Source organism: Prunus avium, chromosome 2, assembly GCF_965620075.1.
Source record: "Prunus avium chromosome 2, drPruAviu1.hap1.1, whole genome shotgun sequence".
In the NCBI taxonomy this organism is placed as follows: Eukaryota; Viridiplantae; Streptophyta; class Magnoliopsida; order Rosales; family Rosaceae; genus Prunus; species Prunus avium.
This window is the reverse complement of record NC_142285.1, coordinates 1,550,805-1,611,752: the sequence shown is the minus strand read 5'-3', so window position 1 is coordinate 1,611,752 and position 60,948 is coordinate 1,550,805. Positions and strand designations below refer to the sequence as shown.

General features: G+C 36.3%; 10 protein-coding genes and 1 long non-coding RNA gene across 17 annotated transcripts; 7 read left to right on the top strand and 4 right to left on the bottom strand.

Moving 5' to 3' along the window:
* The first annotated feature begins 2,523 nt into the window (after positions 1-2,523).
* On the top strand, positions 2,524-2,937 carry LOC110764206 (arabinogalactan protein 23-like). Its single transcript, XM_021967120.2, has one exon. It carries the CDS (start codon positions 2,630-2,632, stop codon positions 2,837-2,839), a length of 210 nt encoding a protein of 69 aa, XP_021822812.1. The 5' UTR covers positions 2,524-2,629; the 3' UTR covers positions 2,840-2,937.
* Positions 2,938-3,938: 1,001 nt separating this feature from the next.
* Positions 3,939-4,985, top strand: LOC110764220 (uncharacterized). The gene has a single exon (XM_021967135.2). The coding sequence runs from the start codon at positions 4,021-4,023 to the stop codon at positions 4,924-4,926; it is 906 nt and encodes a 301-aa protein (XP_021822827.1). The 5' UTR covers positions 3,939-4,020; the 3' UTR covers positions 4,927-4,985.
* A 659-nt stretch (positions 4,986-5,644) lies between these two features.
* On the bottom strand, positions 5,645-13,021 carry LOC110764215 (RNA binding (RRM/RBD/RNP motifs) family protein). 3 transcript variants are annotated; one of them, XM_021967129.2, is made up of 9 exons: positions 12,496-13,021; positions 9,591-9,691; positions 9,099-9,459; positions 7,446-8,282; positions 7,286-7,331; positions 7,014-7,075; positions 6,817-6,923; positions 6,635-6,722; positions 5,645-6,398 (listed from the first exon to the last, which is right to left on the bottom strand). In XM_021967129.2, the coding sequence occupies exons 1-9, from the start codon at positions 12,628-12,630 to the stop codon at positions 6,099-6,101; spliced, it is 2,037 nt and encodes a 678-aa protein (XP_021822821.1). In that variant the 5' UTR covers positions 12,631-13,021; the 3' UTR covers positions 5,645-6,098. The 3 variants fall into 3 exon arrangements, with proteins under 3 accessions (XP_021822821.1, XP_088105112.1, XP_088105111.1); XM_088248986.1 differs by lacking the exon at positions 12,496-13,021 and adding an exon at positions 11,594-12,457; XM_088248985.1 differs by lacking the exon at positions 12,496-13,021 and adding an exon at positions 10,210-10,350.
* A 2,354-nt stretch (positions 13,022-15,375) lies between these two features.
* LOC110764213 (zinc finger A20 and AN1 domain-containing stress-associated protein 8) lies at positions 15,376-19,503 on the top strand. The gene is made up of 3 exons (XM_021967127.2): positions 15,376-15,500; positions 15,588-15,659; positions 18,673-19,503. The coding sequence occupies exon 3, from the start codon at positions 18,688-18,690 to the stop codon at positions 19,204-19,206; it is 519 nt and encodes a 172-aa protein (XP_021822819.1). The 5' UTR covers positions 15,376-15,500; positions 15,588-15,659; positions 18,673-18,687; the 3' UTR covers positions 19,207-19,503.
* A 3,923-nt stretch (positions 19,504-23,426) lies between these two features.
* On the top strand, positions 23,427-24,494 carry SAP5 (A20/AN1-like zinc finger family protein). Its single transcript, XM_021967126.2, has one exon. The coding sequence runs from the start codon at positions 23,674-23,676 to the stop codon at positions 24,169-24,171; it is 498 nt and encodes a 165-aa protein (XP_021822818.1). The 5' UTR covers positions 23,427-23,673; the 3' UTR covers positions 24,172-24,494.
* A 4,253-nt stretch (positions 24,495-28,747) lies between these two features.
* EMB2816 (Small nuclear ribonucleoprotein family protein) lies at positions 28,748-32,415 on the bottom strand. 2 transcript variants are annotated; one of them, XM_021967132.2, is made up of 6 exons: positions 32,276-32,415; positions 31,866-31,936; positions 31,667-31,748; positions 31,060-31,131; positions 30,774-30,826; positions 28,748-29,149 (listed from the first exon to the last, which is right to left on the bottom strand). In XM_021967132.2, exons 2-6 carry the CDS (start codon positions 31,866-31,868, stop codon positions 29,060-29,062), a joined length of 300 nt encoding a protein of 99 aa, XP_021822824.2. In that variant the 5' UTR covers positions 31,869-31,936; positions 32,276-32,415; the 3' UTR covers positions 28,748-29,059. The 2 variants fall into 2 exon arrangements, with proteins under 2 accessions (XP_021822824.2, XP_021822825.2); XM_021967133.2 differs by having other exon boundaries at positions 28,835-29,149; positions 31,866-31,923.
* Positions 32,416-33,455: 1,040 nt separating this feature from the next.
* On the top strand, positions 33,456-35,063 carry LOC110764205 (large ribosomal subunit protein eL31). Its single transcript, XM_021967118.2, has 2 exons — positions 33,456-33,641; positions 34,620-35,063. The coding sequence occupies exons 1-2, from the start codon at positions 33,556-33,558 to the stop codon at positions 34,897-34,899; spliced, it is 366 nt and encodes a 121-aa protein (XP_021822810.2). The 5' UTR covers positions 33,456-33,555; the 3' UTR covers positions 34,900-35,063.
* A 1,499-nt stretch (positions 35,064-36,562) lies between these two features.
* LOC110764209 (protein gamma response 1) lies at positions 36,563-39,488 on the top strand. The gene is made up of 3 exons (XM_021967123.2): positions 36,563-36,731; positions 37,091-38,203; positions 38,553-39,488. Exons 1-3 carry the CDS (start codon positions 36,713-36,715, stop codon positions 39,257-39,259), a joined length of 1,839 nt encoding a protein of 612 aa, XP_021822815.2. The 5' UTR covers positions 36,563-36,712; the 3' UTR covers positions 39,260-39,488.
* Positions 39,489-42,520: 3,032 nt separating this feature from the next.
* DRT100 (Leucine-rich repeat (LRR) family protein) lies at positions 42,521-44,036 on the bottom strand. Its single transcript, XM_021967131.2, has one exon. The coding sequence runs from the start codon at positions 43,824-43,826 to the stop codon at positions 42,720-42,722; it is 1,107 nt and encodes a 368-aa protein (XP_021822823.2). The 5' UTR covers positions 43,827-44,036; the 3' UTR covers positions 42,521-42,719.
* Positions 44,037-52,015: 7,979 nt separating this feature from the next.
* Positions 52,016-54,578, bottom strand: LOC148296226 (uncharacterized). Its single transcript, XM_088248061.1, has 3 exons — positions 54,362-54,578; positions 53,083-53,149; positions 52,016-52,634 (listed from the first exon to the last, which is right to left on the bottom strand). The coding sequence occupies exons 1-3, from the start codon at positions 54,576-54,578 to the stop codon at positions 52,016-52,018; spliced, it is 903 nt and encodes a 300-aa protein (XP_088104187.1).
* Positions 54,579-55,866: 1,288 nt separating this feature from the next.
* LOC148296225 (uncharacterized) lies at positions 55,867-57,993 on the top strand. 4 transcript variants are annotated; one of them, XR_015833554.1, is made up of 3 exons: positions 55,910-56,565; positions 56,653-57,546; positions 57,718-57,993. It is a non-coding gene; the product is annotated as an uncharacterized LOC148296225 (long non-coding RNA). The 4 variants fall into 4 exon arrangements; XR_015833555.1 differs by having other exon boundaries at positions 55,916-56,565; positions 56,653-56,925; positions 57,482-57,993; XR_015833553.1 differs by having other exon boundaries at positions 55,917-56,565; positions 56,653-56,925.
* The last annotated feature ends 2,955 nt before the right edge of the window (positions 57,994-60,948 follow it).

Here is a 60,948-nt window from a genome sequence, read left to right as displayed (position 1 = left end):
ATCGAGACTCAAGATCGTGCCGGATTTTGACTGGAAAACTACCCAGTCGCTGTCACCTCAAGCTGCGCCACCACTTGGAAAAGTAGTAGCCCTCTCCTCCCTCTATCTTCCCCCTATCTTAATCGACGCAATTCATTGCCATAGCCGCCGGTCTGAGCTCGGGAAGCTCCGGCCTAAACCCTCTCTCTCTCTCTCTCTCTCTCTCTCTCTCTCTCTCTCTCTCTCTCTCTCTCTCTCTCTCTCTCTCCATGTTTTGAGTGTTTCTCATGAGAATGAAAATATGAGAAATGAAAATCTAAATTCTGTCATTTTAGAATTATATATCATTTTTAATTCCTTCATCCAAATAGAGGGTAAACAAAAATATAAAACTTTGTAATGTAATTGGGCTAAATTACAAACAAGAAAAGAAAACCAAAAGAGTGTTGAGCTTAGGCCTAAACCGCACAAGAGGTTGGTTTGATTTCGTTTCTCCTCTTATTTTGATTCACTATTAATTGCCCATGATTTGGGAGTGAAACGGAACACCCCTAACTATTGTAATTTATTATAAATCTCAATGTCCCAAAATTTATTTGCAAATTTGTTTTAACAGACATTAGACTTAATCATACGTCAAATAAACATGAGAAATGGATTTCCTTAGCACAAACTCGGAAATATTGCATCATATTGTCAGTAATTAATATCCAATGCATTAATTGTTCTTGTCTTCCTTTTTTTTATAGATGACCAAACACTTTACCACAACACCCAATATACCCTAACATTTTTTATAATCCCTTATATCTAGGGCTGGGCATCTATACCGTATATACCGAAACCGTATCAATATCGTGTCATACCATACCGTTTACTACCGTACCGTATGCCTACCGAATTAATATGGTATCATACCGTACCGTACCAGTCTTGTATGACACAGGTGTGGTACCATATATCTGCCACCGTATGCCACCGTACCGTACCGAATAGTAACCCTAAACAAAATTATACGCGAGTTTTTTTCACTCTCAACTCGATCTCTCACCCAGACCCAGACTCTCGAACTCTCCTCCCACTCCTAGCCAACTCTCTCTTTCTCTCAAACTCTCGATCTTTCTCAGTCGCCCTCGATCGATCAAACTAGGCCAAACCCTTGGATCTCTGTCTCTTTCTCACTCTCTCACTCTCACGATCTCTGTCTCACTCACTCAATCTCTCGAATTTGATCGATCTCTCGATCTCTGTCTCACTCTCGATTCAATCTCTCTCTCTCTCTCTCTCGACTCGATCTATGTATCTCTCTCTCGATCTCTCTCTGTCTCAATCTCTCGATCTTTCTCTCTCTGTCTTTGAAGCCCCAAATTGACGACCTGTCGATCTCTCAATCTGTCTGGAAGCCCCAAATCGACGAAGGCTGCTCCTCTCGATCACTCTCTCTGTCTGGAACTAGAAGCCCCAAATCGAAGACTCAAACTCAAATGGTAAGTTTATGTTCAACAAATTCTCTGTCTGGAATTGAAACTTTTGATAATAAGCTTTTGATTTGCATTGAAATGTTGCTGAATTGATGAATTAAGACAATATCTACATTTATTTTGGAAAGAATTGTTGATTTGATGATTTGCATTGAAATGTTGCTGAATTGATTAAATATGTTGGAAAGTATGCATGTGAAGCAGAAACTTTATTTTGGGGTTAATTTTGATTTTTGTTAATTCTTGTCATGCAGTCTCGATCAAGTAAGCATCAGGAGAATAGTGGGCTTGCTATTTCTTCAACGGCAACATCACCAACACCACCACAGTGTGCTGTGCAGCCAGAAGCCCCACCACAGTGGTTGATTTGGATATTGAATTTGTTGATGGATATTGATTTGGTTGATTAGGATTTGGATGTTGAATTTGTTGAATCTTTGAATCTTTGGTGAATGAATAGGTTGAATATTCAATTGGTTCATTTTTTTAGTTTTATCATTTTGATACCGAAATGGTACCGTACCATATCGATACTGATTTGGTACGATATGGTATGGTACCAACTTTGGCAAACCATAATCCCATACCGAACCATACCGGTTTTAATTTTCGGTATCGATAGCGGTACGAGCCCAATACTGTACCGTACCATATCGTGCCCACCCCTACTTATATCACGTTTAGGGGTGGACATTTCATCCGAATTATCCTCATACCAACCGTATTGTATCGATTGTTTGGTATGATTTGGTTTTGTTAAATAATTATTTTTTATTTAATTATTTTGATCCGATCCGTACCGAAATGTTTGGTTAAAAAGTCAAGTAACAATATTTCTAACCCGACGAAAATCCGTACTGATCCGATATTTATAATTATTTTATTATTTTATTACTAATATACAAAAGAGTTAGCCTTACCAACAATATTATGATTTACCCCAAAACAGAAAATGCCAAAAATGGTATATATAAAAATATTACCTATCAATTGCGATATTCCAAAAAGAAAGGCATGAAAATCTCCCTTAAATCCATCATAAACCCCCCACCAAACTCCTAAGGCAGCACTCTCAACTCCAAGGCGTTTTCAGCGAATATTCTTCACTGCTCATCTTCAACGTCAAGTTTCACCGATCTCAGCCCAACAAATTCCACCACAAGGCCACCATGGAAATGAAGAAGATTGTCTGCGCTGTCCTCTTCGCCGCCGCCTCTGTCAGCGCTGTGATGGCTCATGAGGGTCACGCCTACACCCACAGCCCTGCCCCTGCCCCAGGACCAGAAGGAGCCGCAAATGATGCCTCTGCCAGCCTCCCTGTCTTGGGGTCCTTGGTTGGTGCCTACATTGTGTCCTTCATTGCTTACTACATGCAGTAAATAAATTTATGTAAAAATAAAAAATAAAAGAATGAGAGTTAAGAGAGAGCTAGCTCATGAATTATTGACTACTTCATAGAGATTGGAGGGTGTCTCTCTTGAATCTCATTTGTTTTTACTTATAATGCAATAAGTTAAAAGAGCTTCTGGTTCTGGGTTTTTCTCTTTTTCTTTCTTGTTCTTTTTTTATTTATTTTTGGTGCATGATCTCCATTTTCCAAGCTTTCAATTGATATTGTTAGCTACCTATAGTGAGAATGTGTTCCAATTACTTTTTTAATCTCACAACTGCAAAGTGCGAGTTGTATTGTAGAAATCTTGGCTGAGCTCGTATTTAGGTCTAAATACTATCCTTAATACCAAATATATTGTCGCATAATCGCATTGATTGATCTCTTACCTCATTTCGTTGGGAATCTAAGGATTTCTTACTATATCTTAGTCCTCAATTTGAGCCACTTTATCTATTCTGAATTCTATGGAATGATTTGAGAAAGTTTATTACCTTTTGGATGAGATTTCATAAACTTCCTTAATAGGACATTTGGCCCCATATTGTTAATCCAAATCAAGTCAAAATCTTATTAGCGGGTAACATGAATCTTTCTTTGATTTGATTCGACCCGCCCTAATTATTTCAGGCCCATTTTTATTACGGTCACACTTTCACACAGTGGTTATCATATAATGCCTAAAAATTCTAGAAAACGAGGAATTATTGAGATACAGTTACATAGTATAACTCTTTTACTTTATATAACATTAGAACTCATTTATTCACGTGTTATAATGTGAGAATTTATTCACGTGTTATAATATGAATGAACTAGACGACAGAATTAAGATTTTCCACTTTTGAGATATGACATCAATCAATATCCTAACACATAAACCAGTTATTTTATTTTATTTTATTTTAAAATAACGCAGTAACAAGCAAGTAGAAACTACACATAGAAAATCGAATCAAATAATCCTTATTTATTTATTTATTAAACTCCTTCCTCAATCAAATATTCCAATTTGGGTCTGCACAATGGCCCGCTTGAAATAATTTTGGGCCGGGTGTCTACATTGGGGTCATTCGGCTGAAAAGCCTAAACTCTTACCTCACGGCTCTCACTGTCTCCCAACCCTCTGTCTCTGTCTCTGCGTCTTTCTGAATTTTTGTTTCACCAAAAATGGCCGCCATGATCTCACGCAGATTCAGCTCCAAGCTTGCAAGGCTCTCTCATCCTTATTCATCATGGTCTGTATCCTCCACCTACCTCATCACCCAAAATCTCCAAGACTCTACGCCTAAACCCTTCACCCACTCCTCCAACTCCACTTTCTCACAAACACCCTCAAACCCCACCACCATTGTCAAAGACTACAAAACAGCACCAAATCCAAAACCCATAAACCCCAATCTCATTTGGGTACCAACTAGAAAATCCAGTACTCAACACCCTGAATTTATGCACCAAAGGGTTTTTGATCCACAACCCAAAAAACCCAATTTTGGTTTTACACAGTCATGTTCAAGTTACAGTACCAATTTATGGTTATCAGATCAAAGACCCAGATTTCTTTCAACCTCTAGTTCACCACCATCAGAATCTGAAAAGCCCCAAACCCCAAGTGAATACCCTAGTCAAAACCCTGATTTCAAGCACCAAGAAATTGAAGGACCGACCGTGGAGCGAGACTTATCATCCTTGGCCAATGAGACCAGAGAAGTTCTTGAAGGGATGGCAAAGAACATGTATAATCTGAGCAGGGCATTTGCTCTTCTGGGGTTGGTCCAGCTTGGCGTTGGAGCTTGGATTTCATACATAACCAAGTCCACGCCAATTCCAGAGGTCACAATTCAGAGCATTTTGGCATTTGGGTTGCCGATCTCATTGGCATTCATGTTGAGGCAGAGTCTGAAGCCGATCTACTTCTTTAAGAAGATGGAGGAGCAAGGTAGGTTGCAGATTTTGACACTCACTCTTCAGGTTGCTAAGAATTTGAATGTCTTCTTTGTTCGGGCTCGCGGGGTTTCTTTCTTGTGTATTGCTGGTTTGTCAGTTGGAGTCTTGTTTGCTGTGCTTACAAGATGAGTTTTAATTCTTGTTCATGAGATTGTTTTCATGAATTTTGATAAATGATTGTTATGTTATTGGATTTTTGTATCCTTTTATTTTACGGGAAGTGAAAACGAATCTAATAATCCCATCTTTATCTACCAAACCAGCCTATAAATCAAGCCAATGGCATTATCAGTTCAACCATCTGAAAATACCAGCAGTTCCTGCTACATGTATGTTGTTACATTTAGACCATAATCAACTCAATCAATGGTCCAGATTCATTTTACGGCGATATAATCAAAATCTTATGTTGTCGAACCGTTTGGCAAGAGAGCATTTCCCTTGTGAAGGTCATTTGGAAATGTCTTAGGAAATTATGTTTAGGATGCAGTGGTCTGTTTTGCAATTGTAACTGGCAAAATATATGGTGGCAACAATTGTAATGGACTTGGAGACTAAAATGTTCCTACATGCGCAGGAAGCAAGCTAAACAATTACTAGTACCAAAAAAAAAATGAGAAACATAAAATTTAATGGGAGTGAGAGGGGAACAATTGGAATAACTAACCCTATTATCTTCTTTTTGGGATATATTATTCTAATTTTCTTATTTGGCAGTGATTCATTCAAGAATATTTAGCATCTTCATTACTGAAAAACGCGGCATATCATGACAGACATTACTAAATTGAATTTGCAATATCTCTAAACGAAAAAAGAAAAGAACACCACAATAAAGAAAAACAAGTACCAAGAAGCTTTGCTAACATACGAGGCAACTAATCTCTCTTTTCATCCTTTTTACCCTTTTTTTTTTTGTTTATCAATGTATAAATATTACAAAGCAAAATTAACAGATTATCCTTCAAAAAAGAAACCATTTATCCGTCCGCCCTATTCACAAATTTTATCGCGAACAATATTATCTCCGGAAAAAACACCTAAGGACTCGATCCAAAATATTTTCCCTCGCTTTATCCCATGCCATAACAACCAAACCCCTCTTATATCTCCAAATCAAAAAAATAAACCAAAAATTTGCGAGTAGGGAAACCTTCCCCTCCACTTCAGCCTCCATGTAACAATGTTCTCCACCATTTACAAAAAGAATGTACTCCAATTTATTGGATTTCCAACAACCTCCAGCATTTCAAGTGGTGCAATTTCAAGTCGGGCATATTGCAGAAGGTAACATTTTTGGACTAGTTGCCCTCTGGCTTAGGTTCTGTTCGCACGTAGGTTAGACTACGAGCTGTCGGTGAAGGAACAGGATTGCTAGTGACTGGAGCACCACTCTCACCTGGAGTGGCTTGAGTATCCCGCTTCCACTGCATGCTTCTGGCACCAGGTTTGATCAGGGGACGAGGCCTATATGCACCAGACATGCCTCTTGGGAAAGGCGACCTAGCAAACCTCGCAGTGGCAAATGGGGAGCCCCGGGCAATCCGTGGCCATGTCATGACAGGAGCTGCTTCTTGATGAGCAGCGCCCCTCTTCACAACCTGCAATAGGATGACAACAAGGGTCAATATTTTGTTGCAAAGTAACTACCTTTTAAACCCTAAAAAATAAAACCATTCCATGTTCATTTTCGGTCACAGCCCAAAATGCAATCAGCACACATATTCCCTGCTATGAACAATTTACCTTACAAGATCATATGTTAAGAAGCAAGCTAAATATGATGTATGTTCCCAAAGAGCTCACAATAGCAAAAACAATCAGAGGTAATCATTACCTTAAGGATCCGTGACATGAAGGAGGTGCCATCCAGAGATAATGCATTGTCTGCCGCCTCCTTCCGTGTGAACTCTACATAAGCCGACCTGCTCAAGTAAAGTTATTTAGCAAAGAAAAACAACTGAATATGTATTATCTGCAAAGAAAAAGGAAGGATTCGGATGAGATGACACATCTTACCCTTTAGGTTGCCCAGTTGCTGCATCAGTAAGTATCACCACTTTTAGCACTTCCCCAAACTTGTTGAAATGTCGAGAAAGACTATCTTTTGTAGCAGCAAAATGGACCTGTGCATTCATAACAAAATATAATCGAAACTGATAATGCACAGAACCAAGACAATATGTCAAACCTTGAACAAGAAGAGGAGCTATTACATTGTTAACAAAGATGGTTCGAGATTCTGCATCCTCCAAAGGACGTCCAGCAGCATATAGACCTGCACGATATTCCAAGAACAAAAATTAATAAGATGTAAAGTTGCAAAGTGCTCAAATCAAGATGATACAGCACCAATAAGGAAATCAATTGTTTGAGGAGCTAGAAACAGGGTCCTGACTCCCCTAAATAAGGGGGAACAGTAACAGGAATTACGATATTAGCATGGAAGCAAAAAGAGAGCTGACTATTTCAGAGTTTCAAAACACACCAGTAGAAGAGGAAAGCATCCTTTGAGAATCTGCAGCAGGGTTCGCCTGTTATCATCAAAACAACATATTCAATGGCAGTCTCCAGGGCACCCCAAAAAAAAAAGTACTGTGGACGGGAAAAAAAAAGTGCCGCGTGGGGGTTGGGGAGATGGATCTTACATTTCCATTACTAACGGTGACAGGGTTGCTGTTCTCTTTCATGACCCGTAAATCAGATTTGGGAACCCCTACCTCACCATCCTGTATGGAAGTCCAGTCATCTGAGTCAGCAACTTCTCTTGGCTCCTGATAATGGGGTGGTTTCCAAGTATTGACATTCACAGATATGTTCACAATCTTCTGAGCAGAATTTGCAGGTGCAGTAGGTTGACCCTGATCTTTATTCCTTGATATCCGCATAACATCGTCAGCGCCCTTGCTTCCACCAGATGTCCCAGTTTGAGAAACATCAGTAACTCTACGACCCATAACATTGACATCATCAAACCCTTCATTGTCTGATATACAATCAGAAGCCAAACCAGTTTCACTTTCTAAGATTGCATTCCTTACATACTGCCCACTGTGTTCACTTTTTTTTGGATATGCTGATCGCATTTGCTCACGAATTTGGATGGCATCTTCATATACACCATCCTCAGTAGCAGCTTCTCTAAACGATGCAAGTGGGCCACTCGCCTCTGAGACATCCATTCCACGACCAAGTCGGTCAAACACACTACCTGATGATTTAACTCTTGTTACATTTTCAGCAGCTTCTGCAACAGCTTTCATTACAGTTGACATGGGATTTGGCACCCTGGCAACAGATTGAATTCGTCGAGGACGATCAGCCACTGATGAGTCAACAGTGGGTGTAGAAACCACAGAACGGAGACGCTTCAATGTGGGCTGCATTGTTGAATTTGATTGCCTTGAGGTTGTCAGCGCATCACGCATGGCAAATTGGAGTAACCGTCGAGGGGCATCAATATTCACTTGAGAAACTGGTTCCCTCTGTCAAGAAATTAAATGAGAAAGTTGGATAATAGTTATCAAAGTACATACTTTCTATACCAAAAAAGTTGTGAGCAGAATAAATATAGTCTATCGTTTTGTTTGGCTTGTCAAGCCTGAGAGCAAGTAGTGTTTTAAGATTCAACCCATCGATATGTCAGAAGAAGGCTAGTTGTACCCGTTATAGCAGTCCAAAATGATCTTCCTTAAAAACACATAAATAGCATAGTTACTCTAGTCTACAATATCATCTTAACAGAGGGAGGATTAGCAAAAGCGGACAAGATCAGCTGTATGTACATTGAAAACCGTTAATACGTTCAAAGACAGTTTATTGACACCCAAGCAACAACATGAAAGCCAATCCATGATATCAACAGCAAAATTTCTAAAAAGAAAATTATAGGAAATTGCTGTTTCAGTTCCACATAAAACGTGATCAATAATGGACCACAGACTGATTGAAGAATAATAAACAAGACAATCGCTTACAAGAGTACTTGAACAAATTTTCAGATTTTATTAGTATAAAATTGAAAACTCCAAATTACAGATAGGATAGTTCCAGAACTGAATATCAGCCTTGAATACTTTAATATAGCAGTCTATGCCAAACTTCAGCATATATTAATTATAACTATTTAATACATTGACAAAAAAAATTTACCAGTCAATACAACTGAAGAACAGATAATTATAACATTAATCATATGTCACTGATCAAAAACAGCTGCAAGACCCAAGGTCAAATTATCAGAGTCAAATTCAACTAGACCCTGCTTCAGGATCATAAAAGAAAAAATTACAAATTCAAACCTCTGTATTATGTCGCTCATCAGGCCGAATCCTTTTCCTCTGAGCTGCAGGTTGGCGCAAAGGAGATTTTGCACGACTGACTTTGCTATGACTTTTTTCATCTACATGAATATCTCCAATCTCAGAGCTTAGAAAAGGAGGGGGTTCAGCTGCATCCCTCGCTAGTCCTTTCCATTCCCTATTGTGCCGGCTTCTAGTTAATTTATTAGACTTCTCTCTTTCTGGCTCAGAACCCAAATGGTAAGAATCAGTATTTCCTGTTTGGTCACCTGATGTAGTTTTTCTTTTACTCGCATCTTCCATATCAGAATCCTGAGATTGCACATGCAAATCCAAATTTGAAGCCAGATGATCCCACAACCTATTGAGGAAAATTTTAAACAAATAATTAAAACTTTTGTCCACAATACATGTGTGACCAGAGCTAGGTTGCTAAACAACCATTATCTATGAACTAACATTGGTCATAAAAGAGGGAAAATAACCAATTACCAAGAAACAAAAGAATCACTGTCATCCCCCAAAAATACATTCAACTCATTCTTCGCTTCTTCTTTCCGCCTGCCATTCCTTAAAAGGACAATTACATATTCCTGCAACATAAGTTAGAAAACTGAGCTACAGTTCTAATGGCATAAGTTGTGCATAATTCTACATAAAGAAAAAACCAAGAGGATGAACCCAAGTAGACAATGAAACACAAACAAAAATGGAGAGGACAGCCAACTGGTCATCCAGAAGAAAAGCATCCACAAAAGGAATGTTTCACTCTCATCTTATGCAAATTAAACTCCACTGAAATGTGTATATTAAACAAATGAGATGAGAAGAAATTCTGTCATATCACTAAACATTAAATAGTATGCATATAACTCTCTTCTAATGGCATTACTTCCACATTATACACGTGAGGAAAAATCTCAAATGTACAAAATCCCATCACATGACATAACTTATGGTCCTTTAAGTGGAAATAATTCTAGTCAAACTAGTGGAGTGACACATGTTTCTGTACTATAAAAAGTATCCGACAACTAAGAATCACTTTATTAAAGAAAAAAACTACCATGTAGGTATAATAATAACCCCTCTATGCCTGGCATAACTTTACCTTCCACAATCCACAAACTTCGTAACTATCAAATTCAGTTCTTCTAATCCCTCAAAATATGCCACCACAAACCCAGTAGACCCCTATTCTGCAAGACACTGAACAGCCATGAGTCTTCTATCCGGCGCTAACCAAATATAGGTCCAACATAAGGCGTAAAAGGATTGCAATTTGAACCCAACCAGCCCACCCACGCGGGGGAAAAATTAATAAAATAAAATAAAACCCGGCCCTATCAAATGTGCTAACCCAAGCCTAACCAATTACACAACCACCATAAAGCCTAAAAAAGTGAAACCTAAAAACCAGCAACCCATTTGTTAACAACCAGGGACTAAATTACACCCAAATTTACAAGATAAGAAGAAAACCAAATATAAATCCAACATAAAGCATAACCAGTATACAACTTACACCAAGAGCAACACCCAAGTTTGATCAATCAAATTCAACCCAAATATACCTTGCATCTCCCCATGGTCACCAAATTGAGCAAAAATGATATTAAAAGGAGGGCGAGGCGGGGGAGAGAGACAAAATATCTTGCCCCTAAATAAGCCAAGTTACATTTATTCCTATTCTATGATTTCTGCCCAAAACAAGAGAACTAGAGAATAGGTGTATGCAGTTTAAGCTTATATACACATAAATATCTAGAGAGAAGGGGGTGAAGGCAAGGAGAAGGACAGAGTGAGGGAGGAGGAATTTACAAGTATATTCCTAAATAATAAGCCTTGGTTCCTAGAAACCCTTCATTATCAAAGATGTAGTTTAGAAGTTTATACTTATAGGTCTGAGATGGAACTGGACAAGACTCAGAATACTCGCATCATCTTGAACTAATAAACTTATACTATAGACCTTAGGTGCCACCCATACACATCTAAAACAAATAAAAATACAATACGGTTATATGCCAGTTAGTCATTTTTATATACCAACCCTGAAAAACTGCATTCATATCATTTACCGTATGAAATATGGGGCAAAAGAAACAACACAATGGATTAAACAAGACTGTAAATCTCAAGAAACACAAAACTTGCACATATAAAATGGTTCGTTTACACAAAAAATACATCTGCAATGCCACAACCAAAAACAGAGACATATACATGTACTTATATGCAACTTCTCAACTGTGTTGTGTAAAAGATAAGTAAATTGGTAGACTACTTCAGGATATTTAATTTTTTTGTTTAATTTTTTTGGTCCTGTCACTTTTATAATATACAGATGAGGATCATCCTTGAAAGAAAAAAAACATAATAAGATCAGAAAGCAATCTCAATGTGTCCCAAGAAAGTCCAAGAAGTACCCGAAGCTTGCTAAAATTATGTTTTAAACTTTCAATTATGGAAACCTTAAAAAGCATGTCCCTTACATCATGCCTAATGGTGTGTTGGACATACCACCTCCACAGTAGCTTAATCTCAAGACCCCAAGTAAACCCTAGGCTCGAAGCCTCTATTCCTCATAAGTCTAGGGCCAGCACCAATCCTTGAAAATGATGTTTCAAATTCATTGCACGTATAGGTCATGAGCAATACTGCAAGAAGACTTTTTCACAAGGGTATGTTCTCCCTCCCTCTCAAAAATAAACTATCTTGGAAGCTTTGTGCCTCTTAAAACTCCCCACACAGACAACCACCTTAAAAGATTCCGTATAAAAATGCCCAAGCAATGCAGTCATAAACAAAAGCCTAAAACATATGGCACACTTACAGCTCACATTTTGAACAATGGGCATATATTCCTCAAGAAAATCCAAAGGAGTGAGGTATCTTAACTTTTTTCAATCATAAAATGTACCTGACCTGAGGCAAGAGAAATGCAAACATTCTCTACATACTCATACGGTCATACCAACTAATAGTATAAACTCAAACATCTGGGTAATGACTTAGATGAAACCAAAATTCAAGAGTACTGCAATGCTTAGCATCTCCAAGTCGGACCTGATCGCCTATCTTAAAGCAAATGGCAACATTTCCTAGCCAACGTTCACTAAACCCAATTCATGGCATCAATATTGGCAGCCAAATATATTAAATTCCAGGATAAGTATAATTTAGACGGCGAAGCCAAAACCAAAGCCAAAGCTAAATCTTTCCTCCACACAAAGTAATAACCAAGAAAACCATATGCAATCACCCAATTAAAACATAAAATCAAACCGACAAATGCTCCAAAACGCAATCAAACCACTGAAAACTGGCCAACAATCATCGTAAATTTACGAACAACGCGCAAAAGGGACCAAAAGCCAAATGAGAGAGTCCGTACCACAAGAGTGTCGTCGGTGTAATCCCCCATGAATTCCTTAAGCTTCTCCCTCACACTCGCTCTCAACTTGACAACTGAATCGCCCGTCAAATTAACCCTAAAGGTCCTATCATCGACTCGATCTACGCTGCCCATCTCCACAAAACCCTAATTTCCGGCCTCAAAATAACCCCTCTTACCAAATGCTTCAGAAACCTCAACCAATTGCAAACCCCTAGCTCTCGGGTTTATAAATATCCGCAACCGAATCAAATCCCTCCCTCCTCCGGAACTGGGCGATAACTGTGAACGGAAAGATAGGGGATTTTCCCGGGAAAACGATGGAAAAGAATTCCTAGGTTATTGGGTTACAGGGTTTCATGGGAAAAAACCCCCCGGGAGCAAATTTCCGGGGAGAAAATGGAATTTTGAGAGAGAAGAGAGAGTGTTTTGATTGAGAGGTGCCTTTTGGGAAATTATATATCGCAAATTATAGTTTTCTACTGAGAGTGGGAATGCTGTGCTTTCTTTGTTTGCTGCAGGTTGGGGATAATAATTCGTATGGTTGTTTATGGGCTTTTTCCCTTTTTTGCCAACTCTTTTTCATGTATTCTTATTCTTATTTAGGTCAGCTTCTCAAAGATTTAGACAATCCGGTCCAATTTTAATTTGGGCTTTTTTTAGGCTATCTCCAACCCAAAGATCCAAACCTAAAATTTGCTGCTTTTTTTTAACTGCTGAACAGAGGATTTCTTGACTATTGTTATCCAATGGTCCAAATTCAAAATACTTTTTCATCTCGATATCTAACGGTCCAAATAAAATTAAATAGTGGAAAACTCAAAACCTTTTTTATATATAATACAAGCGATAGTCTAAACTACCATAGGGGTTTCTCACACACACTCTACCACGGTGCCATAAGAGTTCGAACCTAAAACCATTAGTATGCAAATCAAAGTATTTTTCCATTGCCCCTTTAGCGGAAAACTCAAAACCTAAAGCTACCTATCTTGATACCTTATTTTTCAGTCATAAATTTTCGCAAGTGTTTGCATATTATTTTGCATCTTGTACAAGAAGTTTTCATTCATGTAAGGGATTGTTAATTAATTTAATTTTGAATTAATTAAATAATTCAAATTTGAATGTAAATGCTATGTCAATTAGGATGTGCAATGGCGGACCCATTAATTTTTCTAAATGTGGGCTAATTTTTTTTTGTTGTTGGGAAATTGTAGTGAATTTTGTTGTACAATAAAGACTAAAGTACAAAACCAGCACTAAGCTAAAGCCCAGTTAAGCCCCTTCGTAGGTCCACCCTTAAGGATGTGGCCTTGCATGGGATGTGGGTTTTCATGAAAAGTAGTGACCATTTGATTATAAGTGAAACTAAGCAAATCGTCCTTTGAAGAATATACATTTGATTATAAACAATCGCTTCCACGTCTATAAAATGTAATTATTTTGGACTTCTTCTTTATGAAGCACTTCTGCTTATAAGTACTTTTGTTAGAAACACTTTTATTGGAATAACGTTGAAATTTTTGTTAAAAATCCAAGTACTTCCTAAAAAGCACATGATAGGTGCTTTTTCATAAAGTGTTTTTATGACCCATAAGTACGTTTTAATTGTTATGCCAAAGACAACTAGGAGCGCTTTTGGTTGTCATAAAACGCTTTTAGCCAATCCGGAAGCACTCACAAACATTCCCTAAATGAAGTCATAGCATTTTGTGAGTCACTTGCACTCTAAATAAGGGTTTGAGTTTATACGAGAGAGTGTTCAGTATAATTGTGGTTCGCTAGAGTCTTATAGCTTAGGGTGCTACTACTGTAAGGGCATGATTATTGTATTCTAAAAGACAAGTATTGGTCAACCATGAGCAACATAGTGGGCGCAAATTGTACTAAGGACATAGTATAACCTATCTTGACCTATTATCATGTTTTTTTGCCTCTACTTCATGTCTTTTTTTGGTCAAGTACTTAATGTATATGTAGCATTATTTTTGCTCATGTGTATGCATTAAACTGTGCATTTAATTACATTAATGTTTCTTGAATTTTATATGAGAATAATATAGTAATTAGACACTATTTTCCAACATATGGTTCCCCCTTAACATGAATTCAAATCTCATATTATTGTTCAAATATGAGATTTAACACTCAAAATGTGACAATCAATAAATAAAAAAAGGCTTTTTAGAAGCAATAGTATATAAATTTGTGCAAGATTTGTATTTTGGTATTTGAAAATAGAACTGGTGAGGTGCTACAATAATCATTTTTCGAGTTCAATGACTAAAATGCGAATCATGCACAAATTTCAAAACTTATTGCTCCTAAAAAAACAAAAACAAAAAGTGTTGAAAAAAATAATATGGGATAGTCATTTTGAGTTGGGCAGTTTTCGAAATACAAAACCAGGCATTGAAGTATTTAGATTGCGGTTTATTTGGATCAAGATTACACTTCTTTTATAGCAAATTGAATGACTTTTTTTTAAAATATTTCGTGACGCCTATTATACAAAAATGGCGTAATTGACGATCGGTAATTTAGTAAAGAAATTGTACATGAGTCGCTCTCTTTTCCTCTTCAAGGTTTTCCGATAAAACCACACCAAAAAATAACATTTTGAAGAAACTGACAAAACACTGCGCACGTAACATCAAGAAAGAAAAAACCCAACAGAAACAAAACATTACTGAGCACGTAACTCACTTCCACTCCAGGACAAAAAATATCAGGTAAGGCCGAGTCTATGTGAAATCTGTGTTTTTCAGAACCTGATTGGTTTACTACTTCTTATTTCAAATGCGTTAAAACCATTTTTCTGACGGTTTTCCCCCACACCCAATGAAAATCAGAAACGTGGCTAATATCTTAACATGTTGAACACATCAAATCATTGCTCGCGCTCAACCTCCACGCTCCCTCATCGCCTATAAATCCCAGCTGGAACAGGTGGCTTCGACTTCTCCTCCTCTGACACCTTTCTCTTTCCTGTTCGCTTTAGGGTTCGTCTCTCTCTCTCTCTCTCTCTCTGTGTATTTGAGTGTTCGATTTTTCAAAATTTTGATAATTTAATTATTTATTCATTGAAGGGGAGCGGATAGGGACCATCTCTCTGTGAATTACAGGTTCTACTTTGAGGAGGTTGGTTTCTCTGCGAACAGGTGAGTCGTAGATTGCTCTTCTGTCACTAATCGTTTTTGGGTTCTGCTTGTTTTGATGAAACATGTTCAAAATGTTGGAAGACGCTCAGAACTTTATGTATATGATAACAGATGTGATTTTTTGAAAATGAAATGTGAGTATGATGGTGGGTTTTGTGTTTTGATGGAAACCCAGGTGCTAATTCCAAGTTTGTGATGTTAAGAATAAGAAATCAAGGTTCTTTTGTGCAGATTATGATTTTTTTTGCAAGTTATTAGCTTGATGAGTTGGTTAAAGTGGTTTGTGTTTTTAATTTTTTCATTGGCCATGGTGAATTAGCTTAAAGTTGATTGCGTGACTTCTTCTTTCAAGACTTGAAAAGGGGATATGTATGTAAGAGGTTAGGTTTTCTGATGAGTATGTTTTCTGTATTAATATAAATCTATGAAGAAATCAATGACTCAGTACCACGAAAAAGAATTCGAATTCGTTAAAACCATCCATTTACTCTCTTCTTTCTTTAAAAAAAATAGAGAGAGAAAATGAAAGGTAGGAACAAGCATGTGGAAGGGCTTTTGAGTATTGTTCATGAGCTGTCTGAGAAGCTAATTTCTTGAAAGCTATGGAGCGCAATATTTATATGAGTTTTTAGATTGTCTCAATGTTTCCTAGCCTTGTATCGAGAACAAGGGGATTAGTTTCAATTGTTGTTTTGAGGTTTTTTGCAAGGTTCATTGAGTTTACAGAAAGATCCACGTATTTTCTTCTGATGGTGATTTTACCTTAACTAGGTATTTTAATTTTCTAGGACAAAGAGGGCAATGTTCCTATCAATAGTTGTATGCTTCAATCGCTACTATCTGCCCCAATGTTGAGCAAATATATGTGTTTAATGTTTGGATTATTGTGTTTTATTTTTTTCGGTAAAGCATTTTAGCAGAAGTATGATTATGTGGTTATTATGCTGACTGGCGAATTTTCATGAAGGTTTTAGCCTGTTATTTTCATGAAGGTTTTAGCCAAGGCTTGTTGTATCAAATGCCCACAAATAGGCATAAGCTGATGCGTAGCTCTTGAGTTGCAAAGCATAACCAATCAGAAAAGCTAATCTCTGAATTTACATTGATGGAACTCTCTCGGACAAGATGAAAAAATTGCAAAATTTATTCCCTGCTCTTCTGTTAACCTGTCTCTGTCTGTCTGTCTCTGTCTCTGTATCTGTATCTGTCTCTCTCTCTGTCATGATGGATGAACTACACACTTTTCTTTTCAATGGACATTCATGTTCTTTCAAATTTGCATTTTCTGTTTAACCCGTTGAACAATTAAAAGAATAAAGAATGTTGCCGAAGGTTTTCACCTTCTAAATCATAGGGTGGCAAAGTGAAAACTACTAATACTGTCATACACCAAGGGTTAATTTTCCCTAGCAGAAAAAGAAAAGTAAAAAGCGACCATTCTTTTTCGTTCCTAACTTTTAAATGATATGTCTAGTTAAATGGAACTCTTTCATTTGTATGAGTTTCATATTCAGGCTTCATAGTTAGAATTGTCAATACAGCTTCAATAATTATCTCAACTTTAGCCAAGTCATTGTGACACATGAGGCATGCTTCTGTCCAGTGTGACTGAATGGAAGTCCGAACCACAAATTAGAAGGTTATGAAATATTAGAAGACGTGCAAATATTATATGAAGGCAATGAAAGCATTAGGGAAAAAAGTAAGGCAAAAACAAAACAACAATAGATGGAACAGAAGACATTTTGTTGTGTGATACAAGGGTGTTTGTTGGAAGTTGGTGACAGTAATGGCTTGTTAGTCTTTGTCAAGAGTCAGTTGAAGAAATGGTAGGTTTTCTTCTTGGAATGAAATAAAGGGATTGAATTTATTATTGTTGTTGAGTTTTTGGGTTTCCAATACTGTATCTGTGGGTTTTGGCATCCAGTGAATTGAATATACATTTCAGATTTTGCATGTTTTATACTCATATACTTGCAGGAATTGCAGATATTTTATACTTGTATTGCTAGGTAGTTGCAGGAATGGTGTTCTCTACTTTTTGCTTTGTCCTGTAAACAATGAATTGTTTATTTGTCAGTATGGTTTCACTTTGATTTGGGACAGCGGAAGTTAGAAATGTCTACGCCTTATGGGGTGTCATTGTCCGTCTCTTTTGTATGTGTCGAATATTGGACAGTTGCTGCTATAATTTCTTTGTTTCTCTCTTTATTTTGTTGAATGTCATGAAAGTATCTGGTTAGAAGTATAAGGTCTTTTTAATCCAACTATGAAGCCATTAATCATCAATGAAGATAGCAAAGCATGATTAAATCATCATTTGTGAACAATAAGAATAAAGCAGAAAGCCATCTTTTTCTTCATAAATTTGTCATTGAATAGGGTTGACCATCTAATAATATGGTTCTTTGGAAGGGTATATAGTAAAGGAAGGGACACACTGATTTTCTGTTTGATTTCTTTGGTAAAGTTTGAGGGAGCATACTCTTGATTGATGCATCTGATGTTGTATTATACTTTTTAAAATGTAAAAAAATTCCTATTAATATGCAGGGCCCTGAAAAATGATTTCTAATGGAAACTTATCTGCTCCTGTTTCCTTTATGTACAAGTGAAACCTTAAGGTCTTTCTTGATTATCCATGTGAATTTTGTTTTTGTTTTTGTGAAACCAATGTAATAATATTTAAATAACCAAGATGAGTATTGAGAGCCAACCTCAAACTAAGTTTAGGTAACTGATAAGATCCTGTTAGGGTGTCATGGTTAAAGCATACATTAAAGAGTCATTTTCCCTTAAGTATGGTACTTAGAAATGACGATTTACATTTCCATATAGTTTTTCCGTCACAGCAAAGATATGGACTGGTCGTTTCATGTCTTGTTCTAAAGATTTAAACTACTATGTTGAATTTAATTTAGTGGGTGAATTGTAGATGTCAGGTGGGGAGAGATTTCTACCCTGTGGTTGTGTTATCATATATTTTTGGAGACCTTAAGGAATTATGGTGCAGGAAAATTTTAAAAAAATGGAGCACAACGAGACAGGGTGCCAAGCTCCTCCTGAAGCTCCCAAGCTCTGTGCCAACAACTGCGGATTCTTTGGAAGTGCAGCAACAATGAATTTGTGTTCCAAATGCCACAAGGACTTGGTATTGAAGCAAGAACAGGCTAAAGTGGCTGCAGCATCCATTGATTGTGCTGTGAATGGCAATCCCAATGACAGAGGGAAGGAGCCTATTGCTACTGTTGATGTAGATGTACAAGCTGGGTCTGCAGATTTGATGCTCATCTCAACACAGGCTTCCTCTACTCCATCTTTGGACATTAAGAGTGAGGAGAAGGTGAAAGAGACTCCAAACAAGTGCGGAACTTGCAAGAAACGTGTTGGTCTAACCGGCTTCAATTGTCGTTGTGGAAATCTCTTTTGTTCACTCCATCGCTACTCGGATAAACACAACTGCCCCTATGATTACCGAAGTGCTGCTCAGGATGCTATAGCAAAAGCCAACCCGGTTGTGAAGGCAGAAAAGCTGGACAAAATCTGATAAATGTCTCGGAATGAGGGTTCATCTTTTTATCTATTGCACACATGCTCTCATTTCTACCCATGTGGCTTCTGCTTATGTTAAGTTGATCTTGTTATGTTAGGTCTCTTGTGTTATAGATGTGGTTGGAAGCTGTTGTGGGAGTATTTCAAATGTCAGGAACGATTGTGTGTAATAATCCCAGCCGTTGGTGAGGGCCAGGAGGCTGTCACTGGGCTTTGCTATGGATGATGTTTTGGATCTTGTTTATTTTGCTTCTTGAGTATTTAATTTAAGCCCAAGTAGTAGTACGCTCAAGTAACACGCATGTAATGCTTGTAGTTTTTTTTTCTCTCGACCTTACCCTCATTTGGTTGTTCGGCTTGGATTGAATTGGAGTTGATTACTAGTCAAGGTCTCTTTGAATCCAACATTTATAAGTTCATCAAACAATAGTGAAAATAGTTCAATCAAACCTACTAAAAGTTGGAAAATAGAAGAATTTTAAAAAATTCTTAGAACTTCTTAATACTATTCGCCCTAACTTTAAATATAAATTTGCTGTTCAGTCATGTTTTTATAAAACGTGAAACACATGCTGTTGACTAGATTAATATTTATCTTAGTTACCTTTTCGACAGGACAGTACCGAATGAAGAATGCTAACTACCTTCCATCTTCTCCTCTTCTTATATAGATTTATGTATAAATGGAGTACACGTGGAATAAATTAAATAAAGAATGCAAGAAGTATGTAGCTGGCACATAGATTTATATATAAATGGAATATACGTGTAAAAAATTAGACGACGAATACAAGGAGAATGTAGCTAGCATTCCTCGGTACTGAATAGCATGCCAATTAACACTATATGGACCAGATTAATCTGTATCTTAATTAAGCCTAATACTTATACTTTAACATAAATAATAAGATGTATATGATGAACCTTTAGGTAGGAAGAGCATAGTAGGGCCCACACACGCCCATCCCAATCTTAATATTGTTGGAAGTTGAGGTGAGTCAGACGGTGGTGGTGGGGCTGGGTCATCTATGACCGACCCTTTTTGCCCACTTGCTATCCAACAAGGTACATCGGCCACGTGTGAACCGCGTGGCATCCAATCAGAGCCTTCGATCTCACCGTGTTTGACTTTGCGATAACAACTAGTCACTATCCTTTGGACCCAGTCAAGTGGTGGGCTCAAGCTCAAACCACAGCGGTTCTCAGATTATGCCGCTGCATTTATTTATTTTATTATTAGTGCTGAGAGAGAGAAACAGCTGCACTCTTTCAAAACCATGGCCGTGAAAAGACTTTGAAATTCCCTAAGAGCATCTCCAAGGAAAATGTCAAATAAAAAACATCAAATTTGAATTTGACGGCCTATGTGGCAATTTAACATCATGAACAACTTCTTATTCCACCCGAACTGTTAAATAAAATTATTATTTTATTAAAGAATAAATGAAAAACAAAGAAAATATGGTAAGAGAAAAGCACATGGAAGCTTGAAAACGTCACTTTTATACATAGCAGGCGGGGCCCATTCATTAAAAAACTCTCGATAATTGAAATAACGTCTTTGTTACATGCTGTCAAAATTGCCGCTGGTTCACAAGACGTTATTTACACGTCGGATATAGCACTTCGGGTGGATATGAGTCAGCCGCCTTTTCTAGCCATTTAGCACTCCACCTGGCTTTTGACAGCTCGGAGATGCTCTAACAACACAACCTTTTTTGAAAAAGGACATTATTTCCCAACTTACCACGAACGAAGTATTCTTACTTTCTACAAATCAAATTTTGACATATATGCATAAATAATTTATCAAAAATGACCAAGTACAAACCATATTTATATCGTGAATACTTCGAAATCTTGGATGTATGTCCTCATGCCCAAATTATTAATCATTTTAAAAATATCAATTAGCTTTTTTTCCACAAGATATTTTATACTTACGAATAAACGATTTGCACGGGATAAAGAAATCTCATCGAGCGAAATGTACGGTTGTGAAATCATTGTTTAATGTTTTTTTTAATTTGGCTAGACCCCGTTGGCTTTTCCCTCCGTTCCTATTATGTAGTTACAACGTTGAATCAATATCATAATTTCCATACATTGATATTGTTACAAACTTATATTAACCAAAATAGAAAATCTTAACGTAACATGGGGAAAGTAGGTGAATGAAACAGAAATAGTTTTTGCGTTGTGTTTTTTTCTCTTTTGTCTTGTTTTGTTTTTGCGGTGAACAGGAATTTAGTTAGGCTCCTCATATTGGCACACGTAGAGGAGGGGAGACGACGACGCGTGTGACGTACACGTGTGTGTTGGACGAAAACGGAGAGAGCGACTTCTTCCTGAGACGACGAAATGGGTCCAGTCAGATAGGGCGGCTTCGCCTCATAAAGCAGGACGCGAGAAATTGCCCCTGTCACCACTATTCCCCAGTGGGGCTTTCTAATTTTTCCCCGTTTCCCATTTTACCCTTCCACTTGCATTGCAATTCTTCTAGGATCCCGTACATTTTTAATTTTTTTTAATTTTTGTTTTGCTCTTCTTTAACCCACGCAAGGCAACAACAGAAAACAATAAACTATTTACTCCTTTCTTCCTAGTGGAAGACAGGAAATATCCCTCTCACCTCACACCCACTTTTTTTAATTATCTTTTTCAAATTCTTGTTTAATTAATACTAATCTCTTCCCACGCGCTTTCACACTTATAATTTAAATTTATTTTAAAATTAAAAAAGATAACCATAAAAATAAGAACCATTATAATTTTTTTTAATATGAAAAAGTATGAATTTATTATATTATCCTCATTTAATTAATAATTTCAATTCTTAATGTTCACATTAACTAATGACATTTTCTAGAATTTTGAATGTTTTACCATTATCTGTCTTCTGCTTTAAATATATAGATTCAGCTTAATTTCATGATGATTTTTTTGGTTTTTTTTATTTTTTATTTTAAAAAAACTTTCTTAAAGAATGAAGAAAAAGAAAAAGAATATGAAGCTTTATAAGACATACATACTTTACCATATGAAATAAATTCTTGTAGGCTAAAGATGTCAATCACCCTAAATTGGGAAGGCATCCATGAGGCAGCTTTTATTCCAATGCAGGATAACTAAAGGTAGAAAGAAAAAAAACCAAGGAAGTAAGAAATTGCTTTTCAAGCGTTCTTTTTATATATGATAGCTTTATAGCAAATCATGAGAATGACTAAATAAGGGGGTTTCGTAATTTGGAAGCAATTGTTGTAAGATAACTTAAAATCTCACTAATTTTTGAACTGTTAAAATAAAATCAAAATATTTGCATGCATCCGTTATAATATAAATTGAGTTTTGTTTTTTAGATCAAAAGAGCAATTTCAGGAAATTAACTTCAACTATACAATTAAAGACATCAACATGACATCTAAAGCACCAATTTCAAAAGAACAACAAACTAAAATGCTAAAAACAAAACTAAAACGGACAAAAGTTGAACTAAAAACTACTAAAGTATCTAAGATTTCCCAAAATCGTTGATTTGTTCATATTGCCCTACTTGGAACACCCATAATCCTTCTCTTAATTTGATTGTTGTTATTTGAACCATCTTAATGACTATATCGTTTATTTTTTTATTCTGCTATCTATTACCGAAATGGTACATCAAGAAGGTATAAAGTAGTTTTTCTAATAATGTGCATGTGAGTCCACTACATAACAATGACATGAGAACAATTGCATAAGAGTAGAAACCAATTAATTTGTGTAAACAAATGAATAAATAAATTATTGTATGATTGATGAACAATTATTCAAATAAAAATCCAGACAGAACGAATTCATCTTTAATCTTTCGAGTTATTTAGATTAGAAATAAAGAAATGAAAAAGAAATTAGAACATCCGCCACCAATAGAATCAATCAGACGGCTGCATATTGATATCATGCTGCATGTGGGTAAAAAATGCGGGTCCCACCGAACCTTAAAATAAGCTTTGTCAGGGATAAGCCTTTTCTCAATAATGACGATTACCACGTCAGAACCAATCTAGAGCAAGCAACCTAAGCCAAACCAAAGAGCCAAAATAATTAAATTTAAATTTTAACTTAATTTAATTTAGTTCTTTAAGCAAAAGGTCATAATTAAAGAAAAGTAGGCAGGGTATTTTGGTAAAAATAAAACGCAGAAATGTTTTATACGCGTCTCTATGAGGCCCATATTCCATCGCCATTACCGACCTTTCAGTCCTTCATATCCCCATTTCTCTGTCTCCTCCCTCGCCCACCCAAACCTCTCAAACCTCTCTCTTCTCTCTCTCTCTCTCTAGAAACCACAACTTTCTTTTTCTCTCTCTAGAAAACCTCAACCTCCATATCCTTTCTATCTATATCTCAAAAGAAAAAAAAAAAGAAAAAAATCAGAGAAGCGAAGAGAAGAGAGATCGATCGATCGATCGGAATCTGAATGAAAAAAATGGCTCAGAGAACGGAGAAGGAAGAGACGGAGTTCAAGGTCCCCGAAACTCTAACGCACTGCGTCAACAACTGCGGCGTCACAGGCAATCCCTCCACCAACAACATGTGCCAGAAGTGCTTCAACGCCTCCTCAGCCACCACCACAGCAACCTCATCTTCGGCTGTGACTTTGAAGTTTTCCGGCGAGAAAAGTCCGAGATCTAGCTCCTTTAGCTTCGAGGCTCCGGCCGAGATCACCCGCAGAACGACGGCGTCCGAGGTCGTGAGATCGGACGAATCGGCGAATCGGCGAGTGGTAAACCGTTGCTCCGGATGCCGGAGAAAGGTCGGGTTGACCGGATTCCGGTGCCGGTGCGGCGAACTCTTCTGCTCTGAGCACCGGTACTCCGACCGTCACGTGTGCAGCTACGACTACAAGGCCGCGGGTCGCGAGGCCATCGCGAGAGAAAACCCCGTGGTCAAGGCAGCGAAGATCGTCCGGGTTTGATAATTAAATTTGTAGAAATGGAACCGAAAACATTTCTGAATTTTCTCGGGAAAATTAAAATTAATTCTCGAGAAAGTTTCAGAGGAAATTTGTGCTGGATTATCAAGGCGTCTCTCTCTCGGAGATCATCACCGATCGTTTAGATTGAGAGAAACAGTTTTAGGAGCAGAAGAGACGACGGAGAGAGAGATCGCTTCGTTATTGAAGAAAATCAAATTCTCTCTGATAATTATTTTTTTTAAATTTTATTGTGTTTTCTTTTCTTTGGCTTGGAAAATGATAAAATTATTGTGATTTACGATATTCGATGTGTTTGTTGGTAATAGTTGGTGTTCAGCTTTTTCTAGTTTTAATATTTCTTTTTTCTGCGATGTTTGAATGGCAGTTGAATGTTAATTCGAAGAAGAGACAGGGTGTTTTATGTCATTTCGAAAGTTTGCAACTGGAAAATCCAGTTGGGAGAGAGGAGGGTTGGAAGCTATGGGGCCCACCGTATGGGCAACTTAAGGGGTTCTTACAATTATTTATTTCTCGCGATGGAACGAGATGATAACTTGATACGAGTGGGTATATTGCCTAGACGAGTTGAAGAGGGCGTATGGGAGGGTGACACGTGTGCATGGCATAAACCATTAAAGCTGTAAAGTATGAAGTGAGGTGCAGGGAACATTTGCGTATGGTAACTGGTCGCTGTTTTCAACATAAAGGAAGAGTGGGGGCGAGGATCTCGAGGGCTTGAGAGATCTGACGGCCGAGATTGAGTGGCGGTGGTGGGTGTAAAGAATAGATGACGTGGATGAGTGCGCATGCATACACTTGCATGGTGGGCCATGCATTGGGGGGGTTTGTGTGGGGACCACATGTAGGTAGGTCCGCCTTTCGTGACCTTTCAGTCACATGAAAAGCTGTCAGAAAAGTACATATGTATAATATAATGTATTATCTGTGAAGGGTATATTTTTGCTATGAACTTTAACCAAGATGTACTCTCACGACATTTCTTAACTTTTGACACGTGTTCTTTGGCATAATCATAGTTGACTCTTTACTTTGTATTTATGCAACTATGGTTATGCCAAGGGACACGTGTCAAGTGTTGAGAAGGATGGTGAGAGTACATATTGAGTTAAAGTGATGAGTAAAAATGTACCTTGTTAATGTGTAGGTGTGTGTATGTATAATGCATGTAACGACGTCGTCAAAGTGCTGAGTTTTGCCTATGGGGAGTTTGGGTTGGTTGGAACTTGGAAGCATGAGTTGTTTCCTGCTAGGCAGTGGAAAGTGTTTGGACGACGAGGCATGCGACCAAATGCGTGTGGCATCACATACAAAATTAATTAGCCTCCCACCAATTTTGGCCACGCATGAATTAAATGGTTGGATTGGACTCGTAAGACTAGACTGGAACCAAACCCTGTTTCGAAATCTGGTTTCGTGACGTGATCGTTGTTTGGTGAACTTATAAATAATCGGATTAGACTTATTAAATTGAATAACAATTCGTAATATTATGCGTATGAATCTTGTCTAAGAAACATGATTCATAAAGACGGACTTGAATTTAATTTCAATTCAGTACAAATCGAGCAACCAAACGAGACCTTAAAGGCGCAATTCCGACCCTCTTAGTCACAACGAAGAAGATGTTGAGGGTCATTCTTGGCAATGTTTGTTGGGAGCAGCTAATGCAAAGGCTCTTTTTCCCCCATAATAGAAGTGAAACATGTTTTCCATTGACGGGAAAATCCACCCAATCTAAGGCTAAATTGTCTACATGACGCACCATGACCTATCTTGCAAATTAATTGAGGTTGGCTAATTTTGAAAACTGTAGTACGGATGGTAATATGAAAAACCGAATTGTTGAAAATATATGTTAGCTAATAAAATACAGATTCATATATATATATATATATATATATATATGGTTCAAATATAAAATATTTAAGCGTTGACCACATGCATGTTGCCGTGTACTCCACGTAACTTCTTGTCATAAAAATAATCCAATTCGAACCCCTGAATCCTTCAAAATCAGGTAAAAATAAAACTGTCGTATTTGTTTATTTTATTTGTCCTCGAGTAAGGTAAAGCCTAAAATTGTGGTCAATTAGGAGGAGGCTCCCCGTGTTGATTTTTTATTTTTATTGTTTTAGGGGTCAAATCCAGGGGACAAATTATAGAACCAATTTTTGGACCCAATTTCATGCCTTTTATTTCACAAGGGCCAAAACATACAATTAAAAAATTAAAAGAAAAGGTGCACAAGGACCCACTTTCCTAATCACCAAAATCATGTCATCACTTGACTTATTAGCAGCCCATACCATTCAATCGATATACTTAATAATGAAGTTATATTAAAGATAAGTACATAATCAAAGGAGTGAAGAGTGACATATGATGAATTCGAACCCGAAACCTCGAATCTAACAACTTATACGATATTTGAACTCGAAACCTCTTTATTAAAATGGTTTTAAATAAAAAGATATAGTTTGATAATTTTTTATTTATGAGAATTTAGGGTTTAACCAGTTTTTATGGGTGTAGTGATGGTCATGTCATAGCAGTTGTTGGGTTTCCAGCTGTCCATAGAGAGCTGAAGTTGCCGACTCCTTGTGTGGGAAGCTTTTCTTAGAGTTCAATAATTTGGTTGTGTTTTGTAAACATCAACTACAATGCGACACTATTCGCCATCTCCTTCTTGTTTCCTTATGTTTCACACATCTCCTCTCACCCTTACTTGCTCCACATGTTTCTCATGCCTAGCTGATCTGGCATGCCAAGTTGTCGCCTAGGTCGATATTTATGCAACAACGAGATATTTAGTTAATTAAATGAGTTTGTAATTTAAGTGATTAAGAACATTTATTCCAACGCCATATTTGACACCCGACTACTTTTTCAACCTTCTCGCGTAAAGTGGGCGGAGCGTAGAAATGTTGAGTCCAACATTGCAAATTTAGTGGAACTGAAAAGAACATATCTCTATGTAGATAGGATGGTAATTTGTAAAAAATGGGGGAAAAGCATATATGTCAAAGAGCCACTAGATTTGAGAGAAGATCAGAATTCCAATCAACAAAGTGGGTCGTAAGGGGTAGGGCACCATACAGCTATGCAGCACATTTTCAATTGCCCAAAATGGCTGTCAAAAAAATCAAAAGACATCTCATTGGTTTTTCCCCAAGAGTGGTTCTAAGCGATTCATGTTTCCACTGGACTACTTTATATATACTTCTCATACAATACAAGCCACTTATTTTCATGGATAATGCCTCCACCTTGCACCATGGTCAAGATCATTTAAATGGACAGCTTCATCAGATCTGGCAATTTTGTTACCAGAAGCTCCCAAAAACCCCATAACATATTCCTGCAATGGAATCCATATACAGAAAGCAATGTGAAATAACAACTTTATATTCAAGTGCGCATGAGGACAGCCGACCCCATCGAAAATTCTTTTATTAAAAGGTTAGTGGAGGAGAGGCCCAGTAAACAGGAGAAATTATAGAATACTACGGTAGTATAGTCATGTGACACATTTTGTACACGTGTTATATAATATGGATGGGCGACAAAGTTTATTTTCCCCTTTTTTGGCTTTAGGGAATAGTATCAATAAATATCCACTAATATTATAACAGGTGGTCGTACTACCGTAATCTATACTAGCCTTTCTGCACGCGCTTCAGCGCCTGCGAGAGGCTTTTTTTAAAAAAAAATTTATTTTATTTTAAAATTAAAAAAGATCATGGGTAGTTGTGTTCCATAAAAATAAGATCCATTATCTTATTTTTATTTTTATTTTTATTTTTTTAAATATGAAAAAGTGTGAATTTACTATATTATCCTCATTTAATTAATAATTTCAATTCTTAATGTTTGCATTAACCAAGGGTATTTTCTAGTATTTTGAATGTTTCACCATTCTCTGCCTTTTGCTTTATATATATAGATATAGAGCAAAAAACTGAGAATGGTAAAACATTCAAAATACCATAAAATGCCCTTGGTTAATGCAAACATATAGAATTGAAATTATTAATTAAATTTAAATGAGGATAATATAGTAAATTCACACTTTTTCATATTTAAAAAATTAAAATTTAAAAAAAGAAGAAGATAATGGATCCTATTTTTATAGAACACAACTACCCATTATCTTTTTTAATTCTAAAATAAATTTAATTTTTTTATAAAAAAAAAACCCTCTCGTAGAAAAGGCTAGTATTCTATAATATCAAAAGTTTTAAAGTTAATTATCTTTTTATTTTAAAAAAAATAAAAATAAAAAATGGAAAAGTTGTATCAAAAGTTTGTTTGATCCAAATGATTAAATGCCATTCAGTGCAAAAGAATCTTCAGAAAATCCTCTTCACCGGCCAAATGATTAAGCAGTATCCTTGATGACATCTTCCACGCCTGTTCAACTAAATAATGCTTATTGGTCACAGCTTTAACCTCTTTCTGTGCACATCAAATATTAGTACAGTGGTTTCTGAAGCATCTCTCACTATATCATTCTGCACCAATGCCAAAGAACGACACACTTCACGGTGAAAACAAATGAAGCAACAAAGAAAATCCTACTAGAATTGTATGAAAATCAGGTAGGAATCAAATTTTACAATGTTACATAACTACATTGACAGGATGACACCCAAAAGACAATGAGTTTCATTTTTAGAAGCATCCAATAACACCTAGAACAGATTTACTACTAGAATCTAAAACGAACACAGAGTAACAAACATTTTAATGTTTTACATTAGTTGATAATCAAATGTTCATGGTATTTAAAGACCAAGGTCCCCACAATCACCCCATCATGGTTTCTTAAAATCTGTGTTGTGAGGAGAGGCAAAGCAAGTTCTACTTTTTAGGCACCATTTGGCTGGCTAAAAGGGTTCGCAATCTCATCTGTACCATCTGTTGGCGACACAAGCATTACAGCAGTTCCCCTACAAACCTGCGGGACAATAATGCACACTCAAAACTTGTTGTAGAGAATAATTTGAGAAAAGAAGAAAAAAAGTCAAGAGCTCCAGTATCAACTTCCTCTTTTTTGTCTTTTTGTTTTACTTGATCATACAAATATTACCAATGAATATTTCTTCACAAATACACATTAGAGCAGCTTTAGCATAGCTAAAAAATAACAGGATAGCTTTCTAAACAAGTTAGGCAGCCAGAAAAAAATGACAACATTAAGTATGCAAGATGGAGAAATGCATAAGCACTACTGAATTCTTTTCTTTTTTTCGCTCTGAAACACTAGTGAATTCAAGAAGGTTATTTTACTTGCTAAATAACTTATGGTTTTGGATAGTTCCCTGGGCACTAGCAGTTGACATTAACGGAGGAATTGAAGTAGAAGTTGATGATTTCATCGAAAAATGCACATGGAGGATTATTCGGATGAAACTAGTTCGAAGACTTACTTTGTGTAATGCTGATGGCCAAAAAAAGAAAAGTGAAATTTGTGAAGCCTAAATTGAAAAATACTGGTCTTCAATGGGAGAAGAAAGCTGAAAAGGGCACTTTTCTGAACATTGGGAAAATAAAAATGCAGAGAAACTTTTAGCAGCTGACTACATGATTGAGTTGTATCAGAAAATTCACTCACTAAAGCAAAAGGATGAAGGAGTAGGACCCTAGAGGAGTACAATTATGCATTCTGTAATCCCTCAAATTGAATTGGTTAAGTACCGAGCATTTAACATCTCTTTATCTTGCAGGGTTAAATCAATCAACTACAGATGAGATGGGAGTTTTGCGTTTGTTCAACCCAAATGGATCCAATATGCCTCAATGAGAGAAAGAGGCATGGTGCTATGGTGCAAGAGGCCCTTCCAGGAAAGAATGATGGTGCAGCACCTGTGAATCTAGCTGTTGTTTGGAGTGTTTCAAGTGAGCAAAGCAATGAAGCTGGGACAAGATGCTACCTAAACTAACAAACAGATGGTAGACATGTTGCTAATATTGACCAATGTGAGAAAGGGAAGGAAATAGTGAGAGATGATGCTAAAACCAGCTTTCTTTCAAACTCTTATGAGGTTGTCAGCAAGTTGCAATGTTGTTCTTACTCTTTTAAGCAGAGGGAAACTGTTCCTATACATAACCACTATGATGGGTGAACACCAGAGAGTGAAGAGGAATACTAAGTGTTACTAGAGTCAGTATTTGATGTTGGCTACTGAATTTGGAAAGGAAATGATGTACCAGTCACTTCCAGATGTTTAACTATATTATATCATGGGATTGAAGATGAAGTGTGATAAGGAGCCTATGAGGTTACATTCTGTTGGAAAGGCCATAGTTTGCATGATAATAACATGATCCTTAGATTCTTTCTTTTCTAATTTTATCCAGCAATTATCATCTCTCCCCTTAATACTATATTCTCACCGTCGTGATGTGATCAGACTTTCAGAAAGTATCAGAACCAGCCACACCCCAAATCCTAACAATATTAGTCATAGTTCACTACCATTAAACTACCACCGAACATCTATGTATATATGTATGCATGCTTGAAGCTTTAGGCGCTGGTTTAAGATTCAACATCAGAGATATACTAGAAGAATACATACTATTAGGCCAAGGCGCCTGGTCTGATCCGTAGTCTTCAATGGATCATCAGAATCTGCAATGAAGGTGGAAAATTCTTACGTCAAATTTATCATATCCACTAGTATAGAAAAGTTATAAAATTTATCATGACAAGAACCTGAAGAGACTAAAACTCCTATAAAATTTTCAAAGTCATCTAATTCCTGCCTTCTGTGCTGTAAGTTGGTCTTTCTTGAGTACAAGGATGCTATAAATTTAAACGCACACAAGGCAAAAACAGTTTCCAGAAGGCTACAAAACATTTACCTCTTAGAAACTCTACTGCTTCGTCTAGGACAAGGTTTAACAACTGGTCATATCCTTTTAGAGTCCCTGTTACTGTAATCAAATTCAAAACAGAAAATTAAATTGTGTCCACACAACAGATAATTATAAAAATATATAAATTTCTCATTGATATTTTCCTAAACAGAAAAATGTAAATCCTGTTGACACTATGTTTGAAGCAAAGAGGTGGGACAACCTATTATTACTCAGCTAGTATCTATTCAGTGTTGCCGCATACCCCAGATTAATAAAATATTTACTCTACAACCTACAAATGGTGTAAATTTCTACATTCTGAATCTTAAACAATGTTTGATAGGATGTTACAACTCCTATTTCTTGGTTTAGAACTGAAGACTGCTTGAACTTTGACCCTCTAAAGCAGGGAAAATACTTCCTTAACCGTAACGGTAATCAGATAACCCATAACCCCTATAAATCCACGAAAAATTGAGCAGAGAGACATACCAGTAGGCTATAGGCTAGATATAGCTAGAATCTTTTACACATTGATCAAGAATTCAACATAAACTAGATAGTAATTATTTGAGAAAGAGAAATGAGGAGTTGAGCAAAGTATACTAACCTTGTCTACCACCAGTGAGCTTGACTTGGACACCTTTGTCCACAAACTTGGCCAGGTCCAAGACTGTTTCTTTCCTCCCTGACTGAAATACAAAACACAGTTTCACCCACAAAATATAAACACCAAATCCACATGTAAGCCAAGCCAGGATATACAATCAAAAGTTTCAGTGTCTTTTTCTCGTGGGTTTCAAACTTACCATCTTATTTGGCTCTGTTCAGTTCTTCAATTGGATGATGAAGTTCTACTAAAAAACCCTAAAAAGCAAAACTTGGAAAATATTTAATAAAAACAAAAAACAAAAGTTAGACAATTGAATGACAAATATAAAAGTAATCAGGAAGAGAAAATAAAGCATCAGAACAAAAAAACTTATTCAATTGAATGAAAGATTTGACAAGTACCAAATGGCAACACACCAATTGACCTTTTGAGTGTAGACATGTATAAACACTTATCAAACATTAGGGTTTCCTTTAGGGTTTCTGAAACCCAGGAAAGATAACTTTTTCAAGCTATATATAACCACGAACACATTAATATAATGAGAAAATTAAAATTTAACGGAAAATAATAAAGAACTCAAGCATAAGAGGTGAAAATCAGTACCTTTGTCTCTCTGCTTATCTTCCAATTGCGGGTTTAACGGGAAAGGAGCTGATCGGTTGCCTTCCTTTGGAAGTTGGGAGATATGAGACAATGACGAAGATGAGAGGCAGCACCAGACAGAGAGTGGGAGCGGGAGCTTAACAAGGGTTTGAGTCTCTTTTATTTATTTATTATTTTTATTTTATGAGTAAGGGTTTTTTTTGGGGGGTCAATTATAAGTAAGGGTTTGAGTCTTGAATCTTCATTCTAAAAATCCACAAAAATCACTACTTTTTCGTTACAAAAATCACTATTTTTTTTATAAATGAGATAAAGTTTTGGGAGAAATTGGCTACTCTCACCACGTGTTAGGGCAAACCCACAACCTCTAGCCGGAAGGACTTACGTATGACACTCAACTGCTAGTTGTCACATGTATAAATTTATGTATGAAATTATAGATTGCGCCAATGAAGACTGCTGGTAGTGGGACTCAAACACTAATGGGGCAACACACAGTACATGGATCTTACCAATTGAACCAACTCTCATTGGCAAAAATCACTACTTTTCAATTCCCTTAAAAATTGAATTTTTGAATGATTATTTTTGCCAAATTATGATTGAATACCACCAAATTACTATTTTTTAGATTTTAATTGGATATCCATTATGTACAATGAGTTATTAAAATTTATTTGTTTTTCTCGTTTCCTTCTTATTTAAATCTTGACATATATATATGAATTGTAGTATTCTAAACAAAACAACCATATAGTGATATAAGGAAGTGGTTTAGGGATCTCATTGTGGATGCTCTAAATCCATAAATTTGAAATTGTTTCATCTAATGGACTCTTAAATTTCATGTTGTTTTAATACAAGTGATATTGAAGAAAGTGAATTTAAACACAAAATGTCGGGTGCATGAGTAATTACTCTTAACTACTCTACTTGAGCTACAATAAATTTCATTTTTAACCAATTGTTTGGGTCTCATATGCTTGAGGATGCTACGGAAGCAGTTTGGGCTGTGGTGTTTGGTTGGGCCTGACCCAGTTTTACCCACAAAGAAAATACAGCAAATGGAAAGACAAAAACAACCTTGAGCTTTCGTGTACTTGTAAGGGCAATGCTGTAGTTTAAAAGAAAAGTAAAGGGCATTTCATGAAAAGCCCATCAGTATATGATCTGCCGTTAACGCCCTAGGTCTTGTTTAGCAGCCGAGGGAGCAAGTTCATTGCTGGTGAGTGGAGGTCGTCGTCGTCGTCGTCTGGTTTGGAGATCGCAGAGCTTCAACAATGGCGGAGAAGGGCGGAAAAGGAAGGAAGGAGGAGGTCGTTACCAGAGAGTACACCATCAACCTCCACAAACGCTTGCATGGATGGTAATCCTTCCGTCCATGTTCGTTACTTTTGTACTGTTCTTGCTAATGGGTTAAGATCTGCGTTGAAGGAGTTTAATTTAGTCTTGTATTTATTTATTTTTAATGCTTATATTCTTCGTGTTTTCTGAGCAATATGTGCTTACATAGTTTATTTGATTTTGATCTTGTGCGTCTCCTATTATAATTTGTGATTGTTGAGACTGAAATCAAAAGAATTTGATTACCAAGATGTAGAAGCTATAGGGTGTTATAAATTTTATATCAAAAGGCATTGAGATGACTTATTTTCAAAGCATTACATCCATTTTTAAAAGTCAGTGGCTGCTGCTTATGAGTCTCAAAATGATGGTAGAGAACCCTGTTGTCGTTATAAACTGTTATTTTGTTCCCTCTCAGGAAATTTGTTTGCTTTAAATGGATTTTATTATGTATTATATGAAGTTTCATGATCATATTTTCGTATTCGTTTGTGTTTTTGTTGTGCTTGATACGTCCCCAGTCGGTATCGTTTTGCACAAGCAGTTGTTTACTTGTTTATAAAATTTATTTTAGTTGTGTGAATTGATCTCTGACTTCAATTGAATTTCGGCAGTAATAGCCAAAGCCAAAGCTGGTTAAAAAACATTTGCTTTTGTATACACGTCTGTGCCTAAATTCAAATGTATTTGGGTGGTTATGTGATGACATTACATTTCTAGACTTTGTGTGTCACAAAATTTGAATATGTTTAGATCAATTTTCCTGTGTTCTTATAATGTCTTTCTGAATGATGCATTGTTGAGAAACCAACCGATGTAAAAGAATGAAAGGTTAACTTGATATGAGAACCCGTCACAGTTTAGTTTTGCTTAGAAAATTTCTGGATATCTGAGTGTAATGTTGCAGACTCCATTTCTGCTGTATTCATTTGTTTTTCCTATGTTAGGCATTAGCTGTGCAAATGTTTAGTAACCTATATCTGGATTCTCTCTCATGCAGCACATTTAAAAAGAAGGCTCCAAATGCGATAAAGGAAATCAGGAAGTTTGCTGAAAAGGCTATGGGTACTACAGATGTTAGAGTGGATGTTAAGCTCAACAAGCACATTTGGAGCCGTGGGATTCGAAGTGTGCCTAGAAGGATACGCGTCCGCATTGCCCGGAAGAGAAATGATGAAGAAGATGCCAAGGAGGAGTTATACTCACTAGTCACTGTTACAGAGGTCCCTCCAGAGGGATTTACTGGTTTGGGCACCAAGGTGATCGACGAAGAGGACTGAACTAGTTTAAATCCCTTGTTTTTTTTTCCTTCTAGCTAGGTAATTCCAATTTTGGCTGTACTTTTATTTACTTGAGGATGTGTGGTCTGGTTTTGTCCGTCTTGGAAATTTCTTCAGCAGAGCATTGCAAAATTCTTATGTGGTTCATGATTTCGGTCTCGTCAGATTTTTCGGAATTCTTCTTTTCTGTGTAGTCTGGCTTTGATTGATTGTCTTGGCTAGTTTTCATGAATTCCGAACTTTAATTGTCTTTTGAAAAGTACAAATCAAAACCAAGAACTATCTTTTCTTTTCATTCGTTAATTTCTTCCCTTCATTTAATTAATTGGAAAAATAAGCAAAATAACAAGGTTGTGGGTGGGTGGCCAATTCATGAATCCATACCCACTAACACATCTTAACTTGGACTAATTACAAGGTTTTACCAACTTTTGTACAACATATTTATTGGCATTTTAACAACATAACGTGTCCAATTATTTAACAAAAACAATTTATTCTATATTAATTTCAGTAAAATTAGAAAGGATTTTTTTGTTTTTCTTTTTTCCATTATGATAATACTTCCCTCATTACCATGTAAGTATGAGCTCTTACATTCCTGTCAATAGTAGTGTCACATGCGTACATAAGTTTTTTTTTTTTTTGTTGTGTTTTTGATGAATTATTTTTACATATGTGTCAAATTGTAAATTGTAGGCATGGAAGGAGGTAGTAATATATTTTTAATTAGAAAAATGTTATATATATATATATTGTAAAAATTACCACTAAACCAATAGGTAGCTAAAAATATATATATATTACCACATAGTAAAACACTAGCCTCTCTGCACGCGCTTCCACGCCTGCGAGAGGTTTTTTTTTAAAAAAATTTAAATTTATTTTAGAATTAAAAAAGATAATGGGTAGTTGTGTTCCATAAAAAGAGGATGCATTATCTGATTTTTCTTTTAATTTTAAAATTTTAAAATATGAAAAAGTGTGAATTTATTATATTATCCTCATTTAATTAATAATTTCAATTCTTAATGTTTGCATTAACCAAGGGTATTTTATGGTATTTTGAATGTTTCACCATTCTCTGCCTTTTGCTTTTTATATAGAGAGATTCACTAATATACCCAATATATGAGCCCAAATTATAAAAATATCCTATATGAAATGGACTTTAGAAACACACCAAAAACCCATTTATAACATAACAAAAAGACTTTTAACTTCTTTTAAATTACAAAACTGTCATTGATTTCTCAAAACAAACCCAACCCCAAAACATATAAACAAGCCTAAAATACTCAATAGGACATCAAAGTAATTTAATAATCAAAATTAAATTCAATATGACCAATTGTCATTTTTTGGGTTTTTTTTGGATTTGTTTATAGAAATTAAATGGTGTAGGGTTTATTTATAGTTTTAGTGCTAAGAATGGGTATTTGACTAAATATCTCTTTTATATATAGATAAGATTCTTTTTTGCACGTTTGTATTAATGCTGTAGATATTTTTTTTAAATTTTTTTTTGGTGAAAGAAAGAAAGTTTAGGGGGAAAAGTGGAAATTGAAGCAATCGTGCCCGCGAAGCTCTGTTTGAAACACGAGTATATAAAACTATATCGTCCCGCCAGTCCAATCTGGTCCTGCGCCAGTAATAACAGACTTGCTTCAGATATCATCTGCCCTCCCTCGCACCTAAACCCTAGAAGTTGCAGAGCCAAACACATACACAGTGAGAGAGATAGAGAGAGCGAGCGATTGGGATATTGCAAAGAGAGGGCAATTGGAATTGGAATCGCGAATTCGGCATTGCAATGCCCAAAGTCCAGATCGGTAATGATCTCTTTAATTCAACTTGTTGTGTATGTTTTTTTAATTTTTTATTAATCTGAATCTTGAGCTATATTTGTTCCTTGCATTTTGCCGAGATTTATGTGAAATTAATTGCATTTGCTTTGCTTGATTATTGTGTGTTTTCTTAGCATTGCTCTCATTTGACCTGGTTGATTTCTCACCGCATCTTTCAACTTTCAGAAAATGTTTGTCACTTCCAATTGGCTGAATTTTAATTCTTTCTCACTACTACAGACGTTTTATGTTTCTGGAACATGGTGATTTTTGTCGCTGTGGTTACTTGTTTTACTTATTTTTGGTTTTGTGATATTTATTTATTTTTTCATGTCAAAACTCAGAGATGGGCTGTGACCCAATTGACAGCGAATTGGATGATGTCGACTATGTCTCTGGCCTTAGTACTTTACTTGTTGCCACCATTCAGGAAGCCAAAGACAGGATTTCTCAGATTGAATATGTGTTCTGCAGCCAGCTCTACCCCTATTTCCAATCTAAGTCTAAAAGCTTTCAGAAATTTGAAGATGAACGGAAAGACAAGGAAAATGATCTCTTTCGTCAAATTGAAACACTTCGAGCTGAAAAGCAACAAACCCTTGAAGAGAACCGCTTACTCAAGCTTGACAAGGAAAATCCATCCAAGATTCAGGAAGAGAAGATGAATCAACTACTTGCTGAACTGAAAAGTGTACAACTCAAAGGTAATGAGCTTGAACAAATGCTTAAGCAGAAGTCTATGGAGGTCGATGAGGGAATGGAATTGCAGAGTAAGTTGCTCGTAGTGATTCAGTCAAAAGATTCTGTCATTGTGGATAAGGAAAAACAACTGAAAGAGAATGAAGAAGGTAGAAATGTGCTTCTTGCCAAACTGAGTGATCTTGAAAAAAGAGTCGATGAACTCCAAGAGGAGCTCGGAGAAAAGATTGACCTAGTAACCAAGGGAAATGAGCTTAAAGAAAATTTATTCCGGAAGATTGAGTATCAGGATGCCGAGATAATGAATAAAGAAAAGCTTTTGAAGGATCAGGAAGAAGAGAAAAAACTTATTCTGGCCAAATTTAAACTTTTGGAGGAAAATGTTGGTCAACTCCAAAAGGATCTCCTAACAAAGAACGACGAAGTGGAGGGTTGTGTGAAGGAGAAAAAACTGCTTCTGGTCAAAGTAACTGGTTTAGAGGAGAAAGTTAATGAGCTACAGGAGGATCTCAGCGAAGTGACCAAAAGAAGGGATTCGGAGGAAAAGTTACATGAACAAATTGAATCAATGAACTCGAATTTACTGGCTGAGAGGAAGAAGTACACGGATCTTACTGTTGCTTACAAAAGGCTGAAATCTCAGCACAATTATCTCCGCACAAAGCATGGTCTTACTAGGGAGAATATGCTCCCCCAAAACAAGTTGGAAGGTGGAAGTGATTCATCGAGAAATGATCACAATCCATCAACTTCCCATGGTATGATGCTCTTGCTTTTTTCTTTTTTCCAACTTTATTACTTTTTTTTTTTTTGCAAAATGAAATATAATACACTGTCAGAAACTATTAATTATTACAAAAAATCATGGTGATCTACCAAATAGAGTTTTGCTAGATGATTTTTGGTTGGCTGATCTTCGTCTGTAACTTTTGATATGAAGTCTCAGTTGTATCTTTTACTTTTAAGAACTTTCTTTGGTTCCTAATTTCATAGAATTAGGCGAATAGTAGCCATGCATTTACTTTTAGCCTATGGTTGGTTTTACCACTATGATTTCATTTGCTGGTATCCTTTGTTTCATCCATTAACCTATTGCAAAAATGGTAGGTTTTGTAGACAAAAATCAGCATGCTTCTGCAGCAGCTGGTTACGCGAAAAAAGTGAAGAATGAAATCAGTTGTAACAATAACTTGGAGGATGAGAAAGGAGGCAAGCTAATTCAAGAAACTAGTCCTCACTCTCCTACTTCCACCTTCCCCGTTGCACCAAAATGCCCTCCCACTGCAAAATCTGCCCCAGTAGCTGGGAGAAAAAGGCCCGCTGCCTGCTGGATAGATACTAGGTCCCGTCATGGCCAAGGTGGGCCTGACCCGCATGATGATTTTCTTGATACCCCACTTGAGAACATCAGAGGAAACTTGAATAAAGCCACAATGGAACAAGTTCCTGATCTTCCAGTTCCAAATGACATGAACCTAGATAGCTCAGATGATGAAACACAGGATGTGAATGCTGTAATTAGACCACAGAAGCAGCAGATTCCAGTTCCAGTGGCCGGCAAAAATGGTTTCAAGTTTGTGGAACCTGTGAGAAAGAAAGCTGAGCGGGAAAATTTGAAAGGAGTTGAATGCAAGCAGTGCAAAAAGTTCTATGATGCTGTTCTTCCCAGTGATGGTGGTGGTAAGGACACTGATAAAAATAAGCATAATTTCCGCTGTGAGCACCATGAAGGTGTTTCTCGACATCGGTATAGGTATGCCCCTCCTCTGACTCCGGAAGGATTTTGGAATATTGGATTTGAATCTGAAATGTGATATTGAGAAATTCGTTGTTCATTGATTTTTATTTTATTTTTTCAGAGAGCAATAACTTGTATTGATATTTAATTTCATATTTCCAACTCTGTGGGTCTTAAAGGACTCAAATAGGGAGTATTATACCAAAAAGGTAGAGTAGGAGCCATGCCAGAAAGGATAGTTCTTGTATTTGTCAAATAACTCTTTTTCCCAAACATTTGTCTATTCTAGAAAGAATAGTTTCATAGTTTTACATATAAACTCATCTGTTAGATATGTTGTGTTGAGAACTGAACCTTATGTATAGCATAGGTGTTTGGTAGGAAAATTTTTATATTGATTTTTTATTTCTTTTTTGTGGAATTTCCTTGGTTTGAAAAGCCTGTTTGTTCTGATTGTGCATCACAACAGCTTCCTTTAGTGAATTAGATGTTAGGGAAAAGGAAAACCTCTTCATGTTAGTGGGAGTAATTCAAGTGATTGATTTCATTGTCACTATAATTGTTTAATTGTTTTGCAGAAAGAAAAGGTCAATATATCATTTTGGTATTCATACCCTAGTTTATCCATATAAAGTAAATTGTTGGTACCTACTTCCTATCTTTTAAACTCTCTGATGTCATTACTATAGCATCCAATTCTCTGATTTCATCATTACTAGTATCCAGGCCAAATGTGTCATTATTAGATGAAGCAAATTAAGTGTGCGTTTGAGCTGGTCTTATTTTTTCCTCTTGTATTAGGTATAGTTTCCTTATTGATATACCCTTGAAAATACATAATCAGGTGTGTAATTAAGTTAAATGAGTCCTTTATCATTAGAATCTTGGATGTGCATGTGCTGTTCTTTGCTGTAGTGCGAAAAAAAAATAAAATTGAAAGTAATTTTCTGCTGATTCAATAATGCAGTGCACTTGGGTTTGATTCATGCAGGAGACAATTTTGAGTCAACTCAATATAATACTCGCCCCTTCCTTTCCCTAGTAAATGATAAAAAATAAAATAAAAAAAGACAGATTTTCTGTTATTATAGAATGATCATAAAATTTTCAGGAACAGATTCAATAACATTATGACAACATTTTAGTGTTTAGGGTGCTTCAACCACACAATTCTAACAACCAGGCTTGTATTGCATGCCTCATTATTAAGTCCAAGAAAAAAAAAAGTAAGAAAAATGTGAGAGTTGATTTATGGTGAAGCATGGGATGAGGAAGATGTCCCCATTACTGTATTTAAGGAGGTTGATGAGTGGAGGTACAGACTGACAGACCGTGCTATTGATATTGAATTCTGAATTGAATTATTGGGAGCCAAATTTTCCCTATCAATATTCCCTTTTTGGCCTCTTCAGCTTCAGATCCTGACTGGTCGACTCTTGTGACTCTTGTGACTCTTGTCCTCCTATAGGGTAAAAGGTAGGGAGGGGGGGTAATGGTGTAAACCGGCGCATGCTAGTAAAAGCATACTTATCTTTGCCACCGTGCGCTGTGAGTTAAGTTGTTTGTGTACTGTGGGAGTGGGGGCAGGCAGTGTCGGGCGACTGGCTGTCTTGGTGCGTAAATTCAATTCAATGTGGGAATAGTTAAGAGGAAGTGCTCTGTAGGACTAGGACATATCGTAGTTAAGAGGAAGTGCAGGCTGTCTTAGCCTTCCAGTTTTGGGAACTTCTGCTCAACCCAACATAAATGGTGGCAAGTTAATGCTTGCAACTACCCACCTTGCATATGTTGATTTATTGTTTGTGATCTCGTGGGTCAAAACCCGCCCAAAATTGTTTGAACAGACCAACTTAAACCAATTCAGATGGTTTGGTTTGGTTTGGTTTGGTTGTTTTTTTTTTCCGATTTGGTTAGTTTTGAACCGAATTGGACCAAATTGCAATTTAGGGTTTGGTTATTGATCTGACATACTTGGAAATCGCCTATATTAACTCTATAATTGTTTTCAGACATGGAATTTTTGTTATTGTTATCATCTATAATTGTGTTGCATTCCACGCTTTGATGTCCATCATTATACATCTCTTTCTTGAAATTTCTCCATCTTTTTTTTTCTTTTAATGAAGTTCTTTCATCAACTATTTTGAGCATCTCCAAGGGATGAAGTCAAAGAATAGACAAACTTTATTTATTAGCATTTTCATGCTCCGAGCGAACAGATAAATGGGTAAGCAAAATATACATACTCTCATATCTTCACTCTCTTACCTACTTTTTATAAAATAGAATAGTAAATGTAAAAGATAACAGTAAATAACTTAACAATGGGTTGTACAATTGTAAGCCTAGTCTCTTGAAGTGACCAACTATTTTCGTGAAACAAATAGGTATGCAACATGCAACCTAAGTTGTTGTAGTACAGTTTTACCTATTTTATTTGCATACTCCATTGAAGATGCTCTTTTATACATGCACGAGAATAGGCAATGTTGAGGAGACCGACCAAACCAAACAGATAGATTGATTTAGTCGCGTTATCCAAATAATTTGAGGCCTAAAGTGAACAAATTCGAACCATAATTCTGTATCTAATTGCCTTGTTTTCTGTTGGAAAAGACTTTTTAACCTTTTTTTATTCTCATTTTTTAATATATCAAGAAATAAAAGGTTGAAATCTTTTCCGCTTTGAGATTTGTAACACCCTAACTTTCCGAGTCATATCATCAATATCCCATTTCCAATTATTCCACACAGACATCACAGAGATATGGTTGTCGGCATCTTTTTCCACTAACTTCAGATCTGTTTGTCTGAAACTTATGATGGAATTTCATGTGCTTGCATTTTTGTGAACTCCAAAGTTAAAGCTAAATCACTACTTTAACCAAGAAAGCAGATAAAAATCCTTAAATCAAGGTTCCATCACAAAAGAACTAAAGTTGGGACTCTCTTTTTCCAAGTACTGTAACATCATAACATTCATTCGTTCATTCATTTTATTTGAAAATGTTATGCTGTCAAACTGTTAATATGAGTTACACGTAACGCGTTCAAATAAAGATTTCAGATGATCAATGATCCAAATTAACAGTTCGGCAATATGATCTGGACGTTTCCAAGACCAAAGATACTGCAAATGAAAATAATAGGATGCATTACCTTGTAGATAATTCAAATACGAAATATACAAATAATAAAGTAGGTGAAGTTTGCTAACTCACTCTACGAATCTTATGAACAGTTATTGAGTATACGATGCTCTGTTTCACGTGCATGCATCTGCATTCTGGATTCTGCCTTATCTATGTCCCTTTCAACTGACGACACAAGCGACAAATTCTTGTAGGTGTAGCTTTTAAATTTCATTACAGCTTTGAAAAAGTAAACCACATAATAAAAATTGTTACAATTACACACATATTATAAAATAAAAAACAACTGCCCGGAACCTTGGACCGAAACGAAGCGAAACGAAACCGATACAATAACTTACAATCCCTATCGGCCGAATCATATTCATTTAATCATTACCATGATTAACAAGTCCTTAATGGATTCCCGCATAGACAATCATTGTTGGCAAACGACGACGCTTCGAGGTGATCGAATGGGTTGCCGACCGGAATGGCCCCACACAGGTGGTTGTGGCTCAGATCCAAGTGCCCGATATATTTGGCCGCCGATAGCGAACCGGGTATCGGGCCCTTCAAGTTGTTGTACGATAAATCCAGCACCATGAAATACGAATTTCCGTGGAAAACGTCCGGTATGTTACCTCCAATGCTGTTTCGGCTCAAGTTCAAGATGCCCAAACCCCGATTGCTCATAAGGGGGGAAGGCAATTGACCCGAAATTAAGTTCCCGTCCAAATTCAGCGTCGAAAGAACCTGCATTTTTCCGAGACAGTCCGGTACAGAACCTGAGATCCGGTTCCTGGACAGGTCCAAGTCGGCTAACCGGTTCATGTTGCCGATGGAAACGGGGATCGACCCGGTGAGCTGGTTCCGGTTCAGCAAAGCCCTGCTCAGCATCTTGAGTTTCCCGAAATCGGCCGGCATTTCGCCCGAGATTTGGTTGTTGCTGAGGTCCAGGTGCATTAACCCGGACAGGCTTACTATGCTAGCCGGAATCTTGCCGGATATCTGGTTGTCGGCCAGATTGAGGACGGCGAGCATCTTGAGGTTTCCGATATCGGCCGGAATATCTCCCGAAATCTTGTTTCCGATAAGGTCGAGGACTCGGAGATTGGAGAGTGAAGTGAGGCATTTGGGGATCTCGCCGGTGATTCCCTTCCAGTCTGCGACAATGAGGGTGGTGAGGCGGTCGAGTTTGCAAATTTCGGGCGAGATGGAGCCTGACATGAACCCGGACTGACCCGATTTGGTGAGTATCGGGTCCTCCGACTCGCCTCGGAGGTTAATGTCGACGACTCGCTTAGTTCCGGGGTCGCAGCTGACGCCGTACCAGTTTACGCAGCAGTCGGTTCCTACCCAGGAGTTGAAGAGGCCCAAATGGGAATCGGTGAGGCCGGTTTTGATGGCTTTAAGAGCTGCCAAGTCTGCTGGTGAACAAGAGTTCACGCTTGAGATAATGGCACAAAATATTGTCACTGAGATTAACAACCACCTCATTTTCATTTGCATGGTTGGAAGTAGAGAGGATGTCTGCAAGTTTTAGATGTTTAGAGAGAGAGAGAGAGAGAGAGAGAGAGAGAGAGAGAGGAAGATGGGTTTGGGAGTTGGAGTTTTGGGGTTGGTATATATACAAGGAGTTTGGAGTATAGTGAGATTGGTTCACTCACTATCACTGTGCATGTGATTACAGGTTTAAGGATGTAATTGAATATGGTTTGCACATGTATTTGCTGATTAACAACACATCACATGCAAATACAGGTTAAGGCTTTCTGGACTGTGAATCCCATGAAATATTATATAATATTCACCATTCACCATTTACCAATGCAATTTGGTTTGGTTGTGAAAGAAGGGTGCCACCAGTCTGAATTTGCATTGAATGCAAATATAACGAGTTGTTGTGAATTTATATGCGATAGAGAAGAAATGTGACAAATATGTCAGTCGGTTAAGGTCGTATGTTCGTTTCTTTGCTTTCGAGTTTGATTCTTCTATCTGTATATTAGAGTAGTTTAGAATATCACTTCACTCTAATTTTTTCCAAGCTCGATCAGTCGTATGATTTCATATTAGCTTTAATTTTTTGCCGCAAAACCAAACCAAACCTAAAACTGACCAATGTGGCCATGTTATACCTCAAATTAATAGTTCCAATTGGGAGGCTTGCCTCATAATCACGCATAGGCAGAGGCATGGGTCCCTTTCTCCACTGGCATTTGCTAATTTCCTCATATTTAGAAGACATCTTTAAAACGAAATATACAAGTTTTCATTATCTAGCGCATTATAGCATGATGATGATCCACAAAATATATGTATGCCCCACCATGATCTCAATGATTGAAGGCCTTTCTCTTCCTAATTTTATTTTTGTCCCTACGTAGATTGTATGATCATCATCTTCAAACACTTAAACAAGTGTTTTTATGAATTCCTAATGAATTTCTGACACCGACAGAAAAGTTTTCTACAAAATCATAATGGGTTTACTTTGTTAATTACATCCCCCATTTGCATTCCAAATGATACAATCAACTGACATCGGTTGATCAAAAGCTTCAATGAGAAGAAAAGTTTTTTAAACACATGATCATGATTGTTTGTGCTGTTATATTTTTTTTTACCTAGATTGTGACAACAATACAATCATGATTAGTATCTTAGCTAAAAATTATTCAACACCTACCCTTCCCATGAACATTTCTTTAATTTCTTGGATTTTTTTTGTGTGTGTGGTGACGTAGAGTTCTTTCGTCCGCTCTTTTTGTGACTAGTTTGTATTGGCTCTTTGTGGCTATTGTTGTTTTTAGCTGAATTATGAATGCAATTCCAAAAATAATTTTTTAAAAAAATCAAGGGTAAAATAACAGGAGCCAATGCTAAAAGTTGGTTGAATGATTGTCTTGTCAATGGTTTGCTATTTTTTCTTCTTTAGATTATAGATTTAAAGTTTATTTTTGTTCAAGATCATAGATTTCCTATATATTCGTGTCTTATCCAACCTTTCGGCCCTGGCCTTCAACATTATAATATAATAAAGATGGGATAGAACATGTCTTGGTCCTTGAAGCTTTGTCCCCACTGTTTAATTTGTCATGGCCCGGTCGGCAGCCCAGGCCTGAAGTGCTGTAATGGTGCACTGAATTTTTCATATATGTAGGTTCATTATTTCAGCATTAGTTCATTTAATTTCTCTTCTTAATTTTCCCTCTCATTTTCCTTAGTCAAGTTAAAAATGATTGCAAATCAGGCTCACTACTTAAGCAAAGAGTTATGTTTTTTGACAACAAAAGCAAGACTTCTATTTCTTTGTGTGGATAATCAAAACGGAGCCATCATGCGAGATTGGATGTATTGTTTTATTGACGGTCGAATTTTGATCTTTAAATTTTTTTATTTTCATTTTTAATGACTAAAAAGTGTAATACACCGGTGCATTAGATGTGCCAGACGAGTACTCTGCAGGTCTATCATGTTATAAGTAGGTGATTAGCTTCAAGAAACAGCACATTTTGTGCAAAGCAAAGAGAAAATAACGTTAAGGTTAAGGAAGAAGTTGGGTTCTTGAGCAAAAAATAAAAGCTTGGTTTGGTGGACCTCATGACCTCACATGGGTTGTGTCGTCTCCATTACAACATGATTCAAAGTCCTCACGTGACAGTGGTCAGCCCCTTCAATTTTTTTATTTTCCCCTTTCTTTTCTTAGGAAAGAAGGCATGGGACTTTGGCTGAAGTTATAAATTTTAGTAGCTACTTTCATGAAACGAGCGTGTTTGGTTTTTTTCTTTGGAGCTGCTACCCACTCCAGAAAATCATTCTTCATTCTTTCAAATATTAATTCAATGAATAAGTAAATGGATAGAGGATACAACCTCCACGACATCTTGGTAATATGTGTGTGAGAAGCCTCCCTCCCCTTTAGTTTAAACTATCGTTTAGAGTGACCCAAGTTAGCTATATGCGGCAATAATTGAAATAAAAAAAGAAAATTGGTTGCTTGCCCTAATTTGTTAGGCCAATTCATTGTTTTGTAAGACCCTTTATGTAGCTCATTCTAGTGACATGAAAATGAGTTTGAGGAGGAGTTTTTCGTGTTGATGATGCTAGGGAAGATGAGTTCAACTATGGAGAGGAGATGACTCTCAATAATTTTTTTTTGAATCAACTAGTGGTTAGTGAGATGTTGGAGAAATCAGAACCGGCATGGAACCGCCGCACTGATCAGTCACCAAATAAATGGCTCAATGCATGTTAGTTTCGATTTTCGGTTTAGATCAACAATGACGACTACAATGTGATCTGGCTATGATAACTGTGTATGGCAAGACTAGTGAGGACGACGAATTTACAACGAAATTGATGCTGATGGAGGTGACGGAGACAAGTTGTAGGTCCCATACACATGGCATATCACTGTTGGGAAAACTCCACCAATTCAGTCAAATGAAACAAGGGAAGATGGCACTAAATTGGTCAACTTACTAATTCAATGTGCTTGAAATCACCTAATATATTTATAGCATTCACTCTCCTTGCCGAGAGTAGAAATTCATTAATTGTACATTAATTCACTTGCCTCTTTGAGTTCGTCGAGAATTCTGATATCACCTTTGAGTCATATCGAACTTTATAGCGTTTTCAAAGACAAACGATTCACCCATAAGACAATTATGATGTTTCAGGTCTGAGGCCTAGTTTGTACTACTGTAACTTATGAGTTGTAGTTTGACATATGAGTAAAGATCTCAATCCTAGAACTCGTGGTTTGATCGCGTCACTAGTAAAAAAAGTGGCAACAGTCACCATTATTTGGTTACATTTGTGGCCATAACAAAAGGCATTAGTCACCTTTTTTGACTTTTTTGATGACTAAAAAGGCTTTTAGTTACTTTTTTTGCTTTATTTAGTGACTAAAGCCTTAAGTAACCCCCACAACAGTCACCAAATGTCACCAAATAATGGTAACTGTTGTCACTCTTTTTTGTAGTGCGTTCAATGTACTTATCTTTACAAGCATCTACACACTTATCTTAGTGTCTCTACATGTAATGACTTGAGACTAGTCATCCTCCCAATTAAGCAGATATAATGTGTACCAGTCTTTGCGGATGATCAATGCCCAATTGATAATCCTATGATCATGAACGTTTAGGAAATAATGTGTAAGTATGAGAGGTCTTCTTATATCCAATATCATTGCATAACCCTCACACTATTTCATATTCCAAGGATTGTTGTTTTACTGCTATGGTTATAGACCAAAGATCATGGTTAAAAACAACGATATTGCCCATAAAAAATGGTGAAATATTTAGAAAGCAACATCACATGTTTGACTTTAGGACATATTTCTAACAAAGGGGAGTGTTACCATGAGTTGTATTGTATTTAATAACGAGATTGATACAACATGAGAATCAAAGGATATCAAGCGATCGCCGCATGAAAACTGGAATCCACTAGAAAGTTGAGAATAGGGATAACAACTTAAACCCAACTAAAGTTGAAATAGTACCTCAAACAATAGAAGCACTAGGAATTATAATTAAAAGTCTAAAAATGAAAATAATAAAATTCCAAAAATGATCTCAAAAATGAAAATGTTGTTTTGACCTAGTGAGTTTCACTCGTCTTGCTGTTTGCTTATAAACGACGGGCCATTGTTCTAAATCTAAGCTCAAAGCCCAAACTTCTTATAAACAAAGGGCCATTGTTCTAAATCTTAAGCTCAAAGCCCGAACTTACAGCAGCCAAGTTTGCCTACATTGCTTCTACATCAGATATTTCCTCCATAATTTTGTATAGTTGACTCATTATTGTACTGTGGAGAGGAGTAAATCATTTAAAATTACCCCGAATATTTTAACAATAGGCATTTGAAAGAGATGTCAAATTAATAGGATGGCCATATATGTAGCTTTGTTCTCCTGAACTTATAAGAACAAAACTACAAGCTATAAATTAAGAGGGATTATGGGCACCCGGTCTGTGCTAAGTGGAAGAAAGCAGGTAACTTCTTTGCTTTTTGGCTCATTTCTTCGACTTTTGTCTCGTTGTAAAATAATCTCTGCGCTTCCACCATTTCCATCATCAGCGGGCATCGACACGGCTCAACCAAATCCTCCAGCTCTGTGCAGCAAACATCAACATTCAAGGCGAAGCATTCTTTTGTTTTACACTGGCGTCCTGCTGGTTGTGCTGCTAGGGCTAGGAGTAGTGTGAAGAAGCTAATTATAATTTTTGAAAACAGATGAGCTGCGATTATGAATTTATGACTCTTATATGTATATTTTGACGTCCATATATAAAGGGTTTGATGCTTAAGCCTTGCGGTGTTCCCTTCAGAGTCCAAAGTTTTTCAACAAAGCTTCGAGACATCAAATGCAAGTGGTATAAAGGTGAGCTATCTATCTTTAAATTTTCCTGTAATTTGTGAAATGATGTCAAGCTCAATAACTATAAATAGTGGAAAGGGCAGTTATGTTACATTTTTGTATATTTGTCTTGGCAGGCTACATATATTTTTATTTCTATGTTTAGGAAAAAAAAAATTACTTCATGTAGTTTGTAATGGTTGCCATTATAGGTTTTGTTTACAATAAGAATAGATTAATCCTATCCTAGGTTGGTTGAACGCACTAGGTACATGGTTGTGAAGGTCTCCCAATGATGAATCAGTTTTGCACTTGCACCTTCGATCACGTTTTTAGCTGCATATCCTATTTCAATCAGAGTTGTGATCAATTTGATATGATGGATAATACTCAATATCACTTTGAGTAGTAAACAATATTGAATAATGTTTTGAAATTTGATATACTGACTTGTGTTTTCCAGATTGTAAATCAGCGTGAAGCTGCAAGTAGCAGCATATTCAGGCATAAAGAATTTAATCTTCAAACTCTTGGAATTGGTGGCTTAGGTGACGAGTTTGCAGACATATTTCGAAGAGCTTTTGCCTCCCGTGTATTCCCTCCACACGTGACAAATAAGTAAGATAACTGATTTTTCTAGCTGTATTGGTATCCTTTTGGTCTATCTGTATACTATACTCCTAATTGGAAAGACTTTGATGTTCCAGATTAGGGATCAAGAATGTAAAGGGTATGCTGCTTTATGGGCCACCTGGTACTAGAAAAAAGGAAAACCTGAAATACAACTTATACAAATCATATGAGTCTCTTACACAAAAACCCTACAAAGAAGATTGTGTAAATTGCAAAGGCAATACCTGTATAGTAGGGGTTTTGCAAGGGAGAATTTAGGGCTCTTCTTTTGCATTTGATGGCTGAATGAGTTTTGTTTCATCAATTAAAGTTTCTTTCTCTCTTTCTCACATCGAGTAGTTGAGCAAATTATGTCAGGGCAAAGTGGGGATCTTCTTTCTCTCTTTCTTTCGCATCGAGTAGTTGAGAAAATAAGGTCAAAGCCAAATGGGGATCGATTTTAAATCTTAGTCGTTGCGTCCACAAAGTGGCACATGCTTCACACGTGTAAGTAATGTACACAAAGGATTCGTGTACTACATAATCATTATCAATGTCATTGAGGGTATTCTGGTCACTGGATTTCCAATCACTAGCAAATTTCAAAATAATATTATATCGCGATAGGCTGATCTTTTCTATTGTTTTTAAATTTCTTATAAATTTGAAAAACAATTAAAAATAGCAAGGCCAACTATCTCCAGTTGCGACAATACTTGAGCGCAACCATCACACCGTTACACATCCCTTATCCCACGTGTTAATATGGATGGGTAACATGATTGATACTTTCACAATCCACTAATGAGCATATCGTATCATGAATGGACTATAACAACACGTGATAATGTAACGATCACACCAAAAAATTACTCAATTAAACATGGTGCCACACACCAATTCCCAAATTTGGGCCTAAAACAACAACCAAATTCTCCGAGCCAAATTTGTACGTAGAGAAACAAAAATGACGATAGAAAGTATGTACATGAGAGACGTGTTTACTAATAATCATTTATAAGTGAGGGTATTCTAGTCAATGGATTACAAATCTCAATCTTTCTTTATTTTCCTTTGTTCATTTTTTGCAAGAAAAATCTCTATTAAATTTCAGACTATATATCCATTCTAATTTCTGTCGGCGTCAGCATGTCTTCACTTATCTTTTTAAATTTGTATTGGAATACTTAGTTGGCATCAATTCCCGCTAATAATGTGACGGAAGGTGGGAATTGAAATTGTACGGGTAATTTGGTCTTTTTTCATTCTGAAAGGGGACTTGGATCATTGAATTGAATATCAAATACAAATAAAAGTTTACTACTCTAGTTCTTGCTATCTACTAGCTGCTGCTGCTTCCTCTGCCACGGATGGATGGGCATGCTGCTATACTGCTGCTGCGCTAGTCTAGGAACTGGCGTCGGCCACCACTATCCACTTGCACTATCCCAGGGCCGTCTTTGGGTGGAAAGATAGGATTGTATTTTTTTAAATTTACATGGAAGGTGAAAAGATAAGGTGGATGAGGAAATAGACACTCTATATGAAATATAAATCCTTATCCTTAATTACACCATTTATGCAAAAATAAGATATATACAATTCCCCTGCTATCGTGGTCGTCATAGTTAGTTATTAACATACTAGTGCCTATATCAAGAGTTTTAATTTGGTGGTTTGCTTGAGAATGAGGCTAGGAAATTACCTAAAAAATCGGGAGACCTTCATTATGTTGTATATCTACGCAACAAAAATACATAATATTTTGGAAAAATAGAATTACAATCTACCTATATATTGATTACTATGAGTATGTTATGTATTTATCTATATATTCATAGCATTGATCATACATTAATATTCTTCTGAGAAATTTTTATCGTATATATCCTTGCTTATATTGTTGTGTCCTTAAAAAAAAAGAAAAAAGAAGAAGATGACAGTGTGGTATTCAAATATATATATTTGTCATGAGTTTGATACTTGGTTGTGACTTGTTCCAATGCGTTACGTAAATATTATTTTTGTTATGAATGCATTGCCCCGTGGTAAAGTATATCTTTAAATATTCTATAATTTGATAAATAAAAAAAATAAAAAAAGAACAAACAAATAGCAAAAGAAGCTACGCTTTTAATTTTAATTTTAATTTTGGAAGGAAAGCTTTGCACGAAAGTTTTCCTCTACTTGGGTTACATACATAGCATCATATATAATTGAAAGTTTTCATAGCTACTGTGTACTAATGTGCTCTCTGTGACTACATATACTCAGGGGCGGAACTAGGTAGAGGGCTACCATGGGCTTTAGCCTAGGTAGCCTTTTTATAAAATTAAAATATATTACATGTATTTTAATGTTATTCATCCCATAAAAACTTAGTAGCCCACTCAAATGTAGCCTTGTAACTCATTGTCCACTCAATTTTGTAGGCCTATAATCATTTTATATTTAATTTGTTTGCTCAATTAGGAAACATAATCTCTTAATAAACACTCATGATTTTAACTCTCAACCTTTTACTATTTTATCCCAATGTATACTTTTATTTCTAGAAAAACTAGAGAAACAGTGAGTACCCAAACAAAACTTGGTCCTTAGATTTTAAGCTAATAACTTTAGCTAGCTCACCCATTGAAAAATTCCTGGTTCCGCCCTTGCATATACTGCTAACTCCAGGCACCTATTATTGCTTATAACACCCAAAGCTTACATGAGAGGGGTCATTGGACGAAGAGGAGCGGAAGCAGGGTGGCCTAAGCAACTCTGCAGGTGCTCATGCATATTTTGAGCAACATCACAAAATGAAGTTGAACCAAACTCCACCATATTGTTCTCACCTGTATTCTTCAAATGTGATTGAGGCACCGAATTATAACCCGATATCACATCCATTGCTTTCTTCTCCACATCCTGGTGAGTCTCATTCACCTTGTTCTGATCACATTCATCTTCGTCATCCTCCTCATCATCTCCATTTTCTTCATCGACGGATTGGAGGTCTTCGTCCATTTCAAGCTCTTCTTCATTTTCTTCATCACAACATGTTAGGGCACTGTCAAAACATGCTAAGGCATTGTCCAGAGGTACAAGGTTCAAAATAAGGCGACCGTCCTCCCGATTGACTTCGAAGTACTCATGGTGCTTCACTCTCTCTCCTTTAAGGACAAGCCTTCCATTAGAGTGATCATAATGCTTGGTCAAAATCCAGGGCATACGACCTCGCAAGTTCCCAGTCTGTGCAAGCAATGGTATTGTTGGTGGATATTCTCTCTTGATCCTTTCACTCCTTTGAGTAGTAGTACTCCGAGTGCTCTTAGCTTCATTCCTACGACTCATGCTAAATTCTACAGTCAAGATAACAAAAGGGGCTAGCTAGTTTAATGGCTAGCTTATGCAGGGTACTTGTGGTTTTGTAGAAATTAACCTACCAACCCTTTGAAAAAAAGAAAAAAAAAAACCTACCAACCTAGTGCAAGGTACTTGTGGTTTTGTAGAAATTAACCTACCAACCCTTTGAAAAAAAAAAAAAAAAAAACTACCAACCCAGTGCAGGGTACTTGTGGTTTTGTAGAAATTAACCTACCAACCCTTTGAAAAAAAAAAAAAAAAAACCTACCAACCTAGTCATTACCATGCAAGTAATTAAAGAAGAAGATATCAGAATAATGTGGCTATAATAACAAATCGGGTATTTTAATTATAAATTTAATTATTATTATGAAGTTTCCAATTTGATAAGAACAAACTCTTTTGGTGGAATCAATTGCTTTTACCTCTTAACTGCATTTTGTCTACTTTCATCAAACGTTCCTCTCTCTATCTGGTTGGATTTTTCTCTTCCTGTTAATGTTAAGAAGGTTAATTAAGAAATATAACTTCAAATATATATAGAAAAAAAAAATCATTTTGAATGCAAGAAGCTGGAGAGTGAAGTTTACTGAGTTCTATTATCTGCGATTCCTCTATATGCCTATGCTGCATCCCCTTCTTTGTCACCACCAAATAATTTTAGTTTATTTATTTATTTTTTTAAACTTCTTGAAGCCTCCCTCCCATGATCCCGAGCCTTTGCATTTACAGTTTACGTATTTACCGGCAGTTCGCAAAATCTTAACCATTCTAATAATATATAACCGTTTAAAGAGATGACATATTAACAACGTAAATATTTAATTTTCCTTTTCATCAGAAATTATTTAAATTTAACAACTCTTTAATTCTTTAAACAAAAAAACATAAATAAATATAAAAAATCCACTCCGCCCTTTCCAGGGAAGGTGAGGGGGAGGGAGGGATATAGGTTTCTTGAAAGGTGAGGGGTAATTAAGGGGGGCCTGCAAGGAATACAGAGAGAGATTATCAAAAAGGGAAGGGGGTTGCGAGCAATACAGAGAGAGAGATGGTGAATGGTAGCGGCTTGGGTGGTGTTTTGTTGGGGTATGTGTGGAGAGAGATGGTGGATGTTATGTTTGTTTGGGTGTGTTGGGGTTGGTAGGGGCGGCGGGGATAGGGGTGGGGAGGGGAGTTGCATATCTGGTTTTTAATTTTTAGGTTATGTGATTTTTTTAATCTTATTTCTTTAGTTTTAAATTAAAATTTTAAATATTTGAAGTTAATAGATTTTTTAAATAAATATTTTTAAGGTTTGATGATGTGTCCTGTTTTAAACGGTTAGATTATTAGGATGGTTAAGATTTTGCGAAATGCAGGTAAATGTGTAAACTCTGAATGTAGAAACTCAGGATCCCCCTCCGAGAATATAGTTTCTCGGTGGCATAGAAATGTTAGCCCATATATAACAACTTTATTGCAGCAACTTGTATTAATGTCTTGAGACATTCAGTCAAAACCAAATGTCTTGAGACATTTCAGACATAGCTAAAACAGAACAATGGAAAATAATAAAGGCAACAGCCTAGTAGCAAATTACACAAAGCTCTAATTGGACTTCATTAACTTCATTAATATGGACAACCCAACCCAATTACTGCAAGCAGCAGATAATTAGCATGAGCTTGAGCAGGGTCAAACTTCATGGTCCAAAGTCCTAACTTCTGACGTTTGAGCTGAACAAGTCCCCTGACTGAGCATTTCTTGGATGCACTTTCTTCTTTAAGTACATCCAGAAGAAACAACTAGTACTCAAGCCAACCGTTTCACCTTTAACTGTGCCCAGCTTGCCTCTTTCTTCTTCTTCCATATTCATTTTCTTCTTGTGGAGGCATCTCAGCACATGTGCTTCAGCAAGACTATAACCAGCAGTGGACATGGCCGCCTTTTTTTTTTGTTTAAAAAAAAATAAGCAAGCGATTTTTTTGGTGTTCAATTTTAAAGAAGAAATGGGGTAATGTAATTGATGGGGCATTGAGAGGGCGATGAGTGGTTTCTTATAACATTTGTGCTGGCTTGGGAAGAAGGCATGCATACTTGCAGCGCACACAAAGATGATGTGGCAATGTTGACAAAAAAGGTTCACTTTTTAGTTGAATGTTGACTGTTAGATTGTGTGCAGGTGGCTGGTGCTTCTGGTTGGAAGGTTTCGTCTATGCGTATGCTTGCTTGGTTACCAAGGAAAAGGGAAACGAAAGTAAGATACTCTTTTCATGTTTGACAATGAAGTCAACTATAGTTACATACACTTTATCAGACTGCATATATATATATATATATATATATTTTGAAGATCATCTCAGTTGAAAAATCAGTATTGTGTTCCAATGCACTGGAAGTTATAGAATTTGTAAGTTTTGTAAATCTAGAGAGAGAGAGAGAGAGAGAGAGCAGGAAACTATAACAAGAAAGAAATTAGATGTTATGAACAACGCAATACAAATAATCAAAAGATAAAAGTTAGTACTTTAATTCTTGCTATCAACTAGCTGCGCTAGTCTAGGAACTGGCGTCGGCCACCATGGGAGCACAACCGTGTAATAGTAACGATGTGTTGCACAGTTTTTAACTATCTTTTACCACTTTCCTGTGCGAATGTTGCACTTGATAATATCTGCATACACACGCAGATACAAAATATCCTCATTGTTTGGGTCAAAAGCATGCAGTACACAACACGATTGACGGTTCCCAAACATTTCAGGGTCCAATGAATAAACCCAGCTTTTACTCAAACACAACTTTTTGCCAGCAGCTGCATCTTGTGATTCTTTCAACTCATACACATACAGACTTCCGGTCGTCATGCACAAGTTGCACATTCGCACGTATCCGCCGCACACACCTAAGTACTGAACACTAAAACCTCTGTCTAGAGGCTCCTCAAATATAGTGAAACCTAGTTTATGGTCACCATTATTGCTGCTGCTGCTGCTACTAGTTCTATCATTGTCGTAGAATGGACCCAATCCAATAACAGTAAGGCCCAAGTCTGTTAGCAGGCCGGCCCGGAGGGGTGGGCGCGAAGGGCGACGGCCATGGGCCTCCGATTTTTGGGGCCTCAAATTTTTATATATTAAGTAGTAATAAAGTAGTAATAAAGTGTTATATTAATTATAAAAAAAAACATAAAGAAAACAAATTGAGCCGTTGAATAAACAATCATCATCACGCATGCCTTCTTTATCTTTTGTTGTGCATTATTTTTATCTTTTGTACATCCTCATCTCATCTGTCTCCCACCCTCATCTGTCTCCCACCCCACGCATGCCTTCTTTTAACTTTTGTTCTTTTTTCTGCCCAGTGCCCAGCAGCTTCTTTTAAAACATCTCAAATAATTCTCTCCCAAACACCTCTCAACTCTCAAATCCGTCAGCCCTGTTCACAGATCCAAAGCATCAACTTCCTAAGCTCAAATCGAAATTCTCCCTCTATCAAACTTGTTCCTCTTCATCTCTACTATAACATGTCTAAAAATTAGCCCAATCAAAGAAATTTAGACACCTGAAATGCAGTTGGGCTATTCTCTGGTGGGAACGTCATTTTGCGAACCTCTAAATCAGAACACCGTTGGATCAAATCTAACGGATGATAAGAAGCAAGTGTAACTGAAAGTGGGTAAAACCATACCACTGGAACGTGGCTTCCTCCCTCCAAAACAAACACATTGTGCTCTTGAAGACCACAATATCTCCCTCCAAAAAAAGTTCTGTTTCTCTGTCTTTATTTGTCTCTCTCTCTCTCTCTCTCTCTCTCTCTCTCTCTCAAAGAACATGGTTTTCTTCTTTTTTCTGATTTGCTATTTTGTTTGAGGAAAGAGAGCTGTTCAGTTTTCTGGTTTGGTGATTCAAATAATACAAAGCAAGGTATTATCCTGATGAGCACATGCAGTGTAATTCATTTTGTGTTTTCATTTTTCTGGTTTGATGATTGTGTTCTGTGCACTTGTGAAGACTTGAGGACCCATCTGGTACCAAAAAAACTGGTGCGCGTAACACCTTGATAGAATCGTTGAGCACAGTCGAAACTAGCATTGACTTGGAGGAAAAAGTGTTGGAGCAAATCGGAAACTAGAGTCGTCGTTTGAAAGTGTTGGAGCAAACTGGAAACTAGCGTTGAGTTCGAATAGTTGAGAAGACGAAGATCAAATTTGTTTGGGGTTGTCGCTTCAAATCGACGACAATATCATATTTGTTGAAATTTAAAAGCTCAAAATCAATTACGAGGTAAGCCTCTATTTATACTTGAGAAAATGTTTTGACCAAATATATGAGCATAATTTACGCTAGTTTGGATGTAGGTTGTTTAAAGTTTCAGTAGAGACTTCAAAAGGCCTCCTGGGTGTAGCATTTATATTCAGTAATAGGTTCATAGATTATTTCGTTTCAGACTCCACGATTTACTAATGTTGCATAGTCTAGTTGATATTTGTGGAAAATTTGAAGATCAAAATCACTTATGAGGTAATTGATATCTTGTATTTGTTAATTTTGGTATCCTGGAGGAAATGTTTTTACCGAATATATTTGCATAATTTACGTTATTTTGGATGTCGGTTGTTTAATATTTCACTAGAGACTCCAAAAGGCTTCGTAGATATAGCACTTGTATTCACTAATAGTTCATAGCTTATTTCGTTTTATACTTCATTATTTACTAATGTTTGATAGTCTATTTGATATTTGGTGAAAATTTGAAGATCAAAATCACTTACGAGGTAACTGATATCCAGTAATTGTTAATTTGAGTATATGGACATAATTTACGCTAGTTTGGATGTAGGTTGTTTAAGGTTTCACTAGTGACTCCAAACAGCTTCGTAGGTGAAGCACGTGCATTCACTAATGGTTCGTAGCTTATTTCGTTTCAGACTCGATTATTTACTAATGTTTGATAGTCTATTTGATATTTGTTGAAATTTTGATATTTCTGTGTTTATAATATTGTGGTTAATATACATTTGAATGCTCTTTAAACGCATGTGGCAATATTATTATGATGATGATATGATTTTCAAGGTTAAATTGCAAGAATTGTGAAATGGAGTCTGAAGCAGAGGTGAAACAGGAAGTTAGTGTGGAGTTCAAACCAAAACTAGGACTTGAATTTGATTCCCTTGAGGATGCGTTGAAGCTGTATGATCTGTATGCACTAAAAGCAGGATAATATTCACTGAGAAACTCTTTTGTATCATGGCATCATTGTGTATCATGCTTGTTGCATATTTCAGGCTGTCTATGAGGATTATGTATCATTATGGTTATCGTTATGCACCCTACAACACATATTCAACATCACTGTATCAAAACATTGTTTAGAAGATTGGATTTTCCGAAGAGCCAAGAAGAAGGCGGAGAAGAGGAGGAGTTGAAGAGATTTGTGTGGGGTTTTAGAGATATATCTGGCACATGCCCCACCCTAAAAATGTCAAAATAGTATCAGGAGAGTATCACAAAGGTATCATAAGGATGGTTTCTGGTTTCGACAGAACAAGTAAGAAATGTCGAGAATGAGAATAGCACAAAGATGTTTTCTGGTTTCCTTTCTTGTTATTACTTTCTATTTCTCATGATACATTTATACAAGTGTTATTAATTACACAACTTCTATCTGGGATTCCTCCATGAAACAAGGTCTCCATTAGACAAGGAGAGAAAGTCTTCCATGAAACAAGTATTCCATGAGACAAGTAGAAAAGGTGTAGGGAAAGTGTCCTCCATGAATTAAGGAGGGAAAGGTTTGGTCAAGTGTAGGGACTTATGTTTGGTCTTGGTGTTTCACATGACGACAACTCACATGATGACAACTCTTAAGTCATAGGATTCTTCATATGCTAACAAAAAAAAGGGGATTATGAATTTTATGAAAACAAATATAATCATAATCATATTACACGTGGCACAACAAGAGATTAAAATCAAATCATATCAGTGTTTGTGACATAATATGTATATTAAAATTCCAAAATATGATAAACTGTTGATAATCTTTTCAGTCATTTATGACACTTTACATTTTTACTAAGGAGAATCTAGGGAGAAAATTAAGTAAAATTACATTTATGACACTCTACACTTTCCAAAACATGATTATCTTCAAATAAATACGCGAAAATATAGGGAGAAAATTTACGGTGTTTTTTTTAATCATTTTTTGTGAATTTTGTCAGTTAAACAAAAAAAAAAAGAACATATGATGACATGTGGTGCTGCAAGAGGAAGAAAATTGAAACTTTGATAAACTATTTGAATTTTTTTATGTGTAAAAATTATATTTTAAAGCTTAAAAGATAAAGAAAATGTCATAATGAGTTTGTGAGAATTTATGGTGATTGTGATTTTTGAAACTTAAACTATGAGGTGTGAAAACAAGATTTTGACTTTGGGAAATTTGAAGTAATAATTAGAGGAAAAGTTGTTGTAAAGTAGTGATCAATACTTTGTAAACCACTTTTTGGACTTGGGATACGAAGTATTGATGTTGAAAAATATGTATGTAATTTTTTGTTGTATTTTTTCCATTTATTTTAATATTTTAAACGATTTTACAACAAAATATGATTAAAATATAACAAACGTAACACATGTCAGCACAAGGAGAGCCTAGCATCCCATCCATTTCCATGTGTCGGCAAGGTAAGCCGCCACCTGGCATCTCATCCAATTAACTATTTCTTTTTACTTCAAAATTGATTTAAAAATCGTTTATAATTCAAAAAATTCCCAAAAAATAATGTCGGGATTGGTATGACATTTTCTTCGAGCACGTACGTCAAATTTCGCCAGTGAATTCAAATTTTGATTCGATCCTTATGTGATCAAACAAACAATAGCTTAGGGTTTACAAAATATAGTTATGTTTTTATTTGCATCATTCACATTTAGGGATGACCCCCAAATTTTAATTTTAAAACAATTGTAAACCACTTTTTGGAATTGGGATACAAGTATTGGTGCTGAGAAATATGTATGTATATTTTTTGTATTTTTTTCATTTATTGTTATATTTTAAACAATTTTACAATAAAATATAACAAATATGACACGTGTCAGCAAAAGGTGAGCCCAACATCCCATCCACTTCCACGTGTCAGCAAGGGACGCAGCCACCTGGCATCTCATGCAATTAACTATTTCTTTTTACTTTAAAATTGATTTAAAATGGTAGAGTTTAGTGGTTAGGGGTTAGGGTTTTGGGTTTAGGGTTTTCATATGACAAACTTTTCATGCTATATATATGTGTGTGTTTTTATGCTATCAAAACATAATAACTTGGGATGGGTATTAAATAATATTCTGAATGTTTGTTGTAATTTTCTAATTTTTAATTTATTTATTGTGAATTTTTGAAGTTAAATCATAAAAAAAGAGTGTATATGATAGAATGTTTTGATTTGTCTGTGAACAAAGTTGAGTTTTTATCATTGAGCTTGTATTTTTATAATTCAGAATTAGAATTTTGGAGCTTTAAGGAGAAGAGAATATATGAATTTTCGGTGTATTTTTATGATTTTTAATTTTTTTATTATGAATTTTAGAGCACCCTGTGAGTATTTCTCATGTGTGGCCTTATAAGATGATAACACGTGTCATGTTTTTGTAATTTATTGTGTTTTATCTTAAACAATTCTTAAAAAATTATATAAAAATCAGAAAAATATACTACAAATTGCTACAAATTTCTTATGACACAACATTCGATTATGGAGATCTAAAATTATGATTTCATATATTTAAATTAATGAGAATCATTTGATAAAAGAAACAAGAGTGTATGTGAAAGAATGTTTTGATTCATATCTATGAACAAAGTTGAGTTGTTATTATTGATTTGCATTTTTATAATTTAGAATTAGCATTTTGGAGCTTTAAGGAGAAGAGAATATCACAAGATGTTCATAGGAATTTTCTATGTTTTTTTTAAAAATTTATTTATTATGAATTTTAGAAATTAAATTATAGAGAAATAATATGAAATGTAATAGATTGACACGTGGCAGAGTCTGGACATTGATTTCTCCTTCCTTTTTTTTCGCTGCCGCTCTTTTTTTTGGGCGAAATTCTATTTTCGCGCTACCCATCTTGTTCCCCTCATCCTAAAAAAATTGACGCTTCTTTTCTCTTTTCAGCCCCAAATTGAAACCACTTCCCTCCTCCTCTCTCCTTATATCTTTTCCAGACCCACTATATGCTCTCCCTCTCCCTCTCCTCATCTCTCTCTCTCTCTCTCTCTCTGTGGCTACATGCTCC

Coding starts and splice junctions, on each gene's coding strand:
- LOC110764209 (XM_021967123.2), top strand. Junction 38,204..38,552: donor CAATCCATCAACTTCCCATG/GTATGATGCTCT, acceptor CAAAAATGGTAG/GTTTTGTAGACAAAAATCAG.
- LOC110764206 (XM_021967120.2), top strand. CDS start 2,630: ATGGAAATGAAGAAGATTGTCTGCGCTGTCCTCTTCGCCGCCGCCTCT.
- LOC110764205 (XM_021967118.2), top strand. CDS start 33,556: ATGGCGGAGAAGGGCGGAAAAGGAAGGAAGGAGGAGGTCGTTACCAGA. Junction 33,642..34,619: donor CACAAACGCTTGCATGGATG/GTAATCCTTCCG, acceptor TCTCTCATGCAG/CACATTTAAAAAGAAGGCTC.
- LOC148296226 (XM_088248061.1), bottom strand. CDS start 54,578: ATGTCCACTGCTGGTTATAGTCTTGCTGAAGCACATGTGCTGAGATGC. Junction 53,150..54,361: donor GTTCAGCTCAAACGTCAGAA/GTTAGGACTTTG, acceptor TAACATTAACAG/GAAGAGAAAAATCCAACCAG. Junction 52,635..53,082: donor AGACAAAATGCAGTTAAGAG/GTAAAAGCAATT, acceptor CATGAGTCGTAG/GAATGAAGCTAAGAGCACTC.
- LOC110764215 (XM_021967129.2), bottom strand. CDS start 12,630: ATGGGCAGCGTAGATCGAGTCGATGATAGGACCTTTAGGGTTAATTTG. Junction 7,076..7,285: donor GATGCTTTCCTCTTCTACTG/GTGTGTTTTGAA, acceptor AATATCGTGCAG/GTCTATATGCTGCTGGACGT. Junction 6,723..6,816: donor GCAACTGGGCAACCTAAAGG/GTAAGATGTGTC, acceptor TTACTTGAGCAG/GTCGGCTTATGTAGAGTTCA.
- EMB2816 (XM_021967132.2), bottom strand. Junction 31,132..31,666: donor GCTCACTGGTGGTAGACAAG/GTTAGTATACTT, acceptor ATTTGATTACAG/TAACAGGGACTCTAAAAGGA. Junction 29,150..30,773: donor CCAGGCGCCTTGGCCTAATA/GTATGTATTCTT, acceptor ATTGTCCCGCAG/GTTTGTAGGGGAACTGCTGT.
- DRT100 (XM_021967131.2), bottom strand. CDS start 43,826: ATGCAAATGAAAATGAGGTGGTTGTTAATCTCAGTGACAATATTTTGT.
- SAP5 (XM_021967126.2), top strand. CDS start 23,674: ATGAAAAAAATGGCTCAGAGAACGGAGAAGGAAGAGACGGAGTTCAAG.
- LOC110764213 (XM_021967127.2), top strand. CDS start 18,688: ATGGAGCACAACGAGACAGGGTGCCAAGCTCCTCCTGAAGCTCCCAAG.
- LOC110764220 (XM_021967135.2), top strand. CDS start 4,021: ATGGCCGCCATGATCTCACGCAGATTCAGCTCCAAGCTTGCAAGGCTC.